The sequence below is a fragment of the Platalea leucorodia genome (assembly GCF_965183815.1).
Source record: "Platalea leucorodia genome assembly, chromosome: 2".
Lineage (NCBI taxonomy): Eukaryota > Metazoa > Chordata > Aves > Pelecaniformes > Threskiornithidae > Platalea > Platalea leucorodia.
Genome location: NC_138824.1, coordinates 4,009,422 through 4,080,313, shown reverse-complemented (window position 1 = coordinate 4,080,313; position 70,892 = coordinate 4,009,422). Strand labels below are relative to the sequence as shown.

General features: G+C 45.7%; 1 protein-coding gene across 7 annotated transcripts; it reads left to right on the top strand.

The window, feature by feature from the left end:
- Window positions 1-39,030: 39,030 nt before the first annotated feature.
- Window positions 39,031-70,502, top strand: PAK1 (p21 (RAC1) activated kinase 1; the record flags this gene model as incomplete). Of its 7 annotated transcripts, none has more annotated exons than XM_082336992.1 (14): window positions 39,031-39,220; window positions 45,004-45,104; window positions 46,520-46,667; window positions 47,802-47,839; window positions 49,800-49,916; window positions 50,227-50,401; window positions 54,094-54,157; window positions 55,095-55,143; window positions 57,718-57,830; window positions 64,077-64,194; window positions 64,660-64,759; window positions 66,564-66,760; window positions 68,264-68,401; window positions 70,327-70,502. In XM_082336992.1, the coding sequence occupies 14 exons, from the start codon at window positions 39,031-39,033 to the stop codon at window positions 70,411-70,413; spliced, it is 1,635 nt and encodes a 544-aa protein (XP_082193118.1). In that variant the 3' UTR covers window positions 70,414-70,502. The 7 variants fall into 7 exon arrangements, with proteins under 7 accessions (XP_082193118.1, XP_082193116.1, XP_082193117.1 ...); XM_082336990.1 differs by having other exon boundaries at window positions 46,484-46,667; XM_082336991.1 differs by having other exon boundaries at window positions 44,953-45,104.
- Between the last annotated feature and the right edge of the window lie 390 nt (window positions 70,503-70,892).

Below are 70,892 nucleotides of genomic sequence, written 5' to 3'. Positions count from 1 at the left end.
GGATAGAAGAAAGGTCCTAATTTGGGAAAATCAGGCCAAATCAGAAGACTGCAGAAGTAGTGACCAAATTTACTTTCTGAAAAGAAAATAATTTCTCCTACAGTAGCCCTTTGTGAGCCCAATTACCACATGAGAGGCAATGCAAGAAATGTATTGTAACTGCCTTGAAGTATATGACATCTGGCTGCAAACATCTTCTTGATCCAGGAGGGCCCGTAGCTGTGGGACTACAAGCAAGGCAAGTGGCAAGTACGTGCTGCAGGCAGGTGGCAAGTACGTGCTGCATGCAAGTGGGGCATAAAGCCTTGTTGCGTGCCTTGTGTTCTCTTCTTTTTCCATAAAGTCGGTCCATATGTGTAATCTAAATGGAGAATGGGGTGGAAAATAATTATTATTCATATTGTGTGTGGTTTTGGGGTGGGGGGAGTCATCCAAGTTTACCTGAGGGCGTTGTTTCCTTCTGTTAGGAGCTTGACGCGTGTAGTTACAGTGCGTCTGTCCATGGTTTACAGCTGATGGCATCTGATGACTTTACAGATGCCAGCAGAGAGAAGGAAAATCGAATGCAAAAGGTTAGGATGCAGCCTGAGTGACTGACTGGCTTGCTAAGGTGTCACAGCACCGCTTTGGGACTTTGGGTTACTTTCTCTAAGCATCAGTAGGGCTTTGAACTATCGGTTCTCTTAATGACTGCGAGTGGCACACAAGTGTTTTAGATGATGCCTCTCTTACAAGACGAAGCCCATTTCGCAGGGCTTATGTTCTATTCATGAAACAGGAGCTGGAGTGAGAAATATGTTTATTTGAACTGGTGGCTTGCTTCATGTGGATTTTATTCTCATTTATATATGGAAAGCTTAGTGTAATGTGAAATACCTTGTCACTTCTTTAGCGTAAAGAATTTCCAGTATAGATTATTTTCTGCACCTACATATTCCCAAATGCACATTCTCTGCTGATCTTAAAATATGAGTGGCTTGGCCACTTAACCCAAACTCTTTTGTAGAAAGAGTAGAGAAGTGATTCCTTTTGTAAAACGTGGATTTAATTTCCCCAGCTATCTGCAAGTGAACATAATGCAGTTTCACCAACAAGTTCAACTTAAGGGCTTTCTGCCAGGATGAATCCATCATTTGCCTTTAGTAGGTATTTCAAGAATGTCTTATTTCAGTCGTGCTTTGGAGAGGCTGGAAGTCACAGCTGAACGTAGAATTCATGTGCCTCCATAGTTCAGACTTGTTTGGGATGAAAGAAAAGCTGATTTCCTTCAGCAGCAGCAGGGAAGAATATTCCAACCCCCCTTTCCCAATCCTGTCTGTACTACTGAAGCTGTTGGATTCATTTCAGCCCAAGGCCCCGTTCTAACCTCCGTGTAAGGTGCAGCGTGTGTTTGAGGCCGTTACTGAGCTCTGTAACCCCAGCATGTGTTACGGTAGAGAGGGAAAAAAGAAGAGAGACCAGGCTCATAACGCATCCTTTGCTTTCCTGGTTCATTAAACTGCTCACCTGAGTCTGAACTCTGGTGTCCCTTCATAATAGAAGGTAGATTTAACAGCCAGGTAGCAGCTGCAAAGAGCAGGGAGTGCATAGCACAAAAAGGAATTAGCAGCAAATGGACACATCAGGATTTGAAATGCAATATTGATCAGTTCATTAAAATTAATAAGATACTCAATTATAAAACTCCCATTACATTTTGCAGTTCTTCTGGAAGCAGAACAATGTATATGTCCTTACCCTTTAAGGAATACCTCACTCAAGGCAAATTTTAATGTCATTTCCTTTGCAAATCACAGAATGCGTTGATTCTTAGTGGAGCCCAGGTTTGTCTGTGTTTTATTTAGTAAAACATTGGTTTTAGTAGACTAGAAGACCTAGTCATAGCATTATGTACTAAAAGTTGCTTTAATTGGGAGTGATCCAAATCAGTGTATAATTGGACTAATGTCACTGTAGTTAGGGTCAAAAACTAAAAGGCATATATTCATATACTGGCTAATTTTTAGCAAATTAGGCAAATCTGTTTCAAAACAAAGCACATAGAGGGGAAACCCTTTGATTCAAATTCAGGAACTCGAGGAAAAAGCTTGTGAAAGAGAACGTTGGTTCATAAAAAGGAAAAGTGTCACATTTTTCCTAATTCTCAAGAAATATGTATGTGGCCTCCATAATACAGAAACGTGATTTTCAGGCTACAGATCTAATTGCCTTGTGGAACCTTAAATGACTTAAAGCTGGATTTCCAACGTGAATCTCTATGCTTTACTGAGTATTGTACTTTGTTAAATAATATCTTTAATAAAGGGTTTGCTTTAGAGGGTGTGAGCCGCTTGATTCATGGCACTTCTTGCTGCAATGAGAAATTGCTGTAGGAATGCTCAATTTCCATGCAAGAGGGAGGCCGGAGGAAGATAAAGATGGAAAATGAAGATCCTGGAATGACTGTTAAGTGGATGGCACTTCTCGTGGATGTGGTCGCTGCTAATTCTTCTTTCCACAGAAGTTTGGTTGAATATTCTTGCCGCACTGCCCAGGAGAGCTAACTCTCCTGTTTAACCACAAAATGTTAACCACCAGCTTATAGTTCACATCCCTGTTTTGCCTGGCCATTGTGCTCGTCTTCAGTCCCACTTTGGGATAAGATGCGAGTTCAATTTCAGCGTTGCTTCTCTGGCATCGCGATCGCAGCAGATTGCAGATGATAACGGAAAAGCTTTGGGAGCTGAACTCCAAGGGGTGGCCTAGAAATGAATGGTGATAAAGCCGCATAGCCCTGCACCGAAACCATCCGCTTTCTGATAATCCAAGTAATTGGTAAGGTTCTTTGGTAAAATGTATGCATGTTGTGGGTGTGTGTTAAGGTGTTTGATGCTTTCTGTTAAGCTCCAAGATTCTGGAGATGTGAAAGCTATGCAAAAATCTGTGTCATGTAAAAGAGACTTCTCCCACTCCTGTCTGCAGAGAGAAATGACAGAATTTGATACAAGTGTGCCTTGAAGACTTCAGTAATGAGATTTAAGCACACAGAGGCTTTGGTTTGAGCCTCCAGTTCCTAATTCTTGGGGGGGAAGTGAGGGTATCATCTACTGCATCTTAACAGTAAGTTATTAACATTATAACTTCATTCTCCAAAATCACTGAAGTCTTCACTAGGTAGAAGAAAGCCAGAGAAGTTGTGAGGGGAGCAAGGAGAGGGAACTGCAGCACCAGCGACAAGTATTGTATCACAGTTACATTGATCTAATAAAAAAATCTGTCTTTTAATTTCTGGCTCATCAAATTTCTTGTCGTTGCATCAGCTGCATTACCTTATCTTGGTAATGAGGTGTCTGGTAAAAATTGCAGTCTCTTACATTTGTGTGTCTTATAAATTCTCCTACGCAATTTTGACTCCCTTGGTACAGCCTTTTCAATCATTCTCTCTGCTACCAAATTCACAAAAAGCAGCAGGAGTCTCGTCCACTACCAGGCCGGTGCCAAGAGAGTCTGAAAGACTGGGACTAGCACTACTTTTCCAGGCCTGCTTTAATCCCTTCCTTATGTTCCTAAACCAGATTTTGAAGGGTATGAAGAGAATTAAACTGACGCTTTACCTTGATGAAGCTGTAGCCTGGCGATGTCAGGCTAGTGTCTCTCTGCCCATATCTGGGAGCCCTGACAGTCCTACTAAACTTAACTTGCAGTGTGCATGTGTATTCTTCCTGTTTGGTTTCTTTTCTCTGTCCCCATTCCTTCCTTACATCTCTTAAAGCCTTTTTTATTTGTTTGTGTGTTTTCCTTTTGCCTTTCTACAGAAACATTGTTCATCTCCCGCCTATCTTCGCTTTCCCTGCCCGCCCCTAAGATTGATGAGAAACAGAGCCCTTGTACATCTGTGATCCTGAAGATACCGGCCAAACGCAGATGAGCAGCAGGGAGATGAAATATTTTGTCTTCCACCCCAGTAAGAAGCAGCCTCTTCAGGGCTTGGGAGGAGGATGGAGACTGGATAGGGGAAGGAGCCTTAGGCTCATTCACTGCCTTCCTCTATCCGGAAATATTTAAATGTGTAGGTTTCATTTAGAAAGGCTGAGGAGGTGAAGGTAGGGCTGGCAATGGCAAAGGCAGGACTTTCTTCAAGAAGAAAAAGCAAAAAAAACTCAGGTCCCTTCCGGGCTCTCCTGAAAGCAGAAAGTGGAACACAACCAGTTTATCTTTCTGCGTAGGCTGTCTTTAAACGGAGGCAGACGGTCACAGGCGGTGTTTGAATTCTAGGTTCAGTAAAGGCACATCCTTCAGTTAGACAAGGCAAACCAGTGTCATTTGTTTGAATTCAAAAACAGTATCTAAATGCCTCGGTGCCTTGTCATCCAGTGACTCACTGCACTGTCATAGCAGGACTTCTGGCTTTCGCATGAAAGTTATACTCGCTGAAACAGCGTCCTGCCAGCTCGTATTAACAATCCCCCCTCCCAAACTTGTCTCCACTTTACGCATGGTGAAGAGGGGATTTGGGGGGACAGGGCAGGAGAAGGCAGCAAGGGTAGGTTAAATGGTCAGAAATCTCATTCCCTCTTCCTTGTAGACTTCTGAGTGCCAGCTTCTTCATTTGTTCTGTGTCTCTCTGAAACAAGTCTTTCAGTTGCAAAAGAAAAACATTCAGAAGGGATGAGCTGGCCATATTTGTAAGAATTTAGTCATTTATTTGGTCCAAGCAAAAGTGTCTTTTCTTGTGTGCAGCGTCTTCTTTTAAAGTTATTGCCTACTTTAAAAAAATACTGATGTTGAAATGATCTCAGCTTGCTTTCCTTCATCTCCTGCAGCTGATTAGGTGATCATCAGGATCATGGTTTTTTTTTTCCTTTGTTTAATTCACATCATCAATTTTATTTTAGATGCCCTTTGCTTTTTTTTTTTTTTTTAAGAGCCAGTCCTTTCTAATACTACGTACATCCTGCAAGAGCCCTTCTTGCCTTCTGATTCAATACTTATTCATCCCGGGACCCAGTCCAAGTGCTCCCAACAGCGCTTGTGTGGGCTTTTTTTGTTTGTTTCAAAAACATTTGATCGCATGCTAACGTGCGGCAGCATTAAATGCATCGGTGTGCCGTTCAGGAGGGAACGGTCGAGGGATTAAAAGAATCTCACCTGAGCAGCAAGTGGCTTTCTGCTCTTGACGTTATACCTATTTCTGTCATCGAGCTTTAAGTTTAGTATTAGGGTGGATGTCTGCCGTATCTGATGATGTTCAGTTGCTCTTTGGATCCCACCCTGTTATTTTGGCTCAGTGTCGCGGAGCGGTGACTTCACCAAGGTGATCTCATCCGCCGTGTGGTGTAGTTGTGTTTGGTTTTGAAGCCTTGAGATTCGGTTCCATCTGCGCTTCCTGTAGCTACAGGTAAATCGTCTGAAATCCAGCAGGATGAGCATGTGTGATCTCGGTGGTCTGTCTTCCTCCTTTCTCGTGAATTCAAGCGCCTTGCTTCTGGGGGGAGGCTCTTGTTAGCGTTGTTTTTCTTTTCAGTGGGATGTGAATGGGGTGAGCAGGGAAAGGTTTCTGTATAAAGCATAACCTGTGCTAGTTTCAGCATAAAGACTGTTTGACCTCTCTATGAGGGCTCTGATCCTAAATTCCTAATGAACTAACTACAAATTTAGAAGGAAAGAGTCTGTGGTTAACTTTGCGTTCTTCTGACTAACAGATGAGAAGCTCGTGTTTGTTTTTTTCCAAAAACCGTCCCACTCCACTCCCCCACCACAAAACTATAAAGCAAGGATGTGGCTGTTGGCAGCTGTTTTCCTTTTGATGTGGTCAACTCAAAATTAATATTAAAAGTATAATTCTGAATTTGCATTTTCTTGGAGACCGAATGCACGATGAAAGGGCAGGAGGGTTCTCTCTCCACCTGCTGGGAGCGTGCTCTTTGCTTCAGTTTTTCTGGGAGGCTGCGATCGGGGGGTGAAGCTTGACACAGCTGAGCTCATCGTGGCACGTAGCCATCCAAAGGCAAGGGTGCTTTTCCCTTTCAGCACTGGGCTGTGAGCTGACCTGGCAGAAAACTTAGCAGAGCAAAGTGAGTGAGCGTAGCTGTGGTGTAGTATTGAAGATCCCGGAGCTCTCTGTAGGTTTGAAACCTGGATGTAAGGACTGCAAGACGTATGGCCAGATCTGGTGGCTTCATAGAATTAGCTGACAAGTAAGTGCCTTTTTACTTTTGAAATATCCATCTGGCATTGTGGTACCCGCTGTATACAGCTTGTTATTTTGGTTATTTTGTTCCACCTTCCTCTGTCCCCAAGCTCTCTGAACCTCTACCACCCACCCAGTCAGCTCCTGCTGGACCTGCTTGTGTTCCGTATCTGAAATCCTTGGTACAAAATGGATTTTGACTCCTCTCTAACTGGTTTTCTGTCTTTAATAAATGTATTTGGGAGAAAGAGCCTGACAGAAAATCACAACTGGATCATGTGTTTCTCCCCACTCCTGTTGTTGTGTTGATCTGGATCCTCCTGCGGTTCGGTGTGGAAGGATAATGCTTATAATCCCCGTCGTGCTGTAGGGACTTCCATGCTTCACCTAGTGCGTTCATTTCTTAGTGTAGCAGAGCGCTTTGAGGATTTTCCCATCACCTACCTGCATAATGTCTTGTGTCTTGTAAGTGTTATGTATCTTACTGTAATCCTGAAAAGATGATTCAGAATTGAAAGGTTGTTTTCCCCAGCAGGTTGTAAGCTGGGCCCAAACTTCTTGCTGGAACTATAATTTTAATCCAAGACAGAATTAGGTTGCTAATGCTGCTGCCAGTCACACTAACTAACGTTATTAAATAACCCTACTGTTTTGTTTTGCTCCTTCTACCTTGCAGCCCTTCAGCTCATAGTCGAAGTGCTGTAGTTCAGGAGTTGTCGCTTGTACAAGTGCTCCTGGCTTATTCATGGAGATGCTGAGGTTCCTTGTCACCTTCCTCCTACACGCTGCCCGTAAAGGCTCATAATGAGCATAAAACACAGCTATGCTGGAGAAGTAATGTGCTTTCTTCTGTCATGGAGGTATAAAGGGCAAACACAGAATCAGCAGGCACAGGGAGGAACAGGAAAACATGTTTCTGGTATAGCATGATGTCGCTTTATCTCTGAATACCCTGAAATATGTACAGAAAGACTTTGACAACATTTGTGCCTCAGAATTCATAGCCAAGATGAAAACAAGATGAGAAACTTTTCATGTTGTTAGGGACTGTGCAGCAGGTATTCGGTAAGATCTGCTGGGCATGAAGGAACAAAAAAAAAGCTGTGGGGTTTTTTCCTTTCTTTTTTTTTCTTTCTTTTTCTTTTGGTAACCTGGGGACATAACTCTCTCAGTAGCCCGTGGGTTTCAGTGGGAACATTCAGGGACTCTCTTAGCAGCACTTAGAGAGCCTAACCTTGAGAACAAAAGTAGAGTGTTTCATGTGGTTACATACTAAAAGATGTGGGTAGGCATCTAGTGGGAATCCAGAAAGCGCGTGGGCGCTTGATTCCCTCGGAAACTGTTGGGATTTGGCACCTAAGCTGGTAAAGTATTTTTAAAAACTCTCAAATATCTTTCTGAAAATTGGGTCTGATGTTGCTAATCAGTGTGAGGGGAGGGGGATTCTTTTTTCTGAAGTAATTGCCGCCTTTGATCCTCGTTACTTTCTAGCAGATAAACAGGAGGAAATGGAAGGAAAGCAACAGAAATGACTTTGGGGCTGGAGGGATTGACGCAAAAGGAAGATAAAAGAGCTATATACTTGTGTAGTTTTATAAAATGAGGAGAAGGGCAGGACTGTTTATGGGCTTCTGAAGGGTATAAATGCCAAGAAATGGAGGGTGTGGAAGAAGGAAACTGTTTTGGTCTATGCTCTGCAAGTGCCTGTGCAGGCAGGTAGCTTCACACACAGCCTCATCTGAAAGGAGCATTTTCATTGAACTTGTGAGTGTTACAGGGACGTGCTGGTGAGGAACAGAAACGCTCTGTGTGGCAGCAAAAGTGCCTGCTTTAGTACTTCAGTCAGGGTAAGACCTTTAAATCTGCAGTTGTTTGCACCTCGGATTGCCTGGCATCTATCAATGTCGTCACACTGCACAAAAGTTACCTTCTGTTTGTGCCAGCCTTCCCGATCAGGAGGAGCCCAGACAGAAAGCCCACCTCAGGCCCCATAGCTCCCATCCCAAACCTGCGTCCTTAGTGCTCGGATCTCCACCCTGTGTTAAGCGGAGCTGGCTTCCATGGTGACACAGTTTAATCTCACTGATCTCTTTGTGGTATCTGAAACCTCCGCCATGAAGGAAAGGCTGGGTGACAGCCGTGCCAGGGCACAGGTTGGTATGAGGGGGAGAGCAGGGAGAGCAGATAGGTGAAACAGTCTGTCTTGGTACTGCTCTTCTGAGATATTAGGACTTTGCTTTTTATATCCATTCGGACATAAATGTTATGTACATTAGGATATAATCCATTAGAATTAGGGTATCTCAGGGAGTGCTTGATGACAAAGGTGTAAAAACGTTACTTGGAGTTGATAAAGCCATAGCAGAGAATTATCAGGTCTTAACTGCTGAAGGTATTGGGGACATTCCCATACCAAGTGCACTTTTTGTAGCCAATGGATCAGAGAAACTAATTTGAGATAAATACAGAAGGAAAAATTAGACCAAATAAGTAAGTTAGATGTTAGTAAGTCACTGGGGCTGGATGGCATCCAACCAAGAGTCCCAAGGAACTTGAATGTGAAACTGCAGCACTGCTGGCCGAGCTGTATAATCTATCACTACAGGCAGCCGCTGCGCCAGAGGACTGGGGAGTTGCCAATGTAATTCCCATCTATAAAAAGGGCTCAAGAAGGGATCCTGGGAACAGCACACCAGAGAGTCATGCTACCAGGAGTGGAAAGGTCTGCAGTAAGGATCTCTGAATATATAGATCAATGTTAACTGTTGGGAAAGAATCAGTGTGGCTTCTGAAAATGAAAACCCTGCTGCCCTACCCCATGAAGTTCTGTGAGGTGTCGGTGAGAAACAGTTAAAGTGGATGCAATGTATTTGGTTTTTCAGAAAACTTTGGTCAAGATCTTAAGCTTCTACAAGTTTGGAGGACAGGTTATTTTATAGTGTGAAAGCCGCATGAATAATAGGAAGTAAAAAAGGGGGGATGATTTTCCTTTTCAGGACGGAGAGGGAAACATTACTGCAGCAGCAGCCAAAAAAGCCACCATCCTCATCGGGAAAGGGAAGAAGGGTATCATTTTGCTTTGATATAAATGCTTGATGCACCTGCGTCTTGTGTGTAAAGTGCAGTTCTGGTCTCTGCATCTCCAGAAGGACATAGTGGCGTTGCAGAAAGGCAGCTAAAAGGGTCAAGGAGATGGGCTGCCTTCCAAGCAGAAGCTAAAATGGCTGGGAGTCTTCCTTTTGGGAAGGAAGGGAGGAACATGGATGAGGTTTAAATGATAAAGTCAGCAGGTAAAGCTGAATGTGAAACATCCCTCAGCTCCTGTGCTATTACAATCAGGGGCGTTTTGATAAAACAAGATGCGCTTTGATTTTAAAATAGATGAAAGAAGATACTAGTGCAGTGGAGAAGATTTGGTGCTTGCGGCCTCGGATTTGGTGACAGGCTTTGCGGCTCTCCCCCATGCAGGGCAAATCCCACCTGCATCGCCTTTGCAAGAAAGTCTGCATGACCCCTTCCCTTCCCCAGGGCCCTCTTCTGCAGCTTCTCGTAGGACGTGATGATCCAGGTGGCTGGCAAGTGTTCGACGCTCCCCTGTGTGCATGCTGACATTTTTTTTTTTTTAATTATAAGTGACTTATCCTTCATAGAAGTGATTATTTGTTTTTTTTAAATGCTGCCTTCAGCAGGGTGTGCATGTGAACTTTGCTTTAATTAAGGGTGAGGAATCTGTTTTACATAACTATATCTCAGATTCTCATGAGAGAGTGAAAACAGCCCTGAGGGACCGATGAAGAGGCCAGTGAAATCGGCTGTCTCACCGATGGGAGGCCTGATTCCCATCTCTTGGGTTCTCTCTACCTGTGGGACTTGCTCCGGGCTGGCTCACAGCCAGAGGGGTTGAACCGGTGCGAAGGGACTGCCTCCTCATAGCTTTATTTTGGGCCACTAATTTGGGGTTCTGGGCAGATACCGGGGTGGCGGTTGCAGCTCTGCCTGTGGTTGTTGTCCCTGTAGTGGGAATAGCCAAATGGGATGTGAATCTGCCTCCAAGCCCTTTCAGCCATGGCTTGATGCTAACTCAGATGACTTCTACCGCTCGGGATCAAAGTGTGGTCCCCAGCAGCCAGTTGGGTGGCTTAGGATTTAATAGGAATGCTAGTGGGATTGGGTCAAGGTGGTTCTCCGAGTCTTTGAGAATGAAAACAAATTGCACTGGAAGTCACAAGCAAACCTTGTAGAGGTGGCTGTGTATTTCTTGGTTTTGATCTTTAAATGCTGTCAACTAAGATTTGATTTCAGTTGTAAAGCCTGATAGGGATGGGGAGCAGATGAGTAAAATGTTTCTGTACCATTAAGGAGGGAAAATCCAGGGTGTGTGCATGGTCTTTTGTTTGTTTATTTTTTTTTCTCTGAAGAAGAAAGAAGCGATAAAGGTGTTAAAAGTCAATTGTTGCAGTACTGGAAGCAGGGCATGTAAACAAAAGAGGATCTCTTTCACTGTATACAGAGATAAATATGAAAAACAAACCACAAGCTCTGTAAAGATGCTAATGAATTGTATGAGTCAAACCTGGCACGTCGTTAGCATCAGCTGCTCGTTTACAGTGGCTGAAGTGAGCATCCCTTTCAGAAAGTCTCATGTACTGCAGGTAGTTTTACTGCCCTGTTACCAAAATCCTAGTGTGGTGTTGAAGAAGCTACGCCGTTGATAGACCACCCAGTTGTGACCTTGTGCTGTCCTGCTGAACCTGGTGGTGGCTGGCAATTATTTTTTCTGAAGCCAAAACCCTGGAGAGGTTTGGCGTGTCTGTTATTGCACCCAGTGATACAAAGGGCAGATACCTTTCATTTTTGTTGTGTTAAGCCAGGCTCAAACCCTGATGCCACTGAGTGAGGTCCATGTTGCTTTGGTTATACCTCTCTTCTCTGCCCCGAGAGCTGTCTCTAGAGAGTGTCTAGAAATTTGGGTTCTCTTGTCAAAATAAGTACATGAATCAAAGGAGGGTTTTGATGCCCAACTCTTCTCATTTTATTGAAATGGCAGTTCATGCTATCAATGCTGTGGATGTTGTCTACCTGCGCTTCAGCAGAAACTGGCTGCTTATGGCTTGGACGGGCGTACTCTTCGCTGCTTAAAAAAACGGCTGGATGGCCAGGCCCAGAGAGTGGTGGTGAATGGAGTTAAACCCAGTTGGTGGCCGGTCACAAGTGGTGTTCCCCAGGGCTCAGTGTTGGGGCCAGTTCTCTTTAATACCTTTGTCAACGATCTGGACGAGGGGATCGAGTGCACCCTCAGTCAGTTTGCAGATGGCACCAAGCGGGGTGGAAGTGTCGATCTGCTGGAGGGCAGGAAGGCCCTGCAGAGGGACCTGGCCAGGCCGGGTCAATGGGCCGGGGCCAACTGTATGAGGGTCAGCAAGGCTCAGGGCCGGGTCCTGCCCTGGGGGCACAGCAACCCCAGGCACCGCTGCAGGCGTGGGGAGGAGCGGCTGGGAGCTGCCCGGCGGGAAAGGGCCTGGGGGTGCTGGTCGACAGCCGCTGAACATGAGCCAGCAGTGTGCCCAGGTGGCCAAGAGGGCCAATAGCACCCTGGCTTGTATCAGGAATGGTGTGGCCAGCAGGAGCAGGGAGGTGATGGTCCCCCTGTGCTGGGCACTGGTGAGGCCGCCCCTCGAATGCTGTGCTCAGCGCTGGGCCCCGCACCCCAAGGCGGCCATGGAGGGGCTGGAGCGTGGCCAGAGCAGGGCAGCGAGGCTGGGGCAGGGGCTGGAGCACAAGGCTGGGGAGGAGCGGCTGGGGGAGCTGGGGGGGCTCAGCCTGGAGAAGAGGAGGCTGAGGGGAGCCCTCATCGCTCTCTGCCACGGCCTGAAAGGAGGCTGGAGCCGGGGCGGGGGGGGGGGTGTCGGTCTCTTCTCCCCAGGAACAAGCAACAGGACAAGAGGCAACAGCCTCAAGCTGCGCCAGGGCAGGTTTGGGTTGGGTATTGGGAAAAACTTCTTCCCCGAAAGGGCTGTCAGGCCCTGGCCCAGGCTGCCCAGGGCAGGGGCTGAGTCCCCGTCCCTGGAGGGATTTAAAAGACGGGTAGACGTGGTGCCTGGGGACATGGTTGAGTGGTGGCCTTGGCAGTGCTGGGTTAACGGTTGGACTTGATGATCTTAAAGGTCTTTTCCAGTCTAAACGATTCTATGATTCTATCCTAAAAGTGTTTAGGACTTAAAATTGTTGGGGAGTAACTGGTGATGCTGGGGCTTTGCAGTTGTACCCAGCTGATGGGCCTCTGCCATCAGTCTCCTATGAAAGGAGGAAACATTTTGGAGGAACAGATCAGCAAGGAGGTGGGGCAAAGATAAGCCGGTTGGAATAAATAGATATTTTTCAGCTGTTGGGAGCAATGTAAACGAGCGTGCTTTAGACAGAAAGGAATCTGATGGTCGTGTCGCAGCGTGGATATGCTTTGCTGTGGGGTGAGTTGGTAGGCTGGAGCCTGTGCTTCTAGTGGAGGTCAACAGAGATTCAGCCTGGTGTCAGATAGGGGAAGTGGGGAACAAGGAACAAGGTCAGTGTCAGTCACGTAAATCTGAGAGGACATGCTGAGGGGTTTAAGCACCTCAGAGTGCAGAAACTGTAGAGAAATTCCTGATGATGAAATGGTTTTCCAGAGAGAGAGAGAGGCCTGAAATGAAAATCCCATCCTTGGTATCAGTGCTCGGAACAAGAACACCATAAGGTGTGCCAGGAGCAGTGATCCAAACCTCTTGCTTCATGCCACTTGTGCCCTGTAGGGAGTAGGGTAAAGTCTTGCAATCACTTCATAGTTTGAACCAGGAACAAACCTGCGAGGTTCATTCAGGAGGAAAGGAAAAAAATAGCAAGCAGTGCCGACGTCCCTGATCAGGGAAGTTGCACAGGAGACAGACAAGGATGGCAGAGCGCTGCCAGCTCCTGCTCTGCTCTCTGCGCTGTTTCCATTCCCGGTGTGGTACCAGAGCCAGCAGCTTCTGCCTGGCAGCCTGCCCCAGCCGGCAGATCCCCGCTCCGTGCCTTGCTCTGGAGTCGCTTGCAAAATTAGCAGGGGCTTGGAGGGTGGAAACAGAAAACCCAGAACTGGAGCAGGACAGGAGTCTGGAAACCCGTATGGTGTTTCTCTTCTGCTGTAAACTTGTGTGACCTTTCCCAGCTCACTTAAATTGTGTCCTCCGTTTATACATGGGTAGCAGAGCTATTGGGCACTTCCAGATATTCTGTGTTACGCAGCAGAAGTTCTTCCTTCACCCACGTTAGTACCATTTTGCCACCAAGTAGTGTTTTATGGCGGGATGGTTTTCTGTGCGTTGCTTAAATTTAGAAAAGAATCCTGAAATTTTATGAGCCTCTAGTATAGGCAAGAAAGAGTTGGCCAGGACAGGGAGAGAAGGAGTATTATCCTTTTCTGCAGAAACTCTTGTTCCTTTTCTCTTCCAAAACCATTTCAGTGTATTTCTTTATTCCAAGCCTTTGTTAATTCATTGTGCAGTGAAACAGCAGAGTTGGTTCTTTTTGAAAGCTGCACAGATTAGAAGATGATTGAATATGTAACCCATAAGCGAAAAAATAAGAACATCCTAAGGAATAATACGAAGTGCGATGCTTTCTGGACTGCCGCACAGCTGTAAAATGATGAGCGAAGTGAGATTTTGCCCGCACAGAGCTCCTAAACTTCAGTGCTTCGAGATTTACTTTGTTTTCTTTGGCCTCAGAGACAGCCAGTGTCTGGAGCTGAGGCACTCCGGTACTTTGCTTAGTGTCCCCGAAAGACCTGCAAACTTAGCCAAGCTTTTGGGCTTGAAAGAGATGATCTGCGTAGCTTGAGTTGCCACTGGGTGCCTCTAGTTCTGGCAGGCTGTAATGACTGCGACCTTTTGAAACCTTGTTCAGACTCTTTTTGTTGCACTCAGACAGGAATGTTATATTCTTTGTTCCACCTCCTAAAAGGCAAACCTTTTTGTATAGGCTGCTTGCAGCTTTTATAGCTTGATATATATGGGTCAGGGGAGGAAGCAGGCATAGTCTGTTAGATGTTTTCAAGCTGCTGAAAAAGTCCTTCTGAATGCATGAAGGAGGTTTTAGGATCCCAGCTGAATTTTTGCAAATAACCTCTGTCTTGATTAGGAACAGAAATAAGCCCCCAAATTTGAATTGCTTCCAACTTCTGTACACATGAGCGAGTGGGCTGACTCTTCTCTGAGACAGACCTGTGTGGTAAAGGGTTCCATGCTTAATTCAGAACTCTTCCTTCCCCTGGAACGGTAACATCTCTGTTACCGTTACTGAAATATCATTGTTTTTCAAACAGAATAAAAACGCGCACTCGGTAGTTACAAATAAGGTAAAGGTTTGCACTGCCTCTTGAAACCATTGGAAGGGCTCTTCTTGATGCCTGTACACCTTTAGGCACGTGTCTTCACAGAATCACAGGCTGGTTGAGGTTGGAAGGGACCTCTGGAGGTCATCTGGTCCGACCCCCTGCGCTCAAGCAGGGCCACCCAGGGCCAGTTGCCCAGGACCGTGTCCAGATGGCTTTTGAATATCTCCAAGGATGGAGACTCCACAACCTCCCTGGGCAACCTGTGCCAGTGCTCGGTCACCCTCACGGTGAAAAAGTGTTGCCTGGTGTTCAGAGGGACCCTCCTGTGTTTCAGTTTGTGCCCGTTGCCTCTGGTCCTGGCACTGGGCACCACTGAAAAGAGCCTGGCTCCATCCACTTTGCACCCTCCCTTCAGGTATTTATAGACATTGAGGAGATCCCCCTGAGCCTTCTCTTCTCTAGGCTGAACAGTCCCAGCTCTGTCAACCTTTCATCACAGGACAGATGCTCCAGTCCCTTCAGCATCTTTGTGGCCCTTTGCTGGGCTCTCTCCAGTATGTCCATGTCTCTCTTGTACTGGGGAGCCCAGCACTGGACCCAGCACTCCAGGTGTGGCCTGACCAGTGCTGAGTAGAGGGGAAGGATCACCTCCCTTGACCTGCTGGCCATACTTTGTCTAACGCAGCCCAGGATACCGTTAACCTTCTTGGCCGCAAGGTCCCATTGCTGTCTCGTGTTCAGCTTGGTGTCCACCAGGACCCCCAGGTCCTTTTCTGCCAAGCTGCTTTCCAGCTGGGTGACCCCCAGCATACATTGGTGCGTGGGGTTGTTCCTGCCCAGGTGCAGGACTTTGCACTTCTCCTTGTTGAACTTCATGAGGTTCCTGTTGTCCCATCTCTCCAGCCTGTTGAGGTCCCCCTGCTGTATCAGCATGACCCTCTGGTATATCAGCCACTCCTCCCAGCTTGGTGTCATCAGCAAACTGGCTGAGGGTACACTCTGCCCCATCATCCAGATCGTTAATGAAGATGTTAAACAGGACTGGACCCAGTATCGACCCCTGGGGTACACTGCGAGTCACTGGCCTCCAACTAGACTTTGTGCGACTCATCACCACCCTCTGGGCCTGGCCATTCAGCTGATTTTCAGTCCACCTCACTGTCTGCTTATCCAGCCTGTACATCAACAGCTTCTCTATGAGGATCTTATGGGAGACAGTGTCAAGGGCCTTCCTGAAGTCCAGGTACACAATATCCACTGCTCTCCCCAAGTCTACCAGGCCAGTCACTTCATTGTAGAAGTTTGTCAAGTTGGTCAGGCGTGGCTCCCCCTTGGTGAAGCCATGCTGACTGCTACTGGTGATTTTCTGGTCCTTAACGTGCCTAAAAATTGGTGAGGCTGACCAACCTGTAGTTCCCTGGGTCCTCCTTCTTGAAGATTAGGAGTGACATTTGCTTTCCTCCAGCCTATGGGCATTTCTCCCAGTCGCCCTGATTGATCAAAAATTATCAAGACTGGCCTCGCAGTGACATCTGCTAGCTCCCTCAGCGCTCGTGGGTGCATCCCGTCAGGGCCTGTGGACTTGTTTTGAGTCCCCATATGTAGGTGTGAACAGAAACTTCTGGAGGAGGACTAAGGCCTTGAGAACTGAGCCTGTTCCTCAATCCTCCTTCCATCCCTTCTCTTCCTCCCTCCTTTGCCTGCTGACCTCGGCACTCAATTCCTGCAAGAGGCACTACGCTTGCATGACAAGGCTACTTTGGGTTTGGCTTTAGATTTAAATCCTACAGTGGCTTTAAAGCCACGAGACCTCCTTTGCAAAGGATCTCCTGCTGTGTGGAGCTTCTCCTGGGGTGGTGGTGTCATGCACACGTACAGTTCAGTGCGGGTGGCCGGTGCCGTGCGTTTTCTGTTACGCCTGGCTGAGGACGTGAGTCTGCAGCAAGGAGCGACTGTGCGACTTCAGCTCAGACTGCCTTGACTCATGCTATTTGCTTTGGAAATTATAGTTTCAATTGCTGCTGATAACCGAGCTGATTGTTGTGTTATACATTTAGCCGTCTCTTTTTTTAGTTCTTTCCTTAATTACTTATGTAAATAATTTTAGAAGACTTAGCATTGATTTTGGAGAAGCTGGCGTATCAAAGGCTGTGAGGCTAGCAGCAGGTGCTGTAAGTAATCACTCTTCTAAATTAAGCAACACTTTCCAAGGCAGTAGGTTAATTTCTGGGTAAGCAGCCTGCATACAGATTCTGAGATCAGCCCGATTGTGACCCAAAAAGTGACTTAAGGCTGTGCGTAGCTTTAATTGCATGAATTGTCTTACTGAAGCCTTTTATTTTTAGAGGAAACTGGGGCTGCGCTTGAGCTTTGGTTGAAATAGCGCTATCATGTTGAAATCTCTGTCACCTGGCTCTGTGCTTGTCTTCGTAGCTCAGTCTGCACTGCCGTCGGAGGTGTATTTGGAGCCATGGGCAGGCACGTCAAGCTGCCTGAAGCCCCGGGTACGTACATGAGTGACTAATGTTTATGCCGAAGTCCATGCTGCTGTGAGTTTCCTGTAACTAGTACAAGAGCAAGCAAAGAGAGTTTTGTGCCATTTCCGCCTTTGTGTGTGCAAGTGGATTTCTACAGAAATATTTCCTCTAATATCTCTGGTGGAGTTCTCTTGGGATCCGTAAGCAGTAACTGTGGTCCTGTGGGACAGACTCTGCTCGAGCGAGGCTGTCGTTAGCCTGTCACCGTTGCATTGTCGCAGCTCTGGCCAACAGTCTTCTTCCTCGAGGCTAGGAGATGGCCTGCAGAAGTGTGGCCCGCTCTTCCGAAACCGCTCCGAGCCCATGAGGCTGATGAGGTCGGTGGTGTTTGTGACTTGATCACTACATGATTTTCATAGGCCCTGCAGGGCTCTGAGGAAATTGGTAAGGTCTTTATTTCTGTCACTACGCAGAGCGTGACTTTGGAGCACTTTGTCTCACTTGTGGAGTAGGAATGTGCAGTTCTTACAGACTCAAGCTCTCTTTAGAATATATCTTCCTGCATGAAGTTTGTTCCAAAAAGTAAGGGGAAAGGAGGAATTTGTACTTAAAAAGGAATCCCATGCAAAATGGAATAGAGCAGAAATAGTGTATTTCTTCCAGGGGCTCAAGAAAGGAGAGAGCAAAAAATGGATTTTTGATGCCTCCGTGTGACTGTAGACTGGGACTTGTCCCTCCTCTCACTTACAGTTGGTGCCTTCTGTGTCTCTGGATGCTCAACTTAGTTATCAAGCTGGTGCTTGGAATCCTACACCTGCTAAATAGATCTGAAGTCACTTTTCACACTCCTTGGCTTGATTTTTTGCTATGGTCAATCATCTTCAGAAAGAAATGCTCTTAGGCTTGAAGCTCAGTGTTGGGATACAGCCCTTTCATGCTTTAAAAAATAATAATTCAGATGACAGGCTTCTGAAGATTGAGCTCAGTTCTTATGTCATTCAGTAACACTGTCCATGGCTCTTGTAATTGGTTTAGGGGTCTCTAATCTCTTTAAATAAATCTCTCTTATCTTCTTGCTTTCTAGATTAAAACTTTACTGATTTGTTTGCTTTGAAGCCTTGAAGAGGCACAGTTCAGACGCTAGTGCAGAGTCTAACAAACCTAATATTAATTCTACTAAAACAGATTCTTACACTATAAGCAAAAATATTCTTTCAGTCTTTGTTCCTTGAGGTGGTTGCTTCGATTTAAACGAACACCTTGAACAAATCAAGGGTAGGGGTTGATTCCCCTGGTTATATCTGTCAGGTAGTGGCAGGTTCTAAGTCTGCGTTCAGGAAGCCTTGTCTGGTGGAGAAGGCGCTTGCCTCCGGCTTGAAGAGCTCGATTGCGTTTCCCGCTCTATAATGGAAACAAGACAGGTTAGTGACTTGGTTTTTCAATAGCTCAGCTTTACTCTGAAACCTGAAAGTGTGGTGCTGTGACCAAAAAGTCCTCTTTAAGTGACATTCCAATTCTGTGGGAATTGGGACCAAAATATCTTTTAAAAGAAATGGTGAAGAGGAAACTGTACTTGCTGCTTAACACTGACTCCCCACTCTACGGATCCTCTGGCGGTGGATGCCTTCTGGGTTTAACAGATGGTCCGAATGCATATTGATGCACTCGGATCGTCTGAGTGTGTTCTCTGTGATGCTGCGAGATGCCTGCAAGGCTTGGAAACAGCGAGTTGCGCCGGGCAAGAGCTGGGCGGGCAGTGATTTGGCGATGGGAACGTAGAAACTTGCTAATCATGCACATGTTTTCTGGGCAGCCTTCTCAAAAGGGGTCAGAATTTGACCTCTCTTAAATACCGTGGGGTTGGAGGCAGCAAAATCCTGTTTCCCAGGTGCTTTGGGTCTGCGTGGGTTGCAAGAATTGAAAGCGTCAGGTAATGCAGCGACCGGATACTTAGCGAATTTCTTGCAGGCTGGCTTTCTGAATGGAATCCTGGAAGAGAAAGCAGAGGACCGAACATCCTCTGCTCCTCTGCATCTTTCTCACTAAGAACTACCTTAAACTCATCTTTTTTCCAGGCTGCATGAAGAATTTATTTCTATTTCTAATATCAAAAGCTTTCTATTCTCAAAAGCAGAACTTGAAGAAGAAGGAATCCTGTCCCTTACCAAAGATATGAACGCTGCGTTAAGGGACTTGGACACATTACTAACAACAAAATATTACTCCAGCAGTCTGTCTTCTGAAATAAAACATGTCAAGCAAATTGCTGTAACATTAGACTGAAACTTGGCAATTATGTTTGTGTGGCAATTTGATTCTGTTCTCCTAAAATACCCCTGGAGAACATCCAACTGTAGCTCCGCTCTGATCCCAAGGCTACCCTGTGAATGCCCTGAGCGCTCACACGTACGTGCTAAGCAGCAAGCTCTGACGGCGTGATCTGCCTCGTTGTTAGAAAGCTTTGAAATCTGGTTTGCTCTCAGAGGGCTTTCCATTTGGGAAAGAGGAGCTGATACCATCCCAATTTTAACTCTGGAAGAAGAAGGGAAGATAAAAAGCTTCAGAGAACCAAGCTTTGTCCGGGCTGTGGAGCCAGCTGGATGTCTGGTTCTGGCTTGCCAGCCTGCTTTCTCCTTTGGGGCTCTTTCTGAGAGGTCGACAACTGCATTCCCGCTGTGAAAATAAAACCGCTCTCGGTGTGGTCTGTGAATCCCGGTCTTCCCATGACCGTCCTCAGTCACAGTTGTCACGATGAGCGCCTTCCCGACCAATATAACTGCACAATCTCCTCTCTTTGTCCTTTCGCAGTCATCGTTTGAAAAGCTTTCCGCTGCTTTTCCTTAAAAATTACTTTTGAAGTTAAGGGTCCTTTTTCTGTTTTATTGACTATGAAGCGTGCATGATAATTACGGGACAATTGCGGTGTTAGCTGAGATATTGCAGTCTTTCTGGAGGACAAAACCCTGCTCCAAGCAGGAGCAGTTCAGCCTCTCTCACTCAGACTCCAGCGGCCGGGGACGAGGAATTTCCTCGGTTTTCCGCTCAGCGGTGACAGTGGTATCTGTGTGGCTGCTGTTTATTATGCTGTAAGTAATAGTTTAATGGACTCGCATGCAATAGATTGCTGTTTCGTGTTGGTATGTGGTTTTCAATAGTACGTCAGAGAATTACTTATGCCTTTTAATTTGCATCATTCAAGAAGGCAATATTTTAAAAATGTGATTATGATATCAAGGGTTTGTGAAGTGGAGGGCAGGCAGGCTTTTGTTTGCCTCAAAGATTTCCTGTGTAGAGAATGTAAGTCATAAACAAGACAACGATGGGATTTTTTTTTTTGCTGCCTTTTTTCTTTTTTTTTTTTTTTCTTTTAATTTGTTTTTCATTTTTTTCTTTGAGTCAGGCTTCTTTCCTTCTCCAGCATTTGGATCATCTTAAAAAATGACTAGTTTCAGATTAAAATGCAAGCGTACCAACTAATCTGTGGAAGTCTTCTTGTCATTTGATAACTAAGTGCTGCTTTTAAATGGGAACTCGCCGTGTCTCTTCAGCAGCATGTGTGCTTCGTTTGACTCTTCCTCCAAAATGAGTCACATTTCAATTCCTGAAAGACCCACTGTCCCTTGGCTATCTCTTAATTTTTTGTTTTGTTTTGTTTGGGGTTTTTTCTGTTGGCTGTTGTCAGGATGCTGCTGTGTCAGCTAAAGAGGCTGTACCAAACCCTTGCGTATTGTGTCCCAGTTGCTACATTGATTATTTACAGGGATACGATCTGACTTGCACCGTAGGTATCGATCCTGCCATGTGCAAGCCCCTGCTGCCTCCAGGGATCCAAATAAAGGATGCATTTAAGACTTAGATGCCGCAGACCCCATGCTGTTGTCAGTGAAATCGGTGACTTCAGTTTGGGCAGGATCCAGGCCCCCCATTCAGAGCAGCGATACTGTACGAAGCCCTTGGCTCGTGGAATACATGAAGTGGCTGTTGCTTGGCTTGCTACGGGATAAAGGGCAGACTGGGTTGAACAGGGCTGATAACCACGTTTCCCTCGGGGCAATCGTTCCAACTGGGGCATATACTTCACTGAGCAAATATTGACCAGATAAGAGTATGGAACAGGGATGGGAAGGACCACCAAGCAGTAGCAGACTGGTTTCCTGAGCATACATGCTGTTAGATCGAGGTGCACAGGCACTGTGTGGGCAGCAGTTGGCTCTTGGACCTCGATGCTTCCCGGCTGTAAACCCATCCACCTTGTCCCAGGTCGCGCTGGGGGTGGCAGCAGTTATTCTAGGGCTGTTCTGGAGGTACCTGTGGGAGAAGATGACCATTGGGGAGGTGATGCTGGAAAGAGGTTCTAGAAAAGCATCCGTCTATTGTTGGTGTTACTTATCTAATCACTAAGAACAGCAGGGAACCAAGCGTGTGGGATTATTGCACAAGTTCAGTGATGTCCTGGATGGAATTGCTTTTAAACGTCTGGTTTGTGTGGCATTGAGTCGCTTTAGGAGATGTGTTTTTATCCACTGTGCTTTTAAAGTCAGCATGCTAAAAACCCTGTTCATGTGGAATTGCGAGAATATGTGCATATGCAGACACGTATTGGTTGAATTCAATTGTTACAAAATACACCCTCGGAAACCTCATCTCGGATGCTGTCGGCAGGTCCTTTGCATTTTGCCAGTTTTCAGAAGCTGTCAGGTAGTACCGTGTGGGAAGTGTTACAGGGTATTATGGGATAAATCCTGAAATCCTAATTTGGGCCAAACTCCCACTGTTTTCAGTGGGTGGCTTGCTGGCATTAAGGCCAAGTACCCCTTAGCTATCACAGATGACCTTTCTGTCTTTTTAAAGTCAAGGAGACTGAGAATTGGTGCCTGTATCTTGTATTACAGATCAAACTGCAGGACTGCAGCCCTTAAAATTTATACATACACTTGGATTTGTGAACAAGAAGTTGGTTAAATAAAAACATTTCCAGTAACTGTTCCTTAGTTTCTCAGTAACGCTGGTGAAATGCCAGAGATCTGGAAACAGAAATTAGCTGGTGATTTAGAGCAGTGCATAAAGACGACTCTGATTCTGTAGGGCAAATGCTGATGTTCTGAAAACTCTACTTTTCATAAACGGAGAAAATATAACCACTTTTGTTTTAAAATTAAAACTTTTAATTCTTCCAAAATACCAGCACAAATTTATTGAAACATTATTTATTCAGATAATTGATTTGTTTTGTTTTGGGTTTTTTTTTTTTTTTTTAGGGAAATGTTTCTATGAAATGCCTGCAACTTTTGTCAGAATATTGCTTTCCAGTAAGAGACAGTGAATTGCATATATTTTAGAAGTTAATAGTTTGGAAGTAGGTACCTAAAGGTCCTGACTGTCACCAAAGAGTTGAGATCGTATGTTGTTCTGGCCTCTTCTGTCCGTGCAAGAAAGAGGAAAATGTTGTGTTTGTGTTGGCAACACTGAAAAAACCAAAACAATATCCCAACAGTAAAAAAAAAAAAAAAAAAAAAAGGCCCTAAACCCTTTAAAAACCATTGCTGGGCAAACTTTGCCCGGCAAGAGGTCTTCCCAGCCACAGTAAGAGCTCCTTCCCTTCACTCCAGCGGATCATCACCATTAAAGGCTGCCTGAACCGGTCTTGCTGTCAGCCGTGAACGTTGTGCGAGGGCAGCCTGAGAGCTTGCTCAGCTGCAGCTGCGGCTCCGAAGCCCACGCTGTATTTTCCTCCTTCCCCACCTCCCCTGAGGTGGTCTCTGCCCATTCATACCTCGAGTGAGGGAGGGCTCTTCTGTCCCATCGGCCAAGGGGGAGGAAGGGTTTTCCCATCCCTCCATGCCCCCCTTTACCCTCTGCCATTGAGTTTCCCATCAGGATTGCGTACACAGTTCTCTTTTTCTGTTTTGTTTGCTTGTTTGTTTGTTTTTTTAACTGAGAATGCGTTTCTTGTGGTAACTGAAGTTGCAGAAGCACCTGAAGGGATTTTTTTTCATGCTGTGTGCTCTGTGACTACTTGAATTGCCTTTCCTTTAAAGAGGTGATTGACTGATTGGAGGAGGGCAGAGCAAACAAGAAGTACTTGCACTTTCTTCCCCCCCTCTCGTGCCTCCAAGACCACAAATGATGTCTGTGTGAAAACTGGGACGAGAGCTTGCGTCTCCCAAGTCCCAGGACTGTACTCCACACGTTACAACTCAAAATGAGGGTGTTGTAGTACTGATCCCAACTCTTTCACTCATTTTCTGCTTGTCACTTATGCCCTCCTTTAATTTGTCTTCATCCTTAAATTGGGGCCTTGGATGCTGTTGACTGAAAACACTTACTTAAGATAAGTAGTTCGAATGATGTTGCATCTCTCTCTCCTTCAGAGCCTCCCCGCCACTTTTTGTGGCCTGTAATTGCAGAATTGGTGAGGTTGGCAGGAACCTCTGTGGAAAGTCTAGTCCAACCCCTCTCTTAAAGTGGTGGCAGCTGGAACGGTTTGCTCAGGGGCACGTCCAGTGGGGTTTTGAGCACCCCCAAGGTTGGAAACTCCATGATCCTTCTGGGCAACCTGTTCTGTGGTTTGGTTCCCTCCCAAGGAAAAAAGTTTTTGGTTTTTGTTTTGGTTTTTTTTATTCCCCCCCTTCTTACAGTTAAATGGAATTTCCTGTATTTCAGTTTGTGTGCATTGCCTCTTGTCCTGTTGCTGGATACCACCAAGACGAGCCTGGTTCCATCTTCTTTACACCCCCATCAGGTATTTATGCACATTGATAAGATTCCCCCGAGCTTTTCCTTTTGCAGGCTGAACAGTCCCAGCTCTCTCAGCCTCTCCTCGTATGTCAGATGCTCCAGCCCCTTAATCATCTTTGTGGACCTTTGCTGGACTCTCTCCAGTATGCCCATGTCTCTCTTGTACTGGGGAGACGAGCACTTGACCCATCACTCCAGATGTGTCTCTCCAGCCTGGAGCAGAGGGGAAGGATCACCTCCCTTGACCTGCTGGCAGCGTCCTTCCTAATGCAGCCCAGATGTTGTTGACCTTTCTTGCTGCAAAGGTGCTTTGGAGGCTTATGGTCAACTTGATGTCCACCAGGACTCCCAGGTCTTTCTCTGCACGGCTGCTTTTCTGCCAGTTGGCTCCCAGTCTGTGCTGGTGCCTGGGGTTATTCTTCCCGAGCGGCAGGGCTTTGTATTTTCCTTTGCTGAGCCTCACAAGGTTGGTGTTGGCCCGGTTCTCCAGCCTGTCCATACCTCCCTGAGTGGCAGCACACCCATCTGGTCTGTCAGCCACCCCTCCCGCTCTGTGCCATCACCCGTAATCTTTCCTTTATGAAGAATCCAGAGCCCGATGTGAAGTGTTTAATGAATCCAACCTCTCAACAGTTCTTCAAAGTACATTGTCTGATTTTTTCCCCAGTGAACAGCAGAGATGAGGTAACTTCCCTAGCACTAAAAGATTAAATACTGTGCCTTGTAGTGAAGGACTTCATCATTATTATTTAAGATTTAATTCCTTGAATCTCTGATGCTTCCTGCAATACCAGCTCATGCCCTATGCTAACACCATAGCAACCTGCTATAAGTGTCACTATATAATGTTGCTTGTTGGCCAAAACCTGGGCAAGGAATGCTTTCTAGGGTAGGAAATCCATGGGGTCAGTAGGAAAATGCAGTAGAATGAAAGAAAAATTCTATTGTAACTTAATAGTATTGCAAAGTGATTTTTTTTTTTTTCCCCCCTAAACTGTGCCCCAGAGGAAATAGGGGCATCGACTGAAATTTTCTCAATGCTTTATCTCTATGCCCCTCCCCCAAAACCTACACCCTAGGCACAGTCTGAACCTCTGGGCTAACAGATGGTGTTGAGAGGGGGAGGGAGAGGGAACAATTTGCATCTAAATAGCTGAAATAAAAAAGGGTCAGGTCCCACAGACCAACCCCACTCACCTGCTGTTTAAATCCCCCTGAGAAAGAGGCAAACGCGCTTAGTTTTTAAAAGTCTGCGTCAGCTGTACTTGCTCTCTGAAGCATTCTGCCCTAGGAAAGCTGCAAGCCCGTGTATCTCGCCGGATAGATTGTGTTCTGGCCCCAAAACGATGAACTCTTAAGGATTTGGTTCTTTGAATGCGGTTGACAGCTGTGCCACTTTTGTTCAGCCCTCCCATCAGAGTGACCGCTGCTGTTGGCTATCATAATTAGCGCAAGCGGTAATGGTACAGAAAAGGTTCAAACCGAATATTACCTCCTCTGTCAGCTTCGTACTCGCCTGAGTCAGGCGTCCTCTTGCCATATGGTCCTGTGGCCTCATGCCGCGACGTTCTGCAGCAGGTTTCTGTCTGCAGGTGAGGTGGGGTTTGGTTTTAGCGACCACCAAGCTGCAGCACAGCGGCGAGCCCGATCCTGCAGGGCCGTGGCACGGTTCGGCGTTGGATGGCCGTGCTTAGCCCCGCGTATGTGCGAAGCCAAGTTGCTCTGGCTTTCTCACTGTGCACTGTAAAAATTTGCCGGGTTAAACTAAGACCTTGCTGCTTTGTAATGATTTTTCTCCTTGAGTGTAAAGGTCTAAAAGTTGTTGTAGCTGTTGTTCTTTTACGGGTGGGGAGGGGAAAAGAAACACTCGCCCAGCACTTCTGCATATTCACGGAGACTGCTCTGGGTCTACCCCCTGTCCTAGCAGCAGGGAGTGAGCTTTTGTCTCTTCAGGCAGACTTTCTTAAAGCTGTGGAAAGCCTGTAATAAGGAAAATCTCCCCACTTCACCATAATCCTGTGCACTATTGACACACTGAAACCACCCTGCCTGATTTCCCGCTGGTATTTGAGGGATGCACGCAGTGGAGGATCACAGCTGAAGTTTAGTCTTACTACTAAATACCAGGGTGAGCAAAATCTGTTTCTACCCACCAGTTCCTTGGACTTCTACACTCAACTGCCAAAAATAAATAACGTGAAGATATTCCAAGTGGTTCAGAAACTCTATTAGTTATGCCCGTTGGCATCTTCTCCACCTCTGAATCAGCCAGAGGCATTTGGAGTTTGAGTTTGGCAGACCCGAGGGCTCAGCAGGATAAGGAGTGGTGAAGGAGGTGCCTGGGGACCCACCACTGTCTTCTGCCTGGTGACCTGGTAGAATAAAACTTCTGCAGAGGAGGATTTCTATTTCTGGAATTGGAAGACCTTGAATCTCTTCTTTCTTCAGCACAAGCCTGGAGGGGAATTGTGAGGTTAACCTTTTCTCTCCCTCCCACAAGTGTCTTGGAAGAGGAAATGGGCTCAAGAAGTGTCTTCGTTTTCTCATTTAATTCCTCAGTGTATTTCAATGTAGTGAGTGGTAGTGGCTGAGTAACCTGTATGCATGAAGTCAACGTGGATTTGGTCAACAACCTTGTTTATATGCCTCTGGGGAGCTGGTTTATTTATTTTTTAAGTTAATATGCATTCCAGTTAATAGAAACAAGATCCGGTGTACACGTACTTACAGAAGTAACTAGGCAATGCTGAATACCAAATTATATGAATTCAGAGCTGTCTATTGTGCTTTATAACTTTTTCCAGCGGTTTTTTTTTTTTTTTTTTAAGTACTTTGTATCACTTGAGGATAATTATGTTGTATAAGTGGTCATATGATGCAGAGTCACTGTCCAGGAGTAAACAAAATAGGTGAGTTACTTGGGTGGCGCAAGTTATACAGACACATGCGCACATACACACGTGTGTGTATATGTATGTATACGTATATATGTATGTACACGTGTATATGTATGTATATGTGTATATACACGTTTATACATGCATGCTCTCTACCATCCTACGTACTCCGCCTCTGCCCTGCTCCTTCTGCCACCTTCCTTTGGAGCCCGGCTCAGTGACACCTGCAGGTACTGGCTCTGGCAGCTGTGCCGGCTCCGGCTGCTGCTGTTCCCTATGGATAAAATGCTTGTTATGCAGCAGGGCCCCACAGAGCATGTGAGAGCAAATCCAGAAATGAAAGATGATTTTTGAAACACTCCTTTTCTCTTTTTTTTTAAAAATAAAATCACGTTAACCGTGCAGCTGTAGAAGCGGCGCGTGTTACTTTTTGACAAAGGAGGCAAAGGGTGGAAATAGGGGGAAATCAGAGGTGCCCTTTGAAGCCGTGCTTGCAGGTAGCGGGGCGAAGAACAGGAAAATTGTATTTGTTGCCCTGAGTTGTATGCTTTTATTTTATTGTTTTTCTTTCCATTTCTTTTTTTAAATGGCTTAGCAAGTGGCTGGCTGACATTGGAACCTTTATTTCTCAGTTTTCCTGGGCTCTCCAATTAGGAGAGGAACTTGTTGTAGAGAAAGGCAGTTCTGGTAGTTTTCAGTGTTTTTTCAATCGCTTTCTGGGTGTGGAACTAAAAGATTAAAAAAAGATGTGCTGGATTGGAACCACGCCTAAAGCAATCCTCGGGATAATAAGATTATTTGACTGATTTTTTAATTAAAATAGAATTCTAACATGATTGTTTTGAGCATACATTCAGCTCTGGTTTGTTGTGATTGGTCTAATTGCCTCCTAAATTAGAGATACCAATATTCTAATTCACCCTCTCCCTCTGAGGACACTGACGTTAAGAGAGAGTGTGAAATGCTATGTAGATTATGTACAGGCATGCAAGATAGAAAACAATCTTTAAAGGCATTAGCCAAAACTTAGGTCTTCTCTTTACCTGCGATGTCTTGACAGAGAGAATGATGAATTGATATTTTTCTGTATTTATTTATTTCTCTGTCCTGACAGGTCTTTTAAACGCTTAGAAATGTAGTCTGAGAAAAATGCCAATAATCACAGCCTTTGAGGAGGGAGCAGTTAATGAATCTCCAAGGCGGTATCCAGAATACAGATGCTCTGTGGGGGAGAGAAGGTTAGGAGCCAGCGGAGCCGGGGCTGGAGACAGTACATCATCTCGGATCTAAGATAGAAGCCGTCTGCTGATAACATAAGATATTAAAATGACAGACTTGTGGGCTGACTTGCTCAGGGCTGCTTTTTAAAAGCCCATTTCAAAAAGTCGTGATTTGGGATTTGTCTTCTTATATTTGAGATATCTCCGTTCAGCTTTGTCAGAACGAAAGCATTAGGGTTTTGCAGATTTTTAATTGTATGAAGGATTGAAACCATCAGGGGAAGTTTCACCTGTGGGGATGTAAATTCAAACCATGTTAGAAGTTTAAAGAATATACATAAAGCTCAAATCCAACTTACATTTTTAAAGCTAAAAGGGGCCTAGCACAATGGCAGGGCACAAATTTGGATGCCTGTTTTTATAATATTTTAATAGAGCAACAGAGACTGATAAAACTTTGAGGCTTTAGTTAAAGTAGCATATTTAAGCTCCTCAGATAAAACTAGATATACGTTGAAGAGTGCTCACAGAAAAACAAGTTATTTCCAGCCTGAAGTGACTTTTCTTAAAAATAAAAGCAGCCAAACGTGCGTATCTTGGGAGGCTGTGAATCAGCACCTGCAAATACCAGCGGTATGAGAATAATCGGGGATGGAGGAAAACTCAGCTCGGAGGAAATGACTGGAGAGAAAGTGTGGAAGGAGCCACTTCGTACTTGCAAAGGAGACGGTTTGCTTAAGCCATCAGGTCATGCTCTGTTCTGGATTGATTTGCGGGATCTCCTTTCCCGCAGCCAGCGTATTTCACTTCACCGCATCCCTCTGCGAGGAGCGTAACAAGAAAGGGGGAGTCGGTGCAGGTTGTGCCGCAGTGGGTGCACGAATGCGAGCTTCAGCGAAGAGGGAGGCAGCGCCTACACGAGGCAGGGTGTAAATGCCGTGAAGTGGATGGGGCAAAATTGGTTTGGGAAGTGCAGCCCCATGCGTTCCTCTTGGGTATGCTCAGGGACCAGCGCTGGGATTTCTTGTGGGCTGTGAAATAGCTGTTTCCAAAACCAACTGCCCTGTTTGTATCTGAGTTCTATAGCAAACAGAGCTGCTACTGTAAGGGTGAGAGGTGAAACTGTAGCGTGCTAGCTATGGAATTTAAAATATCTCATTTTACATTCTCTTGCCTTGGATTTACGATAGGAGAGAGAGGGAGTGTGGGCAGGTAACCTGGGGCGGATGCTGAAATGAGAATTGGTTTGAGTGCCTGAACACTGAGGAAGCTTTAGGGTTATGGGTAGGTAGCAGGAATCTCTACGAGAGTGTGCTGGGAGTGAATATCCTTGAATCGTAATTATTAGAATTAAGGAAGGATGATGAGAAAACTCTGCATCTTGATCTGCTGCATGCTGTGCTCTCATAGGGAGGCTAATTCACACGCTGATGACCTTAGCGGGAAGTAGCCCTGGCGCTTCAGCAAGGTGACTTACAGCGATGGGAGGGAATACGGCACTGAACAAAATGCCTTGGCTCCTACGGCTTCCTAGAACATCAGTCTTTGGTTGTCTTCAGTTTGGAAATCTGGTGAGTTTTGGCCAGCACTTAGAAAGGGTACATACAACACTGTCTGTAGAGCTTCTTGGCTGCTCAGTAGTGACCATAAAATCATTTTTAGCATTTTAAGTACAGAGGGGAGATGCAACCAACCTGACAAGCAGCCTTGAGATGAATAAAACATGCCTACTGGCAGTCCATCCATCAGTGAAATGCAAATTCTGCTGAATTTGCAGTTCACATTGTTGCTCATTTTATGATGTAGCTGCTCGTCCACTGGGAATTGGATTGAAAGAAGCAAGTGGCTTGCTGCAGATGCTGACGGGGCTGCGTATAGGAGCTCGGTCAGTCTCTGCTGGATTGGGTTTTGTGGCTGCAGCCGATGTTGCTGCTTCATGAGAAAGAATGAGTTTTAAATCAGTAGCAGTGAAGATCCATACATCCTACTTCAAGCCGCTTGGGTAATCATAGCAAGAACACAGGAAAAGATGATCCATGCCCTAGAAAGACTTGCACAAGATGATGAGGAAAACCTTGCCTACTATTTCTGGTCCTGTTATTAACTCTTACTCCTGATTACATGGTGCCTTAAAATGGGCCTGCTACTGTAATAAGTGATGTTCTTATATTTCCTTTTATTCAATGGAGTAAAAATAGTTCACTTGGCTCATGGGCTTTATTTAACTGAGCGCTAATGCAGAGTTGTGTCATAATACATTGCAGAAACAGCAGTTCCTTTGTACCAGTCCTATAGAGCTTCCTTTTCCCTACTGACATACAGTAAGTATGATGGGGATCTGAGTAAATGATTTGATAAAAGGCCTGGTGGTACCTCCTAAAAACAAACTGCTGCTCATTAAATTAAACGATGATGGTTCTTAATGGACTAGTGAATGCCCTGCAGTCCATTTGGTACGAGTAAGGAAGTCTAGGAACGCAAGGCCTTGCCACGGTATACTTGCTACTCTTACTTCTCTGCGTACTGGGATTATAAAGTAGGTACGATAGGGCGTTTTGCTAGATGGCATATCATTATAAACACTGAGCTGATGCTCTATCAGCGAAGGAGGCTCTACTGTGAAAGCCCGATTAGGTGGAAACCCGAAGCTACCTTAGGCTTTTTCATGTTGCCATTTAAATGAACTGCTTTTAGAGCATTACATGTGTCATAATCGAAGGAGTAATCATTGCAAACTTGAAGCAGATTTATGTGCAGTTCTCACGTTGTTTGTCTTTACTGATGCTAAATTAGCGCTTTCAGTTCTGGGTATCTGACTGTGCTTTCCTTGTCTCTTAATTTGGTTCGTCTACGAAAAGCTCATGCTTGATGCAGAGCTCATTCTGTTTTAGGAGAATTATTCATTCTTCCTCCTTCCCCAGCTTTGAAGAAGAACCAAAACTTTAACGAAGCAGTGTGAAACTGAAGCAATCTTTGCGATTTCTTTTAATTGAAAACTACTGCCAGTATGGAAATCCTGGCTAGCAATTAAGGGAATGTGACAGTTTTGCCAGTCGTTGCACAAATACTACGGAGCGCAGGGCTTCCTACTGTCATTAGCTGCAGCGAACACAATGGAGCTACACACAGGAGCCAGCGCTACTCCGATGATAAATGTTTGCATTTCCAATTAGCGCTGAACTGTTGCGGCATTTCCCCCTCAGTCTAATTGAGGCTCTCGGATGGCTTCATCAGCTAACGATGCTCGTATTGTCTTCTTGCTCTTTAGTTTCCCAGTGAGAAAGGAGTTGGGTGAGTTTCGCTCTGAAGAACATCGGTTTCGTCTTTGCAGGTCTCCTGTCTTGGTGTCTCTTCTCACCTTTTACAGGTTGATGCAGGCTTTGTGCTATTTTCGTGCTGTGGTTTTTTGCTAACCGCCGCTTTATGGTGTCCTCTGGGCGGGTGGGATGTTGCTGACTTGACCTGACAATGTTCTAGTTTTCTGGCATATTTCTTACCCCCGCCCCCATTGCTAAATGGCAAATGTCAGATTTCTGCATTTAACAAGGTATTTGCGAAAATGCAGCATGCACCTATGTGTATTTAAAACGTCAATACGTTGTACTGGGAATTATTCCACATTAGGGGATAGCGGGGCTTAATTCTGAGCCCTGTGCTCTATGTTTATCTTCTGGATAGGAAACTTTTGAATGGAAAAATGATGAATGATTCGGCTGCTTTCAGTTGCTGTTGCTGCTAATGTGCAGTTTGGACTTCGAGCCAAGTAACTCAGGTGGAGAGCAGCGAGGCTGTGTTTAACTGTGTGTGTTAATATATTTTCTTTATGCTGCATCTAGTCATTTCCTCTGGAACACAGATTTCCTCCAGGAAACCTGCTTATAGGGGCTTTGGGTCTGCTTTAACATAAGAGGCCTTTATTTTTCCCACCCTGCTTCGCAAGCTCTGACTCCAGTCACTGCTTCGACTTGTGCGGTTGAAGACCTGCCTTCCTGTGAGCAAAAGTGGAACCAGAGCCCAGGCTGCTCCGTACCGCGCTGGAAAAGGGAGCCCGTCCTGACATCTGCAGCAGCGAACTCGCTTGTTCAGGCACGTCGCTGGGGGAGGGGAGGCAGCACTTCGGGAGATGAGGAAATAAGGAGGATGATTTGTGGGCTGAGAACTTTTAAAACTGATACTCTTGGTTCCTTCTGTCTCAGCTTGGTTTTTCTTTTTTTTAAATATGGATGCAATTTGTTTCTCTTGGGCTGTTTAAAAGCGCTGTTAGAAGGGGGTAAGAGCTCGGTCAAAATGAGCAGGCTGCTGCCTGGGGATGGGAAGAGCTGGAGCTGGTCTCTGCAGCTCGCAAAGCTTGAGCTACCCAACTGGAGCACAAGGAAGGTGAGTCCATCCTGCGCTCCTGGTACTTGTGCATACCTGGCATTGACTGCAAAACAGTTATTGTTTGACGCTGCCAGTTGTTCGTGAGACAACCAAAGCTAAGTTGAAGCATGGCAATTTAAGCTGGCGTCGCCTCTGCAGTTTTGGATTCAAGCCTAATCTGGTGGAAAGGGCTTGACCTGCCTCAGCGCTACTGGAACCCTCTGTGTGTCTGGGTTACTGTCACGGCAGTCATGCGTGGGCCCGCACCGTGGAGGCTGGCAAAAGCTGGGCCTTGGTTATTTAAAACAAAACAGAAAGAAGCTTCCTTAACTTGAGTGAAAGGAGAACTCTGCTCTGTTGCTAGGAATCGAGCGGTTATAATTAGTCTGTTCTTCTTTAGAAGCATATCTGTGTGGTACGATGGGTTAGCACATATATCTGCCCAGGAAGAGATTTTGCAGCTCTCCTGCCCAGAAGTCGTGCTCGCTGCGCTGGTGTCCGTGTCCCACTGCAAAACACGGGCTGGGGAACCCCACCCGGCAGTTCTTGCATTTAGCCCAAACAGCTGCCGCTGAATTAAAGGCTTTTTTTAAAAGGACCCTCCAGTCTTTTGGCTTTTGAAATTCCAAGCCATGGAGTCCTCAAGCATTCCTGTTGAGTTGTAACTGGTCAGTCAGCCTTTCTGTCTAGCAGTATGGAAATAACGCTGGCGGTGGAGCAAGAGTGCAACCAGCAGTTGGCCATCTGCCATGGGAGCCTGTTCCCTTCCCCCTCCTCACGCCCGCCCGCTCTGGCTGTAGCAGCGGATACGTGCTCTTCTAACTGTGTACTTATTTTTACTGGTTATTGTTTCATTTCATTGAGCGATTTCATCCGCATCTCTAGGTGTTGGCAGCACCTACAGGGGTCTAACAGGTAAATTCTAAAGATAGATGAGCAAACACTGCTGTTTCGTAATTCTTTATTTATTAGAACTTTATGAAAACCTGGGATTTTTTAAAATTCGCATGTAAACATTGGGTCTGGGCTGATGCATTGCTGGCCCTTGACTTTTTTTTGTTTAATTGGCACACTTGCACAGCACTGAGATGTGCCGTAACTGGCTGGGGAGTCAGCTAGAAGCTACAGTTACTGTTTATTTTAATCACCTCTAAATGTGACGATCAGTCTGTCCTCCCTTGGGGTGTGTATTGCTGCTGCCCTTTTCTGTGACAGCATGTGTCCCAGATCCCGTCCGCTGTCGGGTGGAGGAAAAGGACACCTCTTGCCTCTTTTTCAGGTGGAACACGTGTGGGGTGCCTTTCCTTCAGTGTGAGACTGTGTTTGAGACTTAGTCCCACGTAAAGTAATAAAGAAAAAACGAGTGAGTGTCTTTTAATCCTGTGTCAAACCCCAGCTGGTAAACTGCTGTTAATTTTCTGCTGGGATTTGGATGAAAGCGTGACACACGGGGAGGGAATCTGCTGCGTGCGATGTGTTTGAACAGAGGAGGGGACGGCCCCTGCTCCGTCCCACCCGGGCAGTGCAAGGAGGGAGAAGGAGATTTTAACTGTGTGTGTGCACGAGCCATCTCTAGCCACGGCGTGGAGGGATGCAGGGATACCGGTGCAGAGGTAAACCCCTTGTTCTCATCAGGTTCAACTCAATTAAAGGTCAAGACTCCTTCTGCCTTTTTTTGTGGGCAAGGCACCCTTTCCTCACCCTGGCAACAACAGAAAAATAGCATCTTGGAAAGATGTGAGATTGCCTTCTGGTAGTAGGCAGAGAGGGAAAAACAGTTGCTGAGCATCTCCCTCCCCCCTCTCTTGTTTAATATAGTTTATTCATCTGTAAGTTGTAGTGAGTAACTTACAGCTACTGTCTTGCCAGACTGCATGAATTATAGATGGCTCTTTTATGAGTTTTCTTGTTGGCTCCAGCAATTAGTATGCGTTGGACATAGTTATCTTTATGGCATCTACTGTAGCGTAGGTTTCAGCTCCTCTGACTTTTTAATTGCTTTCTGTTTTAGCAATCAGTCATCTCCCTGTCTTGCTAAGGAATGCAAAGAAAACACTACCAGCTTGATAGAAACTTATAGTTCAGCATGGAGCATCAGGTTTGAAATGATGTGGTTTACCAGAAGGAAAAATGACATAAATAGAGGATCTTTGTTCTCTTTTTTTTTTTTTTTTTTTTTTCTTTCATCTCTGTGTGTTATACACAGTAGTGCCAGAAGGCTCCACATATGTTGGGGTCCCACTCGGCTAGATGAACGGCTCAGGAGCCCGTGCCTGTTTATTACAGGAAAGCTATAGGCATAAACTTCATGATTTCGAGCCGTATTTACTTACGGCAGATCAGCAGACCTGCGCGGATCTTCGCACGCCTGTGTACTCCGAACTCTCGGACGCCGCTGTTGGCACCTGTGGGTGCCGTCTTCTGTTCGGTCCCTCCGCTTGCGCTGTCTGGAGCTGGCAAGTGGTTTCCTGAGTCTCTTCTCCGCTTGTGCGTGGTTGTCTGTCAGTCCTTCCTGTCTGCAGAAGTGTTTTGTAGGTGTGAAATGAGGGTTTGTCAGGTCTGCTGTTCGACTCGGTTGAGGCTGGGGTAATCTAATTTAGCTAATGGGCTTCAAAAGTTGCTGGGGAGGGGCAGGGAGCATTTGAAGGCCACCGTAACTTGACTTACGGCAGTCACAGGTTGCAGTATGTAATAAAACTTTTCATAAGTACCATGTGCTGAAACAACTCGAACTTTCAGTACTCCCAAATGGCTGCAGAAACAATAGTCCTACATCATGGCTATGCCTTCCTAGTGGTGTCTGGGGGGTTTGGTTTGAGCGCTGGTATTTTAATATATATAGTAGTTGAGAATAACCGCGTCTGCAGCTAAAATGTATTCCCTCATCTGACTCCGGTTGAAAAGTTCATGTGCTGTTTCATTGCTTCCACCGTTCACTTAATCATACTGTGGAAACACAAGATGAATCTCTCCAAGCGGAGTCGTGCTGGTGCGAAGAAGGAAGTGGCTCGGTCCGGTGACGCTTTGCGTTCCTCTTCGGATGGATCACGCCGAGCAGAGTGACTCACTGCACTGGCGTAGCGCTGATGTTATGCCGGCTGGTGAAGCAATTGCCTGGTGCTCTGAATTTGAGCAGGGCCTACGCAAGACGAGTTGTTTAAAGCCTGCTTACCTGTGAATTGGCAGGAGGTTATTTTAGGAAGAAGAGAATTTCTGCACAGTCAGCTAGGCTACGGTGCCCGCCTCTGTAACCACTCGGTATGGCTCTGTGCTCCGGGCTCTCAGCTGTGCTGTAACACCCTGGAGAGAGGTGGGTGTAATTCTGTCACGACAGGGTTTCATCCACGTACTTTGAAGCCGACAGAAGTTTAAAGTATAACGATGTTGAGTTTGGGGGTAGACCGTGTCTCTCTGTCACAGTGGGAGGACTCATGTAAGCAGGTTTTTGGTTTTCCCTTTAAATACGTAGTGGGAAGCGGCTTTTGAGAACCCTCTAGGATAGTGCTGCTATTACAGGGGATAACTTCTGTAGAACCAGTCTCTTAATTTTGTGGGTTGAAGAATTTCTCTCACCCCTCATCTCCAAACAGATCAAATAGCTCTATTGACTCCAAACAGAAGACTTTGATGAGTAGAAAGGTCTGGGAGCTCGAGCGATGGAGAAGAAAGGAGAGGGTGTACTGTAGGCTTTGCCCACATGGAAGTCACAGGTATCAATTAGGTGTAAAAGAATATTGTTTGTTAAACTATGTAACTTCTCAGCAGTTACTCGCTCATTCAGGGACTAATGTAAGATAAACAAGAGCTCATAGTGCCAGTGTTTCTAGCCCTGTGGTAAAGCAGTAATTCACTTGTGAATCCTTTCCAGCTGAGGGATTTTGAAAAACCCTCCTATATTGAAGAAACTTGGAGCAGATGTCCCTGGGGTTTTGCACTGGTGGAACTGAGAGTGAGGATGCTTGACATCCAGAGGTTTTTCTTATGTTTTCATGGTTGGGTTTTTGGTTTGGGGTGTGGTTTTTTTTTTTGTTTTTTTTTTTTTTTTTTTTTTTTTTGCTTATGTTCTTTTTGCTTCCCCCAGCACTAGGCCTGTGATCTGGGGAGGTTTTCTTCCTCTTTTCACTTCTTTTTCTCCAGTCTGGAGCCACATGCTGCTCTGTTCTCTTCCTTGTACTGCCCTTAGGTATGATGTTGCATCCATTCCCCAATACAGTAAACTTTACTCTGTCCCCTGCTTCGTCCCATGCCTCTGACAGCAGGTAGCAAGCACCGGTGGGAGAAGGACCCAGCAGTGAGGCAGTCTGCCCTGCCGTCTCAGCCATGCCTGCAGCTCCAGAAAGTCTGGCCGGTGGGGGAATCTTTGGCTGCCACCTCTGTGCAAACCCCTGTGGGGGTAAACTAGGGTGTTACGGCAGCAAATGTGGTGCCTGCTGCTGGGAAGGGCCCTTTGGCAGTCACAGAGCTGCTAGCAATCATTTTCCTTCTGCTTCCCTATTTGCAGCATGTTCCTAGCACCCTCCCAGCAATTTGCTTTTTCATGGTTAAATAAGCATCAACGCAAAGAATGCAGCTCTGACGTGGCACTTGTGCTTAGGTTGTTTCAAATGCTTTGGTTGTGCCAGTTCAGTACCAAGCCCTGACACTGCGATGTGCAAAGCCCATCAGCGAGGCCTCAGTATCTTCATGTCACGCAAGATACGTGCGCAGCAGCGGCTGCCAAATTTACCAGTTGGGTTTTAGTTCAGACTTTTTTCCACTGCTTAGGCAGGGAGAGTAGTCATTTGCACCACTTCATGGCTGGCACTCCAGCTGTCACTTAGTTCTGCTCTGTTTTCTACCGGAGAATGGCATGAGGCCGAAGCACGAGCGATGGGAGATGCACAGGGCACATGCCATAACCCACCCAGACAAATGCACAGCTAATTCCCCCCACCCCTCTGAAATGCCAAAACTGTTCAGATCAATACCCCAAATGCTAGTCTGTCATTTAAAATTCCATTGCACAGTTATGTTGGGAGGAAGCAGGGCTGGAGTCAAACCTCTTACAAATCTCCCTCTGTGTGAAGGCTTGCCCAAAGCCCTACGGGATGCGCGGTACTGCCAGCCCTCCCGTTTCAAAGCAAGCGTGAAGAAACCGAGAACCAAATAAGTGGCGGAGAAGGTGGAGCTGCAGACCAGCCACGGCTTGGCAGGTGACAGCCAGGGAGCCACTGCTTTCAGCAAAGCCTAAGGTCATAGAATCATAGAATCGTTAAGGTTGAAAAAGACCCTTAAGATCATTGAGTCCAACCGTTAACCTGTCACTGCCAAGCCCACCACTAAACCATGTCCTTGAGCACCACGTCTGTCAGTCCTTTAAATACCTCCAGGGATGGAGACTCAACCACTTCCCTGGGTAGCTCGTTCCAATGCTTGACCACCCTTTCGGTGAAGAAGTTTCGGTGAAGATGTTGCAGCTGAGTGCCTTCTGCGGGCAGCATTTGCCTTTCTTCGCTCCCTGCAGCTGCGAGAGCAGCGTGCCCTGGGTCCAAATCTTTGCAGTTCACACTGAGCATCAGTAGCTTGGTCAAAGAAGACTTTGAAGACTGGCGTGTTGGAGTTGTGTGGTCGTAGGACTGTCGTGCGGTTGTGGGATCTGTTTGGAGTGTGACCCAGTGTGGTTCCTCTGAGTCCGGCCTATGGAAAAGCAGCTCCCTGGAAGCCAGCAGCAATCTCGGCTTTGAAACCGGACTTCTCACTTGCGGAGAGCAAACAACTTTTGACTTTCTGCCACCCAATAATTCTCCATGGGCGAAACATTTTCCCTTACTGCTTGTGAAATTCGTAAAGCTGTTGAACTGCTTTTTCCACCCAAAGAGAAACTGTTCCTGCTTTGGTCTTTGTTCTGCAGTTAACTCCCAGCTTTCTTTCCAGAACATAATGCAGACAAATTGCAGTTTCCAGCAGGATCTTGCTGCAGCCGGGCTGTATCTGGTGTAATGCTGATCTCATTTGGGTGGAACAAGGTAGTTGTTGCAGAATAATCTACTACCCTGTTCCAAAGCTCCCGTCTTTAAATCCACACAGCGGGGATTATTTACTTAAGGATTTATGTGTGTGTTGGGGATCTAGTTTTGTTTGACCCTTCCAACAGAACAAAATGCAGTCAACTTTCCGGCAGTTTGAATTGCTCCTGAAGCGTGCCGCTACCGTGGAAAGGCCACGGCGGGCTTGGGACTGGCGAGGGCTGCGGCACCGCGGCTGAGACGACGTGGGTACAGCTCTGCGGCTTCCCGGCCACCTCTGCCTCTGAACCAGTTCAGCAGCTTTTTTAGCAAAGGAGCTTGAGCGGCTGCATCGAATGTCTTTGAGTGCAAACTTCAGTCTTTCTGCGTCATGCTGTGCTGGAGACTGATACAAACATTTTGACGTGGCTTTTAGTAGAACTAGTGTAGATCTGAGAGGTCTTACGAGCTCAGCAACTTGTTGGCTGCTCTCTGGTATCCCTGCTCTTTGCTACCTTGTATTTACCACTCTGCCTCTCCACCGTACGCTTCTGCTCCATGGTTTGCTTGAGAATTAGCTGTATCCTGAAACAGGCTTTTCTTGATGATCAATAACTGAAATGCTTGAACATAGTCTTGTTAACAGAAAAAATTTGGAGCCTGAGTAGAATTTGTTACGCTGACACTTGGTCTGTGTGGCTATGAGGTTACAGGCTAGTCTGCAAATACCTTCTTGTGGTTTATTGTTTTATTTGACAGCGTGTGATTTCAGTGTACAAAAAATAAATTCTTGTTTCTTTTCTTTTTCCTGTTCCTAGTAACGGCCTCCCCAGCTGAAGATGTCTAACAATGGAGTTGAAACAGAAGACAAACCGCCTGCTCCTCCGATGAGAAATACCAGCACTATGATTGGATCGGGAAGCAAAGATGCTGGGACTTTAAACCATGGCTCAAAACCTTTGCCTCCCAACCCGGAAGAAAAGAAAAGGAAGGACCGGTTTTACCGCTCTATTTTACCAGGAGATAAAAGTACAGTATTTTGTCTCTTCTTATAAACTTCCTGTCTGAACGTTGCTCTGAATGACCTTAGTTAAGCACCTGATGCTTAGTAATGGTTTAGGTTTTAGAAAATGTTGTGTGTTTGTTTCCTGCACGACTGTCTTGGTCATTTTGGGGTACATGAGGTGCTGGCTGTAGATCTGGTTTTTCTAATGATTAATCCTGCCACATTTAATCCATCCCGCTTACTCTGTTTTGTGCCCCCCCCCCCTTTTTTTTTTTCTCCCCTTCCCCTTAAATTATGAGGACAGTGTCCCTGAATACTGGGACTAGCTCTGCTACTTCCCAGCCTGACTTGTCCTTAATGGTCTTGAAAAACATCAATTTTTGTACCAATTACAAGCTGGCCATTTAAAGCTGGCATTGGCAGTTCCTTTGGTGGGGAGCAGGGGGAGGTCTTTTGCTTGTTTGTTGTTTTAAACAGCAAATAATTTGAGTTAAGCACAGACTAACAGGCCATCTCCTGCCAGGCCTGTCCTATGTTACTGCACGGTCACTTACTCTCTTCTAGTGTTTGGGTCAGGCATTGTCTATGTGCTGTTAAGAATAATCCGTTACTGCAAATTCTTGCACATTTCTTGTGAACTGAAGGAGTTTTCTCCTGTTACAGGGACTGTAACAGATGGAAATGGAGATAGGAACTGTGAACTGTACATGAAATTCTAATTTTTAAGATCAGGGTATTTTAAAAACCTCTCTCTCATATGAATCTTTTGAAGTGATGTAAGAAAAAAATCTCCATCTCCTAATATGTGCTGGTTTCTTTTTATATCTGACCTATTTTTTGGAGTTCCTCTTTCTAATACATCAGCTTTTTTGGAGAGTCTGCATTGCAATGGTCTCTGGCCACTGGATAACTAAAGTCAAGCCTAGGTATCTTCAGCGTCCTGGGCTTCAGGAGGGAGGCTGCCGCCTTAATTTTTGTTAGTGAAAAGTCTAATCAGAGTGATGCTTCCTCTAATGTAAATAAGTAAGATCTAGGTTCGTTTTCTACAAAATACAGCATTATTATTATTATTATTATTATTATTATTATTATTATTATTATTGTTATTGTTATTGTTATTATTATTATTATTATTATTATTACATGATGCCTTCGGCAACTTCGGATTGTTTTGCAAACATAGATTTTTGATTCTGCAGTCCAGAAGCCTATGAACTCCATGTTAAAAGTTTGCCAGATCTCGATTAGAACTTGCCATTATGAGTATTAATCCTGAAGAGCTGCAGGATTTTTGTGTCGGCTTACTTAAAGGACTGGGGTTTTTAAATCTCTAGGCTCAGCAGTTGCAGACAACAAAGAAATCACCTGAAATTTATAAGACAGTAAAAGAAATACAACCTGAAATGCTAGTTTGAACTGGATTTTAAAGGAGAGCTGCAAAAGTGACCGGTTCAGGTAAAATCAGCAGACAGGCTGCATTTGAAGATGCTTGCGTTTACTGAAGATTGGCCAACGTGGCAGATGCTTCGAGACATGAGAGATTTTTGTTTCGCCAAGCCCAGCAGAGCCTTCTGTTGCAATACACCTGCCCAAACGAGAATGGTTGCTTCTGTCCTCTAATTCCTGTCGAGCAAAAAATACCTTTAACACTGTCACCTTCACTTCAGATTGATTGATTGATTTTCATCTTATGAAAGATGAAAGAGTCTTCTAGTCTCATGATGACAATTAAATTCCCAGTGCCTCCTGCTGCTTAAACATTAATGAAGTTCCCAGGTGTTCAGACAGTCTCTTTGGTTTGTGCCTGAAATAATGTGGGTGGTGTTTGTTAGTTTGGCTGGACTAAACCGGGAGTTGGTTTCCATTCAGTTAGAGGAATGTAATTTTGGGCAAATCCATGACCTTTGGGTCCTTACCCAGGGAAGCCAGTGATTTGTGCTTAACCTCTGCTGGGGTTGCAAAGAGGCTGCAAAGACCTGAAATGCTCAGTGGTTAATTTTGCTAGCAAATATGGACGTGGGCTTTTATGCTGTAGCCTGAGAGCTGCTGAAGTTGATGCTGTCAATCCCTTCAGAGAAGCGGTAGCTCTCTGGGCAGGGAACAGTACTGGAGCGGGCACTTTATGAAGGATGGGTGGAAAGATGGTGAAGGAGTTGTGCTTTATGCAAAGGCGCAGCTCGAACACGTGGAGTCCTGCCGTGGAGCAGGAGAGAGACCTGTTGAGAGCTTGTGGGTCCAGATCAGAGGGGAGGCCAACAAGGGGGGATATCTTGAGGGCATCTTTTACAGGTCACCGAGTCAAGAAGGGCAGTTCTAGCTGAAGGCGCTTTGAAAAGTGTCTTTTCCATTGTGCTACCCCTGTGCGTGAACAGAGCCGTGGTGTAAAGGACACGTGGGGCTTAACTCCTGGGCCTCATACATGTTTGCACGCTTCCATTGAGCTATGTCCCCTTGCCAGGCTGCTCTGGAGGTGTCATGCTCTGCCTGCAAAATTTAGGATGTAATTTCTAGTCCTGATTTCCTCTGTCTCAGCCTAAACCCCAAAACCGGTATTTAAAAAACCGGTTGGCTTAATACTGTGCGAGTCCTATCCAAATGGATGTAGAGTTTGCGTGACTTGCTGCTTTCAACAGCAGTTGCGAACATCTGGAGTTTCTTGGGCTCGGGGCTCATCGGTGTCCTAGTTGAGGGTATGAATTTGGCTCAAATGTGGCCCATTTAGCTCCTCCGAGCTTTGCTGAGCTCAACTGCAGCTTCGCACAGAGGCGGGGTTTTACCCACAAGGTGACACTTTGCACCACCCTTTCCGTGGTGACGGGGGGAGCGCTTCACTCAGCCTTACCAGCGGAGAAGACCTTTCCCACCTCAGTAAGCGTCAGGATGGGCTCACGGGCTTGCTTCACGGTGGGCCGTTATGGTTGCTCGTTGCAGCTCAAGATGCCAGAGGAAACTTTATGGGTGGCTCTTGCAGCAGCGTCAAACGTGAGGTTTTGAATGAGAAGGTGGTAAGGTGTTTGTGGGAATAAAGCACTTGGTGGTCGGTAGGCCTTCTTAATCAGATACATGATTTCTCATTTACGTATTTTTTATTTAAGATTCTTCAAGGCTTTTTGACTCATTGAAAGGATAATATAATCTCTGTAGAGGAGGATTAAGTGTTCAGCAAGATTGGGAGTGCCCATCTCTAATTCTTTTTGTCTTGTACCTCCTGCTATGACATAAATATCTGCTACAAAAAGCAATTATGTTATTAATGGTTTAATATATTTAGGCTTGTAGATCTGTCAGATTTTGGATCAAAAGCTTCTGAAGTTCATTGTCCTCTGAGACAGCTGGAGGAAAATCTCTGCATTCATGTGCCAGCTTCGTGTGCTTTCACATGATGGTGAATTCAGTCTGGGCGCTATAAAACCCGGAGTGTGGCAGACAGGCGGATTTAAAAAGTGTACAGAGCAATTGTGGTTTTACCCGTTGTAACGTTACTGCTAAGGCAAAGTGACCTTAGCCTGATTTTGTGGTAGCTGTCCCAAAGAGTTGTTGGGAGTCAGGGAAAATGCAAGGGGCTGAGAAACTGTAGGAAATGGTTGCAGGAAACTAAGATAATTGGGAGAACATTAACTGCTTCGGGGGTATGAAAACAACATAGGCCATAAATGCAGAAAAATCTCTTCCTGCTTCTATATTGCAGTGTAACCATACTGAAACTCTCTGCCTATGTGCTAGACATGAGCAGACGGCTGGAGCGTTGGTGTGACAGAGGCCGTTACGTTATTTAATCAGTCCTTCCAGAAGTGTTTTTACTGCTCCGTGTAGCTGAGGCTCATTCAGGCCATCGTCTCCTGCTTTGGATAAGTTAGCAGTCAGCAGTCATCTCCGTTTGCTGGTTGAATGGATACTGGAAGAGTTGGTTGCAGAGAAGGTTGCTGGGATTTGGATGTGCAACAGGGAGCTCAGGCTGTCTGTAGAAATAAACGCTTAAGTGTGTTGACTTCTGGACAGCAACTTAATAGCCTTTAGCTTTTTTAGGGTTTTTTTTTAAGATTTACTGTGGCATTTGTCCTGGCCCACGTGTGGGTGTGCATCACCCGTGCAGCACTCCTGCACAGTGGTGCTGGTGCAGGTGCCCTCTTCTTCCTCACCTGAGTGGTGGGCTTCTAGGCTGAGCTGACAGTCTTCGGCTTGGAGGAATGGGCTGATCCCGCAGGCAGGCCTATAGAATACGGTGCCTCTGATGGCTCTCTCTGCATCCCTTTTCCTCTTGCTTTCCATCCACCGCTAACGCATGAGGCTTTTTCCGTATACCTGCTGGATGCAGCCGCTTGTTCCGTCTTTGGCAGGCCTCCGTGCTGCAGATGCTCCCCGTCTGCTAACCAGCAGCTGCTTCTGCCTCCTTCTAGCTCGCCGCTCCGTGATGGCTCCTCCAGCACGGCAGCTTTCTCCCCTCCTTCCCCTTGGCAACTCTGTCGCTCTTCTGCGATTCAGCTTCCCCCATCCCCTTTGTTTGAAACAGGGATCGAAAACAATCTGTTCCGTCTTCATGTCCCAAATGGAGCATCTGAGCCTCTTCTCTCTCCAAAATTACTCTGTGCAACAGTAACTCTGTAATGACGTGGAGAACAGCGCCAGAGCTGGCATTGAAGGGAACAGGATTCGGTCCTTTGGGGCAAGCTCTGACCATCTCTGCACACCTAACCACCAGCAGTGTCTTAAATAATTGCAGTACTGAGCATTAGCCTCGCAGGTTTCTGAAATACCTGGGGTTTGGCGTTCACGTTGCCAAAAATGCACTGGGGAATGTCAGCCACGAAACAAATTCTATTTGGCTTTAGATACAGAAGGTAGCAGCTGGGGAACATAAGTGGTTTAGTCACCTTCTCCTGGCTCTGCTTATTTTATAACTGCAAGCAGCAGCAAATCCAAGTAGAACGTGGTTCTTCCTTGAACTGATCTCAATTTCTTGAATACAGCAAATATTAAAAGGAAGGTGGAGTCCCTAATACGTCATGAATATGGATGAACTTAATCCAAGGCATAATGGTAATCTTGTTTGAAGACCTGACTTGAAAATTTGCAGGGTGCCTCTGCTTTGATTTATTTCCTTTCCTGTTTCTTCATGACTTCTGCTCCTCACCTGCCAGATTCTGTCCTCTTGCTCTATGTCTTCAAAGCTTGTTATTAAAACCACATTTAGTTCATTTTGTGAGCAGGAAAATATAAATGGTTTTCCTTATATAAGGTTTTGTAGCAGAAGCACACATGTTATATTCGGTTTTCTTCATAAATTCTGTTTTGAGGATGTGGGATGAAGGAAGCAATTTATAAGCAGTATTTGTAGTTTTTGTCCCTGTCTAAATATGAGACGTGAATATTTAACAGCACATAATATTTTTTTTTAAAAGTTGCTTAAAACAGTGAATAAAAAAAGTGTTCAAAACTGCATGGCTCCAGCTTACTGCCACTGCGGTGCTTTTGGCTCTGACCTGTGTAAGTTCGAGTGAATAGTTGAGGTAAATAGCTCTCGTGCTATTGAGCCTAGCCCTACCGGTTGATACTTGACATACCCAAAATATCAGTTTCTTTGTCTTACGCTTGTCCTGTGTTACAGAACTTTGATTTGTGCTGTCCACTCACTGTGGCTGCTCTTAAGTGCGGTAACAAAGTTTTTAAACTTGCTGTTTGTCTGCCCCAGATCGAAATCCTATAACTGGCAAAAGGGGGATTGGAGTGGGTAGGTAAATTGGAGGCTATTGGGCAGATTGTAATTCTCAATGGATTTATGGATTTTTGTTGTTGTCATCTCTTCCAGCCAATAAAAAGAAAGAGAAAGAGCGGCCGGAGATCTCCCTCCCTTCAGACTTTGAACACACGATTCATGTGGGGTTTGATGCAGTCACGGGAGAATTCACAGTAAGTGAATCTGGAGGAAAAGAGAACTGTGTGGTTTGGCTTATTGCTAGGAGGAGCCAGGACCCATTAATCTTTTATATAGTAATGCTCGGAAGGCTATTAACATCATCTAGTTTGATCTCCTTTGAAACACATCTGTAGAGGTTACCCACTAATTCCCGCTGAGAGATGGTTTGTCAAACTTGGCACATCCCAGGAGCCCAGGCTGCCAGCAAACTTTTCCTTTCCTGTTTTTTTGGCTGGTGTGGACAGCAAAACATGGTATATCTCCCCCTGCTTCCACTCCCCTCCTCTTCTAGAGCTGGGGTAAGTCTACAGCATAGTCTGTGTCCACCAAATGGGGCTCTGAGAGTTCCCCTTTAGGGGAGACACAACTGTGCATAACTGTTTATGACAGACTGTGTACGTGCTGTCCTAAGGCTAAATGGCAGATGCTTTTATGCATTTTTTTTTTAATTGACATGCAAAATACTAGGAAGACAGAGTTGTATTTCATCATATTATTCTTCTTAGTTTGATTATGAGATAGTATTTAATAACAGTATAAGTTGTTTGTGAGCAAGCTGGCTTTAGCTGTCTTTATGTTTCTTTTCCAGGGTCTTTGCTCTCCTAGCCTGAATCCTGTGTACAGTTATGTTTTGCATGTCAGCCTCTAGACTTGCCCAGGTTAACCTGGATGTACCAGTGGGGCATTACCCGGGCGGTGTATCCAGCCATCCTTTTGAACAGGGAGGGTGACTTTATTGATAAAGGATCCCAGTTACTTGCCGCTTCGTCTGTACAAACTGTTGTTCTTGCTGGTGGAGAAAGGCACAAGTCAGGTTGTCCTCCAGATGTATGTATTTTCTGGCTGAAACGATGTCCCTGTAATGAAATTCTAAGCATTGTATGTGAGGTTAACATCTTGGCTTTCCCAGCTCTGGTTACAACAGGCACCAAACCACTATTATCAAAGAACTCTCATCCTACAAGAAGACCCAAGTGAATGTTGCATGTTCATTGTCCTAGATGCTAAACAGTGGGTGTTATTTCTGCAGTCTTTCTTGGATATATGTAAATATGTGTATACCTGTGCATAAAGGTTTTTTTTTTTTTTCCTTGAGGCTCTTACTGAACTGCAGCATTTGGGTCTGCTCCTTTCTCTCTTTTGAGTTTTGGTCTTCAAAGGGCCTGGGATTCACCCAGAGCCCCGTGAGCAGAGCGGCATTTGCATGTCCGTGGTGTGACTTGTAACACAGGCAGCGGCTAGGAAGGTATCGATCCACCGCCTCTTTTCCTTGCCTCTCCTCTTTTCTCCCCATTTCCCTCGCAGCACTGAGTAACCCCAGAAACTGTGGCAGAACCGCGGCGGCGGGTGCGTGTGCCGTGAACCACATTAGGCTGACTGTGAGCTAATGAGGTACATCTTCCTACAGGGAATGCCGGAGCAATGGGCGCGCTTACTGCAGACTTCCAACATCACCAAGTCGGAGCAGAAGAAGAACCCCCAGGCAGTGCTGGACGTGTTGGAGTTTTACAACTCAAAGAAGACCTCCAACAGCCAGAAGTACATGAGTTTCACAGGTACACGGTGATTGTCTTGTATGGCTGCTTTGTCCAGCTTTCCATTAGTCGCTGCATGTGGGGTTTCTTTCCTTTAATCAACAAGCAGATCTGTCTTTTTGAGGAAAATGTGAATGAGATTCTCCGGCTGCTCAAGCACCCCTCTTCCTTTAAAATGCTGTTCTGTTAATCCTGATGCCCAGCATAGCTGCAAAAGAGGAGGTCAGTCAACGGGCTAAATCCCCAAAACACACAGGTTTTCTGAAGCTTACAGCCAGCATCTGGAAGGCAGATCCCAGAGGGCTGTTGCTGGGTTCCCAGTGATGAAAATCCCTGGAGAAAAGAGGCAGCTAAATTTTGCACCAGTTTCGGTTTCCAGTGTGGGTGTGGATGTTGCTTTGTGCAGCTTGGGGTGAGGTTCTCTCTGCTCCCATGTGCCGTGATGGAGGAATACGCCTCAGCTGCTAGGTGCTTGATAACTGCTGGCTGGATTCCTCTAAAAATCAAAGCTGCCAAGGTTTTGTGCCTTCTTTGTATGGATTACCTACCCGCTGGAGGACTCCGGCAACCACCACTCCTTTTCCCTTTCAACTCTAACTCCTTCCCTTTCCAAATATTAATCCCTGCTTTGGTTCTTTTTAAGAGGGTAGAGCCATGTCACCAGAACTGGTATTAATTAGGAAGGCTCCAGGCAGGGATAAAAGCACAAATCTTCCCCATATGTGCCTGGATGGTCAGACAAGAAGCCCACCGGTTGGCTCGGGGGCGTCCTCTGTTGCTATTCCAGGAAGTTTAGGTGGCTGAGACTGAGCATCTTGCAGGTCTTGGGCTAGCTGCAGTGCCTCTGCTGGTGATTTAGCCCGTTGAAAATACTTTGTGTGTATGGATGGAGGACAGTATTCATTCAGGTGTTGCTCTGGGAAATTCCACCCTCTTGCAGCAGGGATTCGGGGCCCCTGCATTTATCTGCAGAATTTTTTACCCTCTGTTCCCATATCTGCCGGGTGTCGGCTTGTGCCGGGGAGCTGAAGGTAATGCCTAGGTTTGGGGGCAGCCTTTTTTCCTGCCCCTTCCGAAGGGAGCTTGTCCCTTTCTCCTCTCCCCACTCCTGCTGCATTTACAACTCCTTTATAAAGGCATTACTGTCTCTTGCAGATAAATCAACAGAGGATTACAATTCATCAAATACGTTGGTAAGACTTATATTCACATTCTGTCTTGAGTGTGGCGATTTAAAAACTTGCATAAAGCAGTTAACTACATGTAAACTTCTAGTTTGCTTAGTGTTTTAAAATCTGAACTATATATGTTTGTATAGTGAATACATGTTTATAAATAAACGGGTGCTTCTTTTCACTTTTTTTTCAACGGGGGGAGAATCAAGTAGGCAGAAGTAGCTTTTATTAAAACAAGTGAATTAGTGAATAGAAATTAGTGAAATAATGAATAGAAATAGTTCTGTTTTCATAGAAGTCAATCTGTTCCTGTACCTAGAATTTGATAACTGCTCTGCTTTCAGGTTTTGTATGTCTCTATAAACATCTGTGATATAACAAAGTTTAATTACCCACCTGCAAGGTCTGATTGACCAAAACTAATGTTGATTAGTGTTGATTAACCAAACTAATCTCCAGCAGAAAAGGAAATAAAAGGTTCTCCTCCTCTCTGCTTGACCTTTACTCTGTCCTTGCCAGGGCAGACACCACTCCTGTTTGCTTTGTTAGGAGACACGATACGTTTCTGGATGTGCATGTGAGATGGAAGAAACAAAACTTTCAATTTAAGATGATTCATAAAAAACCACAATTCCCTCATCTCTTGTTTTCTCACTGCCACGCCGTTATCTAGACTTGGCTTGTTCTGCTCCCTTCTGGAGGCAGCGTATTCAGATCTGACCATTTAGGACTCTCTGCGAAAAGAAAAGGAGAACGTTTGTTTGTGCCGTTGTTCGTTATTACATGTCATTGTACATCAGTCCTCAGGAGTTTAGAATATCTGAGGCTGTTGGATTTTAAAGTAAATCCTGAAAAAAGCAGTAGTTACCAGTCTAACTAAGATGATAGCCTGATGCTTTTGGAAGACACCAGGTAACCTTTAATTTTGGGGATATTCAGCAAATTCCCAGTACATGGGACGTTTTTCTTGTTGCTTTTAACAGGCTAAGCTTTTGTGTTTATGTTTTATTGCACTTCAGCAATTATATGTCAGGACTTCAAGTATTTTAGCTTCAGTGAAATACTATGTTGTTTTGCCCCTCTTTCGAGAGAACTTTGTTTTAATACTTTTTCCCCTGCTACTCTTAGGGAACTGATGATGCACAAGCAGAACTGGTCTAGTGGGCTCAGGATCTCACCAAGTTTATTTTGAAATGTTTATAGTGTAAAGGATGCCATGAACTTCAAATTCAGTTTCAAATTTAAAAGGTTAAAAGTGACTTTGATTTCTAATCAAAGTATTGCAAAAAATTGCAGGTATTTTTTTTTTTAACCACTTATAAAACTTTTTTTAAAAAAAAAAAAATCATTGTTCCTATTTGTCATAAAATTTTCTTTTAGAAAGAAATTTTAAAAGGAATTTGAAAAGATTTTACCATGTTCTGCTTCCAAAATCTCTCATTACTTAGTTCTCAGTCGTAATACCAAAGCTTATGTTAACTTGACCTCCCAGCTTTTAGAGAAAAACATTTTGATGCAAATTAAAACATTGGAAGACTGAAATCTCCAATCTGCATGATCGGGGTTTGAAGCAAGCAGCAAAACAGAAGAGGCAGCATAAATAACGACAGATATTTCCAAACCCAGATGCTGTCCCCAGAATCGCTGGGTCTGCCCTGTGGGTGTTGGGAAGGCAGTGAGAGAGCCCTGGTGGGTCTCAGGTCCTTGGGAAGAGGATTGCCATCGCACGGGCAGATGACAAGCTCTGTCTGAACAGTTGTGTCGGGCAGTGCTGGACTGCCCCTCCATTTGCCACAAAGGCTCAGGATCTTTGGGGTTTGAATTTTTCAGCTATTGTAACTTGCTAGCCTGTTCTGATTATTATTTGTCTGCGCTTGCTTCAATGCAGTCTTTGTTAGAAGCTTAATCCAATGTTTGTGATTTTGTTTCTAACAAGCGATTGGGTTTTTATTTTTGCTATTTGTGTAACCACATGCAGAATGTGAAGGCTGTCTCCGAGACCCCTGCAGTGCCCTCAGTGTCTGAAGATGAAGACGATGAAGATGACGCAACTCCACCCCCTGTGATAGCTCCACGACCTGAGCACACAAAATCTGTGAGCAGAAATACTTCCTTCAGCCCCTGCTGCTGCAGTCACGGTCGGGTCTTGACTGTGGCTCCTCATCCACGCTGCGTGGCATGGTGCTGAGCCGTTTTGGGGAGCAGGAGGGAGGAGCTGGGAGCCATTCCTTCTGGCAGAGCACCTTCCTATTATCACCTGCCTAGTTGTGGGGGGGACAAGGGAGTCCTTGCTTAGTGACATTAGCTGTTAACAAAGTAGCTATAGAAATGCAGCCCGAACAATAGAAGTGTTTAAGTCTTCATCTGATTTGCATTAATACGTATGTTTTTCTCAACAAAATTAGATATACACCCGCTCTGTGATAGACCCCCTTCCTCCTCCTACCAGAGATGTGGCGACCTCTCCTATTTCTTCTCCCTCGGAAAACAGCACAACAGTGCCTGACATGCTGGGCAGGAACGCAGAGAAACAAAAGAAAAAGCCAAAAATGTCAGATGAAGAGATCTTGGAAAAATTAAGTATGTCCTTTTTTTTAAAAAAAAAATTTAAATTCCAGGTCCTGCTGTATTGCTTTCTCAAAATTATTATTAAATAAGAAATATTTTGACAATCCCATTGTCAAATTGAAATGTTTTGACATTCCCATTTTGAGATCCCTTACTGAAGACATTGCATTGTGACTGTGTGCCAAAATTGGGGGCAGATATAAGGGGGGAGCATGAATGTAAGCTGAGCACCTGTGATGCCAACTGAAGTCCCCGGGGAGTTACAGATCCTCAGGCTCTGCAAAACAAGCGCTGAATAAGTAACATCTACTTAACTATGAAGTCTGAGATTGTTCCGCATCTTGATATTCTGTAGCTCTGGACCGTGGATGATTATATTGAAATGTTAGAGGTAAGGTGAGCAGAGCTTCCTACTGTGTCTAAAAGAAGGAGAGAAAATTCATGCATCCCCAAGTTCACTTTCCCTGATACCATGATTTAAAGTGACTTGGTTATTTTTAAGTGCCCTGACATTGTGTGGATACCCAAATTAGTAGTCGTTTCGGAGAAACATGTCTCTCTGTTGTGTCCTAGTGTCTTTAGCGGTCCCTGCCTTCAGTTCACGGGTCTTCTAAAGTGCTCCTCTGCTGCCTGGTATTGTTGGGTTATGCCATGGCATAGCCAACAGCTGAACCAGCTCTTCTGTGCAGCTGGTTGTTATCCTCAGCCTGGGCCAGTTTTTATTAGGGTAGAGCATTTCTAATTCTTTGAACTGCTAATCCTGTATTAATTACATATGTGCCTTGCTTGTCAGTTTATGTAAATTGTGTTAGCACTCCTATGGTCAGGCTGGTCTCCTCGATTGAGGGTATACCCCTAAAGGTCAGTATTTTATGAAGCAAAGACTAGTAGCTAGATGAAGGAGAATTTAATCTGAGGGTATAACTTAAAAAAAAAAGAAATTAAAATGGCATGTGGATACCTCATTCCTCTGAATAAAGCCTAAATTGAATTGATGGCATGTTAACTGGAACTGCTTGCTATTGGAAAATTCATACCCATTGTTTCAAAACAGCAACTTCACTCAATTAGCCGGACCTTTGTATCATTAAGGATCCAAGCTGGTTTTGTGACCAGGTGGGGCAGGCAGGGACTGTGGCAGGAAAAAAGTGCTATTCTAATACAAATACACTCAGTTCTGTCATGGAGAGAAATGGAAGTGCCACTCTTAGGAGTGTCGGGTGGCCGATGTGCCTTCTGACACCTTGCTGCAGCAAGTGGTGTTCGGTGCGGAGCTGATTCTTTAGCATTGAGGGGTTTTGTAATAAATACATGGGCGTGTGAAGTTCAGTGGCTGCTGTTAGGTATCAGCTTCTAGATGTGGGCGAGTCAGAAATACGCCATGAAGTTTAATCCTGTTGTAAACTGATGTTTTTCCACTGAGGGCAGTGGAGTTGTACTAGTGTAAAGACATGCAACCCTTTCATGTTTTGGTTTGACATGTGAATAAAATGACTAAAATCTTAAAGCATATATATATTTACACACACTGAAGATGTGCAGAGGTTAAAAGGAAGCTGATAAATGTCCACCTCTTAGCATTAACGTGGCGTTGGTGCAGACATTAATGAATCCTCACCTGACTTTTGGGGAGGTAGGAAACGTTACCCATTTTACAGATGAGCATTAAACAGGGCAAGACTGGCAACTGCCTCTTGTCACTGCAGCACTGTCCTGTCACTGCCGTGGGGAAACATTTGCCTGTCTCGCAGTCTGAACTTGCAGCCTTGAGGGAAAGTTTACAAACACTTGTTCAGAAATGCTTGTCCTCGGGGCCGACAGCACTGCTTCCGTAATTGTACAGTGGGGTTTCTATAGTCAGATTTCTCTTCCCGCCCTCCTCTCCAAACACGGACCATATTCCCTTCCTTTACTTCTCTCTGCCCTGAACCCTGTGGGTTTGGCTGGTCTCCAGGGGTGTCTGAAAATAGCCTTCTCTTACTCTGCTTGCTACTGGATTTCTTGGCCTAATGACCATGAGCAGTTTCTTTGCTAATATACGTCTGTTTAGGCTCAGCCCTAGACCCCTGTGAAAGCAGCACCATATGTTGGCAGCTTGAGTGACTTGCGAACACCAACTCGGACGCAGCTCTGCATCCTTTGATCCTCTTAGCCACCCTGGTGCTGTTCGAGGGGAGACTTGCTCCCAGCTGAGCTCTAGGAGTTGTTGGCTCTGATTTCTTCAGCCTAAAAAGGGTGCGATTCGTGCCTGCCGTAGGGATGTTATGAATATCCGTTAACATTTGCAGGGATCATTGAGTTTCAGTGATGCTCCTTTTGTCAACTTCTCCGGTTTACCCCTTGGCAACCCGCCAGACAATTCGCAGGACTCCAGCGCATCTACGCAGCCTGCCAACCGCCTGCCCTTGTGCCGAGACCTCCCTCCCTCCCCTCATACAGAAAACATTGTGTTCCTCGCGGATACCAAATCCATGAGCGGCCCCTCACCACCTCGTGTTGCAGAACACCAGGCAAAGTGCTTTTCCCTCCGAGGGATGCAGTAATACACTTTTTCTTCTGGCTGAACAGCCACATTAGGGGAGAATGAGCTGAGATTGCCTCGGGTCGCTCTCCAAAACCAGAGCGATGCTGCAGTCGTGTGGCAACTGCTGCTAGAACCTGCACTGACTGTTGGGTTCCTAGAAGAGCAGTTCTGCATTGCCCAGGCCAGACCAGGGGAGGTTTGGCTCTGAAGGGTCGTTCCAGCTTCCCCCCTTGAGTCTTTCAGCTCAGTCACTGGGTCAGTAATGGCTGTGGTGCTGCCGATACGCAACCATCGTAAACTACTTTTGTTCTGGGGGGGGCTACAAGAAAGGGGGCCTACAAGAAAGATGGGGATGGTCTTTTTAGCAAGGCCTGCTGCAACAGGACAAGGGGTGATGGTTTTAAACTAAAAGAGGGGAGATTCAGACTAGATATAAGGAAAAAATTTTTCACAATGAGGGTGGTGAAGCACTGGCCCAGGTTGCCCAGAGAGGTGGGAGATGCCCCATCCTTGGAAACATTCAAGGCCAGGTTGGACGGGGCTCTGAGCAACCTGATCTGGTGGAAGATGTCCCTGCCCATGGCAGGGGGGTTGGACTAGGTGACCTTTAAAGGTCCCTTCCGTCCCAAAGCATTCTGTCATTCTATGATTCTATGATTCTGCCAGAAATTGTCGTGGTGTAGGGAAATCTTTTGCTAGGTTTGCAACAGACTGTTGGCTCTAAGATTCATGAGGCCCTGGCTTCCAAATTCAGAGGACGTTGCAGTGCAGGGGCATCTTAGATCATCCAGCGTGTTGAAGCTGCGGGTGACCTTAAGGTGCAGGTTTCCAGCAAATAATTGTATCGACATGTGTGAGGTCTGTGTATACCCATCCCGTGCCTAGCAGTGCGCAGTCACTGGCTGCTAGTGAAAATTAAACGTGCTTAATGTCTGTGTTCCCCCATTTCTGAGGGGAAATACCTGTGAGAGGGGAATGCCGCAGCTGGTACGTGTGTAAATAACGGAGGACTTCCTTGGTGCTCCTGCGCCTCTGGATTTCTAGCAAGTGGTTCATGAGGCTCGGCAGAGCTCGCTGTGGCCGTGGGGCTGCTCTTAAAGTACAGTTGGTTCTTATACGTGTATGAAAAAGTACTTATAAAATCCTCTTGGTGGTTTTTTTCTTTTTTTTTTTTCTGTAGGAAGTATTGTGAGCGTGGGCGATCCAAAAAAGAAGTACACGTGTTTTGAGAAGATTGGACAAGGGTTAGTACACACTCCTTCTCTGTCCTATACATTTCCTTATGCTAAGAAGGAAGCACTGAAACCAGGCTAAGTTAGTTTGCTGGAAAAGCTCTTGATGATGCTTTGGAGAGTTTATTTTGTTTGGTTGGGTTTTTTTGTTTTCTTTTGTATTTTTGGGGGGGTTTGGTTGTTTTGGTGGGTTCAACCCCCCCTAGCCCCCAGCTCTTCTCCTTTCCTGGCAAAGTCTTGAGTCACAGGGACTGGGGTTTTTGTGTGATTGTGTTTTAACGTAAGAAAATATGTCATTAGATGATCAGGTTGCTAAATATAGCTGCAAGCAGGGAAGGAACTGCTTATTTTGACCATGCGAGACAATCTTCAAATTACAGATTTGCTTTCTCAATTAACTCTCCTCGATGTGGGTGTTGTGCCCCTCTTAGCAGGGTAGGGGGAAAACAGGGGTTGGGCGAGAGGCTGTCGTGAGGCAAATCAGTGCAAATCACTGAGAGATCTGCTGTCAGCTCCATGTGCTGAGGCTCAAACTCCCGTTTCCCTCACTACAAATACCACGTTTGTTGACTTTAGCTGATCCTATCCGCTCTGTAATCATGTTGGGCAGTCTGCAAGCCAGGGAAGTGCAGTCATGCCAGTTTAGATGGGATCAGCTCACGGTCCTACAAGCTGTGTTGTGTTGCTGGTTTAGCAGCAAGAGTTTGGATGACCGTGGTATCCTGTATTAGGAGCTTTGTTCCCCATAAATTCTCTGGCTTCTGCTCCAACAGCAGTCTCGGCTCAGAAATATTTCAGATTATATTTACCACTGGAATTATTGCATGAAAAGGAATGGGACTGAGAGCACTTCAAAGAGACAAGTGGGAAGGGGCATGTGTTAAGCTCTCAGTCTTGCTATGAGGCACTAATAAGTATTTTTTTTTTTTCTTTTCTCTCTTTTGTTTAGAGCCTCAGGTACAGTTTACACCGCAATGGATGTAGCTACAGGACAGGAGGTGAGTGCTGCCAGAATACCACAGCAGTGGATTTTGGATTGTGTCCTAAAAGTTCAAGTTGATGCTACAAAATAAAGACGGTCTTTCAGGGGTTCACGACATCTTATTTTTAATGAGGTATTTATTTCCTTACTAATGAGGCATGGTCGAGTGGTCTGAGCAGAGAACTGGAAAAAATGATTTCCCAAGTTTTGATTCCAGAATCATTTCATATTTGTAAAGAATCTTTCTGTGACCACAAAGGCTGGAAGCAAATGTTCAGACTGGGTAGTTCCTCAGTAGAAGTTTCTCTCTTCATCCCCAGGATTCCTGCCTGTCTTCATTTAAACTCTTTTATATGCCCTCTGCTCCTTTGCTTCGTACACTTATACTAGTTGACTTGCATAGAAATAGTTCCTCTCCCACCCTTTGCCCGCTTGCTTTCTGCCCTTGAACTGAGAGACAAGGAATGCCTGTCTGTCTTCCCCCCCCTCCGAATATTGAAAGGTGCCCTGCGTGTTGCATGCATAATAAACTAGTAGTGACAGATATGCAGCATCTGTGGAAACCATTACTGCTAGATGGAGGATTTTTAAAGAGGAAAGTGTATGCATTATTCCAAATATATTTATGGAAGTCTGCAGCAATGCGTGTCTACTTTGCATTTGTACAATGTCAGGGTTATCCACCAGTAAATTTCATAACTGTGCTTTTTGCTGAAACTCCTTCACCTGCTTTTCTAGTTCCTGAAGAGTTAATGCATTTTAATTGAAGCCTCTGAGGAAGGGGCATTGCATTTATTCTGAAGCAATGAGAAATTTTATAGGAGGAGGAACTCCTCTGATGGTTTTCTGCTTTCTTTCTGAACCCCTTTGGTGACTCCCATGTGAATATTTGAACCCTTATATTACAACAGACTTTTAAATCATTCCCATTACACTAGTGTGATCGGGCCTGGGATTTTTAAATCCGCATTTAGAATCACTGTAACCTTGGCATGCTGTTGACCTGTTCCTTTCTGTGAAGCGCGCTGCTACCAATCCTTCGAGCTCAGGAGCTCAGTGAACAGCAATGCATTTTGGAAGGACTGGAAGGAAACTCCTTTATTTTACACCATACAGGAGCCTTGGGCAGCTCCCAGGGTTAAGCATACTGAAGATTTTCACTGATGATGGTTATCTAGTATAACTGCAGCTGTTTATTTTGTATCCTAATGCACGGGACAGCCTTAGATAAGGAGAACGCCCCCGTATGCACTTGGACCATGGGTCTACCTCTGAACAGGAGTGAGGAGATACAGCAGCCTCTCTGAAGCTCCTTCAGTATTGCTCTGGGATTTCTTTATCTGCATCAAATGCCTTCCCTCTCTTCTTCATCTTTCATTCTCCTCTCTGGTCTTGCTCAAAGAGCAGCGTGGGGTTTTTGTTTTTGTTTTCTTTAAGTACTGTTTGGCAGCCCTTGTAAATAGTGTGGAAAAACAGCATGGTGTCTGTTCTTGCCTTCTCATGTGTTGGGATTTTCCTATAGTCTCCCCTGCTATACTATCACAATGCTATTTGTACCTGTCCATATTGGCACTCTGTGGCTTGTTTCTTTTAATCCTTGCTTTTGTGAGCTGGAGTTACTGGCTCCCCTCCATTCGCCTAGGCCTCTTTCTCTGCAAGTAGCAGTTTTGTAAAGGCATAATTACATTTCATTCCCTTTGCCTAAATATTGTACCAAATGCAGTTGGGTTGTAACGTCTAGGGAAGTGTTTCTGCCTCCTGCTGTGCTGAGTAGTCTTACTGGTTTGCAGGCTTGTCTGAGGGCCAGGTGCTCTCACGAAATACTGGTAGTGTGGAGAATTGAACATAAGAGTTAAAAACATGTTGTACCCTCCTGCTTTCTGCATATATACATGCAGAGTGGGTATCCTGAAGCAGGCAGAAAGCTACTAAGCCAAAGGGCTACAACTGACAAATCCATCCCTATTGCCCTTCAGGTGTGACTGGGGATAAAGCTGAATCCAATTCACTTATTTTCAGCCTTTTATCTAAAAACTGGTGCTTCTTTCCCCCAGGTCTTGCTGTGACAGAAAGAAATAGAATTACCACCTCGAAGTACTAAGCTTAGGCTACGTTATTTACCCCCTCCACGCATGGGCGCCCTGCTGTAGATTCCTAGAAGAAGAAATTTGCACGGGAGCAGAAAAAAAAGCACCAAAAAACTTCCAGAAACATCCAATCCAAAATAAAATTAATAAGAATCTTTTAAGAAATAAAACGTTTTTGATATATCAGTCCATACTAGAGTAAGGGGATCTCTTCCTTCTTGTTACCAAGAAGCTGTAGATGGAGATGGCTATCCAACTGTGACATAAAGGTCCAGTATGAAAATAGTAATTCCCCTTGTCCTTTTTGGCATTAAGTATCCTCCAGCACGTGGGGGAATGGACTGGCTGCAGGAACTCAGAGTTACTAAATGGCTGAGCAACCCGTGATGAAAAAGTGTTTTCCCGCTTCACGTGAACGTGGGACTAAAATAATCGATGATGGTACTGGCAGGTTTCTAGGGGACTCCTGTAATAATGCTGTACTTGGTCTTTCTTCACTGCAGGTTGCGATCAAACAGATGAATTTGCAGCAGCAGCCCAAAAAAGAACTGATTATTAACGAAATCCTTGTGATGAGGGAAAACAAAAACCCCAACATTGTCAACTACTTGGACAGGTATGTCATGATTTGACACAAAGGGACTCTGGAGAATACTTCCTTGTCACTGTCTTCATAGAATCATAGAATCGTTAAGGTTGGAAAAGACCCTTAAGATCATCGAGTCCAACCGTTAACCCAGCACTGCCAAGGCCACCACTAAACCATGTCCCTAAGCACCACATCTCCCCGGCTTTTAAATACCTCCAGGGATGGGGACTCAACCACTTCTCTGGGCAGCCTGTGCCAGGGCCTGACAGCCCTTTTGGTGAAGAAGTTTTTCCTAATATCCAACCCAGACCTCCCCTGGCACAGCTTGAGGTTGTTGCCTCCTGTCCTGTTGCTTGTTCCTGGGGAGCAGAGACCGACCCCCCCGGCTCCAGCCTCCTTTCAGGCCGTTGCAGAGAGCGAGGAGGGCTCCCCTCAGCCTCCTCTTCTCCAGGCTGAGCCCCCCCAGCTCCCCCAGCCGCTCCTCCCCAGCCTTGTGCTCCAGCCCCTGCCCCAGCCTCGCTGCCCTGCTCTGGCCACGCTCCAGCCCCTCCAGGGCCGCCTTGGGGTGAGGGCCTTAAGTGATCCTGTCTCAGCTTAATGCAGGTATAGGACAACCTTGCCTTGCTTGATGCATGTGGCAGTGTTGGGGTGTGAGTGGCTTGGCGGTGGTCTCTCTTCATATCCTAGGAGAAACGGGTGTCTGAATCGGTATTAATGTGGTATCTCGGCTCTCTTCAGAGCTGCTGGCAGCAAAGGCATTAGCACTGTGCTGTCAGGACTCCATTTTGCAGCTCTCTCCTTTGCCAAATTTGACACAACAAGCTGTTTTCCTTCCTGCTACTAGAGGAGAAACAGAAATAGTTTGAACTGTGTTATTTGTATTTGCTTTCCTCTGCCTCCTTTTTTTTTCTTCTGCTGAGCAATGCTGACATGCTGCTTGCGGAGGAGCACACTCTTTCCAGGGTTGGATGGCAATCTTGTTCCTGTGGCTGTCCACTGAGGTTTTCCGCACAGTAGCGTAACAGTGACGGGGGCGAATGACGCGCGACACTTAACCAAGCAAGGCTGCTTTCTTACGGCTGTGAATAAGGGAGGAAAGGAGACCGGGCACAGATGTAAGAACCCTTTGGAAGACAGAGGGAAGAGGGTTATTCCCTGCTCAAAGCTGGGCTTTGTGGGCTCCTACGCATGCTGTGGCACTCCTGCTTGGCCTTGGATATGTTACATCCATATGGGACAGCTCCTCCTTGAATCCCTACTTCTCCTTACCGCAAGAGCTGCACCTAATAGCTTATCTATGTACAGACCTGCTCTGCTTGTTCTTGAGCTGATGTCCCCTGGACTGGGACAATAACAGAGCAGAAGCAAGCAGCACAGTGGCTGCTGCTCTCAGCATAAGCTGTTTTTAAAATAAACGTGTAGCTGTGAAAATTCTAGTCGCTACAGCTCAAGGCAGTAAAATGCCCAAGTCTGCAAACAGGCGTGGCTGTGAGAGCTCTTCCCCACAGGATGTTAATGCTGTACGTAAGGGTGATGGTCGCAGTGCCGCCATCATCAGCTGTTTGGAGGCTGGCTGTTTCGGAAAGAGTAACTGGTAAATGTGCTTCTTTGGGGGTAGGGAGCTGCCTTTGAAAGTGCAAGAAATTCTTGCATCTCCCCTGTTTGAATTCCAGGAAACAGTCACAAACTGTCAGCATTGAAATCTGGGGCGTACTGAAAGCCCAGCAGGCAGAAGCATTGCATGGTGGCTTGAATTCACCATCGACATAACATCGGTGCGTTGTGTCAAGCCTGTGTCATTCACCTGATGTTAAAGGTACAGCTAGTTCCAGTCGAGCTGCAGCAAGATTTTTCAGTCTGCTGCACTCACGTCGGAATCCAGTGGCCCTGATGAACTACAGGTTTGGCTTTTTGTAGGGTAAGGGGTGCTTAGATAGGGTGAGCTGCAGGCTTTAATCTTGGCAGCTTGTTTTGTTTGAAGATGCAATGGAGGGATGTGACCTAGAATCTCTGGGAAATCTGAGAGAGTATTTGCACGCTTATTTGCTCTGCATGTATATTAAAATCTTATCAGCTGTTTCTTTAACAGGCTTTTAATGTCTTAGCCAAAAAAAGTACTTCTTGAATACTGCAGCATCAGTTGTGATGCTGAATTTATACGGTGCTGTGTCCTGTGCATGACTGTAAAGAGCTACTGTGTTGAAGGGACAGAAAGTCTGCTCCTGAAATTTTGTGGAAGGAGTGCGGGCACAGGGAAGTGATGTTGGGCAGATGCCCTCTTTTTAAAAGAGCAGAAGGATATAACCTGTGTAAAAAGAAACAAGTGGTAAAGAAGAGTTAAGAATTGAATCTGGGCTGAAACTATTCATTTCTCCTGGCTGATGAGAGGCTTTGTTGCGGCAAAACTGTTTGAGAGACGCGTTCTTCCCGTTAGAGAGAGCATCGCTGAGTACATGCACTTGCCTTGTCTAGCCAGTACATCCCAGCTGTAGGGCCGCTGCACGTCCTGCTGTCTTGTTCAAACTTCCAGCAACAAAAGCTGCTGCTTTTGTCCTCCACTTTCTCTCACTCATCTTTTTCAGAGGGATTAGCTTTCGTTTGAGTGCTGCAAATGGACAGAGCAGCAACTAGGATGAACATGGGGGTTCTTGTGCCTGTTATGGCACTTCAGCTTTGCAACTGCAGGATCCTGTTGCTAGGGGGCTGCGTCCCTCCTGCCTGGCCTAATGTGCCTGTTTGCTTCCCGAGTGCTGAATTAAACTGATATTTGAACGCCACTGGCTGGCTTCTGCCTACCGCTGTTGCAGAAGGAAGGACGAGGAAGGATGCACTTGCCACTGTGGGACCTGGTTTCTTTTTTGCTGTTCTGTTTTTGACAATGTCTGCCCTTCCGAGTCCCTAATGGGAGCTGCAAGATAGTCATGGGTACAAACCAGCTCTCTTGCTTCTCTTTGCCTCAGCTTCTGCCCTTATGCAAGGGTTTCCTGTGCTTTATCCTCTCCTACCTGCGTGGCCTACTTGCTCGTGGTTAAGACGGCTCTTCTGCTGCAGTGTAAGTGGCCAGTGTTGCACAAAGGTGTGCTGTGACATTTAAGATAGTGACATGGCCTAATTCAGCTCTACTTAGGAGCTGAATTTAGAAGCATCTGGCTCTGAAGACAGTGACACTAGTTTTCCTGTGCAGACAAGCAGCCGCTTGTGCTGAGTTACCTTCTGGAGGTGCCAGTTTCTTTCTACTGTGTGAAAGAGGCCCTCGCAGCCCTGCTTCTAAACTCAGGCATCTAAACACAGGCATCAGATCCCCGCTGTTAGGCAAAGCAAACTCCTGCCCTTTGGTTTCTTTCTGAAGACCTTTCCTTGACCTAATAAACCCCACAAATCCTCACTTTAAGTGGTAGCCACTGTTACCCTCACCCCAACCCCAAACTCAACTAGGGCTGGAAGGTCAAGGAAGAAAGCTGAAGATGTATGACAGTCATGCTACAAGAAAACATGGATTTCTTTCCAGGCTAACTTCACGTTTCCATGTTGGAGGCATGTTACTGGTGCAGAAATCTGTAATGAATGACCTTGCTCTTCTGGGTAAAAACCAAATTTTGTAAAGTTTATCAATAAAAAAGGACTATGACTGACTGGTTTGTGATAGGAAGGGCTTGGTGGACGCCTTCCTGACGTCTCTAAGTGGAGACTGAGGAACACCTTACAGGAGCAGACGTTACCTGCTCTTGCAGATGGGTGAAGAGAAAGCTGTAGACTGCCTCCTTCTTCCTCAAAGAGTTTCATCAGCTTGGTTTTACTGCCAGCCTTGTTTTGAAAGGTGACTGTGGGTGACAAGGTGCAACACCATGCTATGCCTGACGTCGCATGGAGAGCAGCGCGTAGGTGTAGGGACTTCCTGGTGGTGTCTCTGGAACTGCTGAGAGAGTAGGCACGCCTACAGCAGGCAGCTCAGTGACTAAAACCGGCCTCTGCTGCAGCAAGAGAGCGAAAAGATCCCCGCAACAGCACCACGCAGTCTTCTGAAATGACGTTTGCTTGGCAGCAGCTGGTGGGGAGCCACCGTTAGTTCCATCTCCCTGCGTGTTAAGTCAGATCTATCCATAATTGAGGTGCCTGGGTCTTGGCACATGCCTTTGGCTGCTCAGGACACAGCTTTGGTTCACAGTGTGGTTCTTGGCTTGCTCCATCCCTTTTGGCTGTGGAGAGATACCAGCTTGCTCCCAGCATGTGCAACCTAAGATTGTCACCTAGGAGCGGTGGAGCCCATTCTGCTCCCATCCTTAGAGCCGAGTGGATTTGGGCTGCAGAGGGTGCTAGTGGCGATGAAGGGAAGCATTGCGATGTCCAGGGTGACACCGATTTGTTGAGAGGGTGCTGATAAAATCTGGAGAGAGCCTGGTTTGGCAGGAGCGATGAAGCAGCAGCAACAGCACAGGGACAGGAAGGAAGGGTGTCGGTGGAGTGGCTTTCGGAGCCCATTAGAAGGTAGGTGACCTGCAGAGGTGGCAGGAGCACTTCTAAAAGCAATTCTGCTGCTCCCCTGTCACTCCAAGGGGCTTCTGTGCAGGTGATACTGGTTTTTGCTGGGGTGTCTGCTGTGGAAAAAACTGCCAGTGCATCAGCTTCTCTTCTGTAGTGGAGTTGGAGACCTGGTTGCTCCAGGAGCATAGCCTTGTGTCGTTGGGCTCTGTATCCTGGAAGAAACTCTGGACTCTGCCTCCCTGCATAGTCTTCAGCATCACCAAACAAAGATACCATCTTTGTCTCCAATATTAAAATCTCTCCATAACTATAACACTTCTGTCACACAGCTCAGACCACAATTCTTATTTGGGGGGAGTTTTTTCATCAGCTCAGATGTTGGCAGCGTGTCCTTTTGGGGTCAAAGCCTACCTCCTGCCCACTCCGGTGATGTCTCACCTCATCTCTGTCTACTTTCCATGCCAAGTTGGGCTTAACTTCTTTCTCCTTCACTGTTGCTTTCTAGCTAATTGTTCCCTAGAACCTGTCCTGCTTTTTGCCTTTGGCTCCTAGCAAATTCACTCTTCAGTAGGATCAGTGTTTCAGAGCAAAGCAAACATCTGCTTGATGAACTCGAATGCCAGCAGAAGCTTTTAATTAGATTCTCTGCCCTCTCTCCTGACTCATCTGTCCACTCACTTTAAAAATAGGTGGATAGGCTGAGAAGGTGGGTTTTCAAGTTTTCAAGCTGATGATTCCTTCCGTCAGGAACGTGTCATCCTGATATATCTGTCATAGAAGATTGTGTTGATGTTTTGCCAGATGGGCCCAAAAAGGCAGAAGTGGTTGGTGGTTTGGGTTTGCTGTTTGGTTTTGGTTTTTTGGGGTTTTTTTTGTAAATGAGTTAATGCGGAAGTCTTCATCCCAGGTCTTCTGCTTTTAGAGATGAGCACACAAACTCCCAGCAGAGAAGACTATTCCAAATGGCTGAGAAAACTTGCCCTGACCTCAGCTGTCCCCTCCCCATCTTCCTACAGGCCTTTTTGGACAAGACCTGCCTTTTTTTGGGCTTTCCTTTTTTATTTTACATCTTTAGAATTGCTATTGTATCCAGCAAGATGTTCTCATTTGCCCTTATGAACAGTTCTGAATTTTTCAGACAAAATCCCAAACTGGTTTGGTAGCATGAAAAAGATTGAGGTAACTTTCAAATGCGTTATGCTTAAAAAAAGTGTTCTTTCTCTGTTGTTCGTGGGCAACCATCCGTTGTGTCACCCAGGATTGTCCCTGGGCCTAGGCAAAGGAGGCAGTGGCTTAGGACAGCAGGATGCCAGTAGTAACGGAGCAGCCCCCAGCCACCTCTTCTGATGCAGGAGCCCCTCAAAAGCCATTCTGTATGCCAAACGTCCAGGCTGCATGCTTGGGCTCCATCCTTGACCCGGCTCTTCCCCTTCTCTCCCAGCGGCAGCAGGAGTTGTAAGGTCAGGTCTCCATCTTATTCTGGGCCCCTTCCATGGCAGAAAAATTCAGCCTTGCTTTTATGGCCAGGAAACTTGTAGCCTGCTCTCCCATTACCTCTCTCCTCGACTTTCTGCACTCTGCCTTCCCTCTGATCATTCAGGTTGTGATCAGATCCTTCCGTGTACAGAAAGTACCACGAGTACCTGGTGCCCCAGTACTGTTAAATACGCTGCCCAAGCCTCATGGTTTCTCTGCACTTCTAAGACAGCTTTAAAACCCGGTGCATTCTGGCTAGGTAAGCGGTGGCATGCTCATACTTGCTGATTTTAAAATCTGGTTTTGGCTCTTCAGTTACCTTGTAGGAGAAGAGCTCTGGGTGGTCATGGAGTACTTGGCAGGAGGCTCCCTAACAGATGTTGTGACAGAGACCTGCATGGATGAAGGACAAATCGCGGCTGTGTGCCGAGAGGTAAAGTGGCACGCGCGCTCGGAGGGAGCTGTGATTGGGAAGGGGACACGGGCTTTCCACGACCTGTCACTGGCTCCACAGGAATGGCTGTCTCCAGCTTCTGTAACACAGCAGTCATTCTTTCAAAGGATGGATTTCATCTGGGAGGCTGCAGCATACAATCCTAACGCAAGCCTAATATGTTTCACCCTAGAGGGGGGACTGGAATGCAAAATGGGATTGGAATCTCCTTGGTTATGCCTGTTCTCCAGGTCTTTTGGGACTAACCTGTCCTCCTAGGACCTGCTGATCTCAGTGGGATATCTCCCTGTAGCCCTGCACGTACTGGATACGTGAAAGACTCTAAGACACTAAGCCCCTGCTACTCCAAATGCGCTTTGTTGGAGTCCATTAGGTGACTGATTATGACTGGTGAATAATTTCATGCACAGTAAGAATATCTCAATTATTTTATTTATTTTTCAGTGTCTCCAAGCTCTGGAATTCCTCCATTCAAACCAAGTTATTCACAGAGACATCAAGAGTGACAACATCCTGCTGGGAATGGATGGCTCTGTTAAACTAAGTACGTGGGGAACGTTGCTGGTGATGACTTGAGTTACCAACCCAGGCTTGTTATCTGCTATGGGCCAGGCCTGTTGGGGAGATGGGTGTTAGAGATGCTCGATGCTGTGGTGATGAAGAGGCTGTAGAAATGCTCCTGTAGGTATTTTTGTGGCTTTGGCTTTCATGGAGATTGGCCGGCATGAGTCCTTGTGAACCGATATGAGACTCGAAGTGAGGTTTGGGGTTCGTTTAGCTTTGGGCCATCTGTTTTTGTGGAATAAAAAGCAGTATTTTAATGCTACTCCAGTCTAGAAAGCTCAGTTTGAAGGTGTAGGGCTAGAAGTCTTTATTTGTGAGTGATCTCTTCAGCCTGGAAAATACTGCAGGTACTTGGGGGGCAGGGGGAGTGGAGGGAGAATTGAAAACCATCTAACTAGAAAACATTTAATCTTACGAGGCCAACCCAGACTGGACTCTAAATGTTGTTTCCTCCTTGTGTTATCACCTGTAATGAAGACCTTGAGACTGTTCTGCCCCTCAGGTGCTAAGGTAGCCGTTGTGCTTGTCATTGCTCATGCAGAGAGAAGTCTGGAAACTAGTGAATGATTATCTTCCACCTATAGCTTTAACAGAATTGTGCTCCTTTTCTCTTCCTCTCAGTTCTGTTGGCTAGCACCCAACAAGCATAAATAAATCTATTTTTGTCAGCAGTGACAGCAGATATGACTCAAAATTCACACAGTGCAGATATGCTGAGTAAGAAGGTGTTTTTTTTTTTTTTTTGCGCATAATTGCTTTTTAGGCTAAAGATGGACTTTGGTACAGTCAGATCTCCGGAGTGTTAGCGCTGAATAGTTGATCAGGGCCAAAGTGCTCTGTTCTTTTGGAATAACTTCCTTGAGCACAGTATGCAGGTACCGGGCTGTAGTTTAAAGTTAGAGAAGTCCCTGTGGATAGGATGCAGTAACCTTCTGGACCTGGGCTGCTTATTGGCTCTGCTGGAAATTTGCTCTGTTTATGAACCATATGTACCTTTCCTGGTTGTTACCCTTGATGAAAACTCAGCTAGGGATCAGTTTAATTTTCATCATTCTGCCTAAAATTAGACCCGCGGTGCCATAGGGGGTCAGGATGGGCAGTGTCTCTTGCTGTGTTGATTCTGCTGGGCTCACAAGAACAGAATTAGTTTTCTTTTGGTAAGTCAAATACAAATAAGACATAGGACCCAGCAATCTTTGTGTGAAGGCTCTCCATCTTCCTGTCTGTTTGAAGAAAATAATCAGTATAAGTTTTAAGTACTTCAAATTTATTCTGAACACTGTTTGCTCTGTAAAGCAAATCCTGTTTGAGGGATGGTATGTCTACAGGGGAAGTAATGTCTCTGGGACTGAAAATATCACCAGACAACACGGTATGTGGGTTGGGGAGTGTATCTAGATCAGACTGTGCATTAATTTCTGTTTTCACGTACCCAGGAACAGTCTTTAGACCATATATTACATAGTGTATTACAGCTGCATAGTGCTGCAAACACAGTCAAGTGTCTCAACATCCTTATACGGTTATTTACTGATCCCCATCGTTCACACAGACAAGTCAGCAACTCTGTAATCCTCATGGCCTCAGTGAGTCAGATTTAGAAACTTACCTCTCAACACCGTTATTAGCCACAAAACCACTCCTCCTCTCACAGCTGCAGCAGCAACGCACCAGACAGTGCAGCAGGGTAACGTGTACTACAGCTCTGGCATCAGTAAGCGTTGTTTTTGGAGAAACTTGCTGATTTCTGTGCCTCTTTCCCTCCCCCTCCTTTAATTTTCCAGCTGACTTCGGCTTCTGTGCCCAGATCACTCCCGAGCAGAGCAAACGCAGCACCATGGTGGGGACCCCGTACTGGATGGCACCTGAAGTGGTGACGCGGAAAGCCTATGGGCCCAAAGTGGATATCTGGTCGCTGGGGATAATGGCCATCGAGATGATCGAAGGAGAGCCCCCCTACCTCAATGAGAACCCCCTGAGAGTAAGCGAGTATCTTTTGCCCCCAGGTCTTCGCTAAGCCTGCTGATGAAACTAGGCTCTAAAGGAGGCAGGTGAATCCTCCAGTGCGGTTTCACCACCTGCAGCCCTGTATCTCCTTAGATGTCGCAGTAAGAAGATTAAGATGGTTTCAGTTAAAAGCCATAGTTTGCTCAGGGTAGCGGAGGTGTGGGTTCTTCCTGTTGCAGACCCTCTGGTCAGCTCTGATGAGTTAGATCATGCATACTCATAATTTCCCACTTTCTGGAGATGCTGATAGAGGCAGAAAGAGTATCTGATGGCACCAAAGCAGCTGACTTCTTGAATCCTTGTGCCCTGTGAGTGGGGAAGAGTTCTCCTTAAGTTCAAAAGTATGACACGTTACTATTCTACAAATGGAGCTTTTTCCTACTGGCAGATTGTTCCTCCTTGCATGCTCCAAATAAAGCCACAAGCTTAATAAGCCTTTAGACAGGGCTTAAGCCTCCTGATGTCTTTCCCTTGTTTAGTTTTTAATGAAAGGGGAGATGCTGTCAGTTTGTAGGGATGTAACTGCTCTTAATATAAGCCAGGTTTATGGCTTCTCCCTCAGCCACACAGGATGAAGGGATCTAGAGAAATTCTGTTTAACTTTTGTCTCCATCTCTTGCACTGGAAGTGATTTTTGGGAGAGAAGAACAGCAGCAAAGAGTGAAAGGAAAGAAACTGGCTGTTGAGTTTAACGAGGGTGGCTAAGTAACAGTACTTTGGCCTCATTTAACTCAGCTTGTGCCAGTTCCCAGGCAATCAGACTGCTCCCGTGGGATGTACTGAGTGATGTGCTCCAAGGGCCTGCATATTAACAAGTCTCTGACAGATTTCCGTTTCCTTTGAAAATCCATCCAGGAAGTTTCTTGCATGAAATCCTGAAATGGATGAATTCCGAGTTCCTTGGTTCTCAAAGGTGGGGGTGTTTGTGGATGCTTCGACCCCAAGCAGGAGCAAATCTGCTTTTTTCTGCAGGTTGTTAAAAGCTGCTTGAGGGTCTGCTGGACATCTTTTGTAAGGAGCCAACTGCATCTTTATAGTATTGACTTTTTAGGCCTCGTGCACTCAGGCAAAGTACCGACAGAACAGAATCTCCTATTTATTCAGGGGTACGTTCCCATGCGGATATAGTTATTGCAGGAGTCTAGCACTGGTAGAGTCATGCCAGTTAACTTCCCTATGTAAACACGGTCTGGAATGTTGTTTTTGTCCTCCTAATCCCTTGAGAGGGCTGCAGGATCCAAACCCAGATTACGAGGGTAAAACAATAAAGGATTGGATCCCATCCACATAAAAACAGGGCTGGCAGCTATTCTGTTTGCAGAAACTTAAGCATTGGTTAGTCACCCTGATAAGGTGGGGGGGTTTTCCTCCCCATTGAACTGGGAGGAGGGAGAGGAGAACTGAGTGTGTCTGTAATCCAGAGATGGAATCTAACCTTCACAACTTCCTCTTTCTTTGGTGCTTGTTTTTGCTTTAGGCCCTGTATCTCATTGCTACTAATGGGACTCCAGAACTGCAGAATCCGGAAAAGCTTTCAGCCATATTCCGAGACTTCTTAAATCGTTGTCTTGAAATGGACGTGGAAAAGAGAGGTTCTGCAAAAGAGCTGCTACAGGTAGGTGATGGGGAACAGGGCTGAATCAATGTCATCATGCAATCCTGAGTGAGGCCAGGCTTATGGAGAGATCTTGTTTGGGGTCTTAAATACTACATCAGCTGAAGGCACAAGCACAGCTAAGGTAACCTGCCAGGAAAAAAAACCAACCCACCCCAAAACCTAAATCTATAATAAAGCGTTAACAGACTACTCCCTTTTTATGCTGTACTTGCTACTAGCAGCAGCTGTGCAGCGTGTTCTGTAACCAGCCTCAAACAATAGCTGTGCCCCAGGCCTGCCAAATGCTGAGCCCCTTAATTCCAGTGGCTTCTTCACACAGCTGGCCCTGACGTCTGTATGTGTTGTCATGGCTGGCCATGCTTGTTCTGATTTGGACAGCAGGAGGGCTTCTAGTTATCGGGAGTTCTGGCCATCTCCCTTCTTGTGGAAGGATAACAAAGCTCTTTGGAATACGCGTGGCTTGCATTAACTGGAGCAGTTTGGCATTACCACATTTTGCCAGATACTACTCCTTACAGAGGTGATGGAACAAAGCTTGTGAGATATCTTAATCGTAGAATGGGTTGGGTTGGAAAGGACCTTTTAAAGATCCTCTAGTCCAACCCCCCTGCCCTGGTCAGGGACATCTTTCCGCTAGACCGAGTTGCTCAAAGCCCTGTCCAACCTGACCTTGAACACTTCCAAGGATGGGGCGTCCACAACTACTGTGGGCAACGTGTTCCAGTGTCTCATCACCCTATCATCAGTTATTTCACTGAAAACCTGGTGTCTGAGTCTGAACTCCTGGCGAAAGGGGAGGGCCAAGCTGCCAGGCTTTTTACCAACACGAATGAGAGGAGTGGTTCGTGTGTTCCTTCTGTCAAATTTGCCATGGGGTGGAAAATGTAGTTCTTTGTAAAATAAATCTGTGATCAAGGGCACTCAGACCTCAGCTGTGAGACAGTTCCCCTTTATGTTTTCCTTTCTTTCCACTAGTTTGTCTAGTGGATTCAGTTTGGAATGTGTTGCTGCCTTCTGAGACTGTAAGGAAGCATTAATCACCAGCAGAACGGCGGTAGTTGAAAGATCACTTTTTCTTCTGGACTTTCCAGCCCCAAAATATCAGAGAGCCGTAATGTTCTGGTCCTTGGAGCACGAGAACATTTTGACTGTAACATTTCTGCCTGGTTTTAACTATGTTTTAGCCTCTTGATTTTATATTCCCCCCCCATCTTTGAAGCATGTTGCCTTGGCTGATCGATCCCTTCTGATGCTCAGAAGTCCTGTGGGATATAGTTGCTTTTTATTTTCCGAACAGCTTCTGAACTTGCCCTACATGCCTTCACTCTCATCTGAGAGCTGTTTTGATAATCAATACTGTTTTACTTAACAGAGCACCTTGTACAGGGGACTGACTGAATGGTTCTGTCTTGTAAGCTCTGTGCTGCTCTCCTAAATTCCACCTGCTTTGCAAACATCTGATATCTGTAGAAGGCCAGGGCAGTGCTTTCATGAGTCCTGCCGTAACAGGGAAGAGAGAAATGAGAGCTGATTCCTGCAGGAAGCCCTGTGCCTTGTGTTTGAACTACACAGGTTGTTTTTAGTACACCTTCCTCCCACACAGAATTTCGCTATAGATTTTGCAAGACTTTATAATTCCTCAGGGGGAATTACAAAGTCTTGCAACTTGCTGAGTTTTGCTTAGTCTTGAACGTGTACAAACATTGGAGACTTTAGCATGTGTTGGGTGCAAATCTGTTAATCACTTCAGGCAAGCCCCGAAAGTTTGTGGTGGTAACAGACCTTTTGGTTTCACCTGTTCAGAGATTAGAGTAGGTTGTTAGACTTCATATGGGTCTAGGTGCCAATATTTTGAGTAGCCACCAGACTTCAGGGGCATGTTCTGAAAAACATAACCCTTTTTCTTTTTTTCTTCTTCCTAGCACCAGTTCCTGAAAATTGCAAAGCCTCTATCTAGTCTCACTCCTCTGATTATTGCAGCTAAAGAGGCAGCCAAGAACAACCATTAAAGTGGTGGAGTCAACACAGCCGTCGTGTCAAGACTTTTAGATGTTCATTTCAGAGACTGATTTATCTGCCCCTCTCCCCTTCTGTTCCTTCTTCACAGGGCTGTTCTTAAAACTTTGATCTGCCCTGAAGGGTGGCAGAGGTATTTTTCACTGAACGTGGAAGGGCACGCAACAGGGACATTGCCGATCTTTCTTACCTGGTGAACTGTCTTTCCGTCCTTGTGATGGGGGTGAGAGGGGAAAAGTATTTTGTATGGTTGAGAAGATCCTTCTGAGAACATCTGAACGTGACCTATGCGTAGCGAAGCCAGTTTGTTTTCATATTTCTTACTGTGTTTATTTTTAAAAATAATGTGGAGCCTTAGACCATGTTTATCTTAATAAATTAAATCTTTTGCTGGCTGGACTTCTCCTGCTTCTGGCAAGCTGCTACTACACCACTGAGGCTGCTCTCTGCTTTAGATGACTTGAGGAGGGAA